This window comes from Excalfactoria chinensis, chromosome 5 (assembly GCF_039878825.1).
Source record: "Excalfactoria chinensis isolate bCotChi1 chromosome 5, bCotChi1.hap2, whole genome shotgun sequence".
NCBI lineage: Eukaryota > Metazoa > Chordata > Aves > Galliformes > Phasianidae > Excalfactoria > Excalfactoria chinensis.
Window position 1 is genome coordinate 35611597 of NC_092829.1, and position 60948 is coordinate 35672544.

Sequence of the window (60948 nt, forward strand, 5' to 3'; positions counted from 1 at the left end):
CAGTCTTTTTCTGTCACATGTAACCTTTCACTACAATGATTACTATTTCTTTCTACCTTATGTGCTCCTTAATGAGCATGCAAAGAGTCTATCAATTTTAAGACCAAAAGATAGATTGAAATCAGTCTTCCCAAGCCTTCCTCAGCCATCAAGCAAAACATCTTACCAAGACACTGCAACTTCTTCACAAAGTGATTTCTTCAATTCAACATGAGTTCTAGTTAGACCTCAGTTAAAAATTCTATTCTTTGAGACCTCTCAGAATTACTTCTTCTCCGACTTACTTCTGTCAAAAAGATCCAGGCTAGATTCTATTACATTAGGATGCAAGTTCCACACATGACTTTGGTGGGCAAATATGAAGGCCTGGTATTCTCTTGTAACATGGGAAAGAGCAGTGGTAGACAGCAGCAGGCTGCAACAACCTCAGATGTGAACAGATCATCTTATGGCTTCTGTCTTGGCTCACAGCAGCTAAGTTGCTTCAGTTTATTCTTCTGTTTTAGACTTGGCCTTATTATTTATAGGGACAAATTTATTCCAGTAAGTGTATGCCAAGTCAGACCAGGTAGCACAAAAAGATAAAGACATTTTAAGATACAGAGTTGGCACAAGCACCATTCTGCTTCCTGGCCAAATAAAATAAAATTTATATTACCAGATATCTTGGCAGTCTCATACAGATCAAGCATTAATGAACAGTTTCAGATTTTATGCTGCCACAGAAATGCTATATTTCCACCCTTTGTAATTCAATGACAAAAGAAGATGTAAGCATCCCTCCTGTGTCAAAGTTTGAGCTACACAAAGACTATCTATGGTTAAACTCACTCTTTATCAAGTAGGTATATCTCTTCCTCAACTGTGAATATTCAAACTTCACATTTACGATTTCTATAGAGCTAACTGTATTGACAATTGAAAATTCTGCAACAATTAAAAAAAACAAAAAACCAATAATTCCTCACAAGATGCATTGCATTTATCATCCATATAAATATTAAGTATACTTGTAAATCAATTCTTTTTTATTATGAAGATATGTCCTTGAATTTACTGGAGCTGTGTCCAGAAATGTGTGAACATACATGAATGAACTCTGGAGTTATTGAGTCTTACATTCTAAAATTTGTATCTGATATTTCCCAGTATTGAAATAAGCATAGTAGTGTGAAAAATGAGATCTTAGAGAAATGCCATCAACTTTTAATTTGTGAGAATGCAATATACCCTCAAAAAAAAAAAAAAAAAAAGGAATTTCCAAAATGAAAATGTGCAGTGAACAAAAAAGCAGTGGAAATGTAGGATGCTTCATTAATTAAGGAAGAACTGGCTCATTAGTTAAGTCTCACTTCTTCCTGGTTTCTATGATAAAATTTGCACATCATAATGATGAAATTCTGAAGACAGTATCTTTTTCAGTGATCATTGGAGGTCATCACCCAGAAACTGGAGGGAAACATTGCATTCTCTTTTGGAGTTTATAGGTTTTTGTCTATTTTCTGACTATCCTTGCATCTTCAATGATTCCTCTCAGCAAGGTTTCCAACTGTGAATAGCTGTTAAAACAGGCTATTCTGTGACTGTCTCTTTGAATGCTGGGTAGGGAAGACCAATACCTTTCCCCAGCTTGTTCTTTCCTTTACAAAGTCTGTCTTCTCTCTCCTGCTCTCAGCCCTCAGATTTTGAGATCTGAAGCGTCTTTGTAACAGGACCACAAGTGTTTCACCAATACATACTGAACTACCTGCTGAGCTAAGAACAATATAGTTGACATTTTCCTATGTTTCTCTAGAATCTGTTACTAAAGCCCACCATGCACCATAGAAAAGCCAGTAGAAACATAACAAAAGCTATAATTAAACAGAATCCTTTTAAGAGGACAGCTAAACAGAAAATGCCACAGAAAACCTGCAAGAGGCTAAATTACTTCCAACCAGAAGCTGCTCCTATGAAATCACATTGTCTAACTCCTGGGCAATATGCGGAACATTTTTATGTAGGTCACTCTGAAAGTGACACCACCTATTTAATTCCACAGAAATGACAACAAAGAGCACAAGAACGCTATTTGATAGAGCAAATTTTCAGCTACAAATGCATATTTTTCAACACAGTCACTACTATTAGCTACGCATTTTCACCAGTGATAGAAAGCTTTCTGTGTGGGGAAGTATAGTTCCACACTTTGCTTCATACACCCTTTCATGTCAGATGCCATTTTGTCAGACTGCCCCCCTGCTGCCATGCTTCACACAGCAACAAAATGTAATGGAGCATTGTTGGGAAAAAAAAGTAACCTCTACTGCCATACCACCAGCATCTGCCTCTAACACTGTGGGCCAACATAATAAAGTAGAGGACATAACTTTCAAAGCAGCCTTCATAAACTGTAGAATATTTGCCCAAGTTGCCAAAGAGATGCCTTTCTATGAGCAGGAAATGCACAACAGCTGTATAACAAAAAGCAATAATGATTCTAATGTTTTCAAGAATAACTTATTAAACTAATTAAAGAACAAAGCTGATAAGTGTAATTCTTTAAAGAGACAAAAACAAACCCTTCCTTTGTACTCCCACCTTCCATGTACCCCTTTTCAGAACTTGCCTACTTATCCAGTAGCAAAAGCTTCTCCTTTTGTACTATTCTATTAGAACACATTTATTCTAATCAAACTGTTCAGAGTCTATCTGGAATTGTGATGTTTCAAAATAAAAGACTAAAAAGTATTCCCAATATAACATACAAGTCAGGTAGGACAATGGAAGTTCAGATCTCAGGGCTTAGCTGAGAAATGTTTGGGAATACTTGAAGCTGACAGACAACAAAACAAAACTGATGCTATAAAATTAACAAGGTTGTGTGGAATCGTTTCCCCCCCGCACACACAGTTGAAGATGTGAGCAGTACACAAATGTGAAAAAGAACAATTGAGAAGAATGTATCTTCCAGACATAAAGCCTCTTCATGCACCAGAGGGGCTGTTGAAAGAGTTGATTATTCTGTTCTTGCACATTTCCATCCTATCTACAAATACTTTTGCAAGTTTCTGAACCTCTGATGTTTTCTTATAAGGTCAGTAAGGATTATTTCCCATAGAATCACAGAAAAATTGAGGTTGGAAGAGACCTACAGAGATTTAGTCCAATCCTCCTTGTCAAAAAAAGTCAGATGAACCAAATTACCCAAGATTGTATCTAGATCAGTTCTGAACATCTCCAAGGATGGAGACTCAACAACAATTTCAATGTCCAACCAATTAAAAAAAAAAAAAATAGTTTTTACTCTTCTTGTCTTTCAGTTTATACTCATTAACTCTTGTCTGGTCACTGGACACCACTAAAAAAAATAAAAATAAAAATCTAGGGCCATCCTTTTTATACCCTCCCATCAGGGGTTTATACAAGTTCATAGGATGCTCACTGACCATTCTCTTTTCCAGCCTGAACAATACTAGAAAAATTAAATATTTAAATACATAGGATGCTGAGGGAAGAGTGATAATAGTATAAACTTGGACGATAATTCTAGAAAATTTACCAGAAGAAAAATCTACAGCAGCTGCATGAAACTGTATTGAGTGCTAGCTGATTTGAGGGTCATATCATGTTCTTGACTAGGATTAATTACTATGATACAGTATAAAGATAATCCTACATCTTTAGAAACTATCTGTACCGGAAGATTTCCTAAACTGACAATAACTCTGAACATTCTGTCCAGACTTGCATCACATACATTGTCAAATCTGGAATTCTCCACAAGCCTGACTACTGCAATTGCTCTAAAACATTATATAACAAAGGAAAAAGAAACGAGCACACTCCTCATGATCGCTAAGCCTTTGAAAATTAGATTTATTGCAGAGGGATGGAAGTATATAATTAGCTGTTCTCTGAATTATCTGAAGTGTAACAATCAGGACCAGAACACCACCGCACATTAAGGATACACTTTACAATTAATCCAAGTAGGCACAAACCTGTACTGTGCTATTCTAAGTCACACTTACAGATTTGCCTTCAGGATAATGTTGTGCATATTCTTGGGTCACACAGAAAATAACCAGCTAAATGTAACAAAGGGGCACAAAGACAGCTCCCACTCAGTAGCAGTGACTACACCACCAGCATGTCCTTGCCTTTAACTAAAAACGACAGCAGCACAACAGTTTTTCATTCAAACTTTTTTTTTTTTTTATAACAGTGGGTATTGTTAATGAAGTTGCTTTCTTTTAAGCAAATTATGTGAGAACACATGAGTAAAAATGCTGGATAACCTCTCTGTGGATGGCATCTTCCCAGCATGTTCCACCCTGAGCAAAGGCCAGCTTAGTGCTGGACAACTCAGAGGTCCCAGCATCTGAAGCTAAGTAAAATTATCTATATTGTCCTCTCATTCAATACTAATTCAAGTATTAACTTGAATAAATGGCATTTTAAGAGATGGTTTTGTTTGTTTAGCAAAGTATGAAGCAAAACAATAGTATGTCAGTCAGAACAATGGGTTAGCAAGGAAACAGGCATGGTTGTCCCAGGGTTTAACATGGTAACTTTTACAATGCAATTAAATACTGAAATCAAAACCGTTACCTACTTTCAGGACAGTCAAACCCTCTTCAGATATGTTACAAGAAACAAGCAATTCTAGGTTCCACATGCACGTTCTCAACAAGCCTAATTCTAGGCAAGAAAAATTTTATGTCAGTCTCTTCACTTAAGTCTCACTCACTAAACAATCCACATACAATGCTTTATATTTATACATTGTAAGTCTCTAGATGTGCATCCTTAAAGCTTTAATTGCCCCATCCAGACAAACTGAAACATGCATGCCATGCTTGTAAAAATCTACACCAGTGGTGGTGGCCCAATGTTGCTTCCACCCCTGCTGAAATGCATCCCCTCAGTGTTCACATCAACTGTTTGGTCTCCAGAGATGTTCAACAAGCATTGATGAACACCAACAAGCAAAATATTTTCCCCAGAAGAACTAAAGTCCACAGCTTTGCCTCACATGCACTTCCATGTCACACTCCATTTTGTCAGTCTGCCCCTCTACTGTCATCTGTTACACAGCAACCACAAGTAACAGAATACCGTTACATACCACCAACATCCACCCCAACATTGTGGGTCAACATAATAAAACAGGAGATACTTTCTGATCAGCCCTTGTACTGTATTCAGATGGGGACTGTATTTTAGCAGCCAGCTGTAAAATCCTCCTATGAGGTCAAGCATGGCTGCTTGCTTCCTACCATTTTATTTTCCTCTTGCACTCCATGGCATCCTAGAATAAAACCAAAGTCTCAAAATGAGACTATAAGATATGTCGCAGCTTAATATGCTGTATACTTTACTTGATGTCCAAAGCAGACATAAGGCTAATACCTCGTTTACTAAAGTAGTTCAGTTACACAATATCTGATTTCTATCAGCAGTTCCTCCTTCCCCCTTTACTGTGTCCTTTTATGCTGTACACACAGGAAATATAGTAATCAGGAATGTCCAAGATTTTTTTTTCTAGCTTAAAACTGAACATTAACAACATTAATGTTCTGTGCTAGTCCCTATCAGCCAGTTCAAATTCCTGCTACAAGCCTGGAGGATACAAAATGTTTGGGTAAAAAAAAAAAAAAGCAGCCACACACACACCTCACAGCTACAGTATCAGAAACAGAGGGGTAGGAGGTGTCTTAAGGAACTCAGAGGTATTCCACAAAGTGCAAAACACACCCTTTTGATAATTGACAAGTGTTACAAGTTTCCAGTTTAAACTTAAAAAAAAAAAACCCTCATCAATAGCACACTGACTAAAAACAAGACATTAACTGCACTAGCCTTAGAAAATCAGATTCTTCAATATGATATTTTGGCTCAAACTGCACCAAGTACTATGCCATTGTGTTGAACTATAAAGCACTGCTGCCATCTGCTGGGGTTTATCCTAGGCATCTTTTTGAACTGCATAAGCTTGTGGAAAATATTCTCTAGAAACTTCTCCATCCAGCATCACAGCAGGGCTGCTATGCTGTACATCACTGCAAACACTCTTCTATTTGCATCACCCTCACTTGGACCAAAAAAGGCTAAACAAGCTGAAACAAACTACTCAAAAGTGAACTGTGTCTAAATGTGGCAATTTCACAACTGCCCTTCTTGTTTGCTTATTTCTAGGACTACAAAACTAACTGTTACCCTATTATAAAATTTTGAAAACTTGATAAAATTTATTTTAACCTCTGTTCCATTAAGAGAATTCTGATTGCCTTTTAACAACAACAAAAAAAAAAAAGTCCTGCCCTCAGTTCTGGGCAGTGCTAGAAAGACAGGTTAGTATTACTGCAGAAACAGATTCAGTGGCCCAGTCCCAGTCTGCTAGTGATGGAATATAGATCTATATGCACCAAAGAAGAGATGTCAGCTGGAAAAAGTTAAGAAAGTGATAACGTGAAAGCAGAGGGAAAGAACAGAAATGGATAAAACTAGAATGACAGATGCGCTGAGCAACAGGGAAGTGAATGAGGTTACTTAGTACTACTATTGATACATGTAAAATATTTATGAGTTAGATGTAAATCCTTATGATACTACAAGACAAAGTATTGTTCTTCAACCAAACATACAGGCCATTAGGATTAATCTGTTAGTAAAAACTCATGAATATAACTGTAGTTCTGTGAGCTAGAGACACTAGATCAAGTGTCTGAAGAACTCTGACATTGCAACAACCAGGATCTGTACATTCTGTTGTCAGAGATAAACCAGGAATTTATTACTTAAAAATTCTGAAATCAGTATCAGGATGAGAACACAATTCTGATGTCATTCCTCTACATCTTAAAATTAAGAAGTAAAATGGCTAGGGCAAGCACACTCTTACATATGCAACACAGTAAGAATTTCTTGCCTTTCTTTCATGCAGGAGTCCTTGTTGCTGAAGTCCTGCTTCTCCTCGCCTGAACAATAACACTGAAGATGCAGATGAATGACTGACTTCAGGGTTTTGACTTCTTTTTTGTATTTAACAGATTGTTTTTCTCTCAGATAAGAGAAAAAAATCAGCTTCAGGTTGATTTCTCTCTTATTTTAAGAACAGGGTTCTCACTGTACACTATATGCAGCATTAGATCACTTTAACAAAAAAAGGTATATAATTGCTTACTTAGGGCAGGCAGAAATAATATCTCTCTACATGAGCTGAAAGCAAAGTTAGAAAGCCATTATCACCTTCCAATTTCATTTATTTGGTAATTGCTTCACAATTTGGTTTTGCTTCTCAAAAAGCCTAAAGGCCTAATTTCATAAACAGCATTAACAGCAGCTGGTGGCTGACAAACCTTTGTAGCTTTACAATATATTCTCAAACATCTATCAAAAGCTTTTTTCCTCTGAATGTAACCATAAAGGAACAGCAGCAAATCCAAGCAAGATCTCATAGACTGAACTTTAGGAAAAACATGGCCTTGCAAAGTTTTCATCATCTGCTGAGCTGACCACGGCCATTCCACAGCTCTGTTTACACCATTAATGCATCTAAGCTGCAAATTCCAAAGACCTGTGTAAGCTCCTCATGGACCCTGCCGTGGTTTCACTGAATCCAAAGCATAGTTAATCTGCAACTCACTGTACGTAATTAATAACTGCACTGCTAGTCCAAGGATGTTCAGATTGTTCCCATATCCATGTTCCTTCCCCCTGAACCCTGATTTTTCCATGTTTTCCTTGCTGCATTCCATTCTGCTCTCTGCCCAATTCTAAACATTCAGTGCTCTTCAGGAAGTTTAAGAGTTCAATGTTATGGGGCAAGCATCTCACTCTTACTCTGTACAGTTTGCTTAAGGCTTTCATTATATTCCTTAAAAATTGTAAAGCAATTAAAACATCATCCATTTTCCAAGCCAACAGTCTAGAAACCCTCAAAATGTTGAGTTGTTTATTTGGATAAAAACACTTGTTCTATTTGGCAGCAAGTCTTAATAAACGAATCAACAGAAGCATGGTGCAAATCAGGTCAGAGTCCAAACATCTGGAGAACCTGAGCTCTATATTTTAGGATGACTACTTAATAATCATTTTCTTCATAAAAAGCAAGCCATATTTTTTACTATGCATATATAGCCTGTGCTAGCTATCAACAGAAAAATAAATCTCTGTGAACTCTGGAACTATGAAAACCAGACACAAATTACTGCCAACCTATTTCAAACTAGCTTGAAGATATTGGGCAGACTCCCCAACTTTTCAATTTCTTAAATAATATCACATGCTGTCTCATAAAGTAGCATTATTTACAACATTATTTTCAAATGTAAATGACAATGTCTACAGCTAAAAACTGGTTTTGGTCACATTCCCATCAGCCAGAACAAGCATCTCATCAGTAAAATCCATTTATGCAAGCTACAGCCATGAATTAATGAGCTAAAATAGTTTCCAGTACACAGATATTAACATTCTGGTATTGCACCTGATACAACTTAGTCTTTTTCAGCAGAATTCAGGTTAATTTTCTCAGCCAATAAACATATGAACAGCTCTTTATTAATGCGGACACTACTGCCTGAGTTTTCCAACAGAATGTGCTTCAGAATTTACACTCATGGCCCCACTCCACTCCAACACATGACTGAAATAGCTGTACATGTAGGATGCTCTTTTTTTTTTTCCTTACATGCCACTGTTATAATACACAATCTGCAGCAAGTTATTAATATGGAAATTCATTCTGTATTACTTTTTTTTGTGTGTTGTGATCACGGTATCTCAGCAACTGTTATGCCTGCTATTCTCTCTGCAGATTTGCTGACTCACCGAGTCCCCAATACAGCAGCTTCACTTGGTTGATTAGCATTACTGTATTTCAGTTCTGCATCTGTGCATGCCTGATGTCACACCTATATGCAGCCTTTACTTCTCCTTCCATAATGGGGGCCAATTCCAGAGGATTAAACAAAGATTATTTTGCCTTTGCTGTACATATGATGCAGGAAATAGAATTAAGAGGTGTTAAACGAATCAGAGTAACCTGTAAAGATAACCACCCATAAGGAACTTTTTTGCTTCTATTTCAATGCCAACAGTTGGTGGTCTATTCTTCTGTTCCATGAGCATGTACAATTCCTATGAATCCTCTACAAATCACAACTAGCATCAGTAACTGCACAAACTGCCATCTAAGAAAGATTAACTAGCAGCAAACATAGTAAGATATCCTATGTGTATTTTGGTTAAAAGAATAGTTTAAACTGTGGAAAAATATCTTAAAATTTTCAAAACACTGATTATCTGGGATCTGGTTTTTTGTTTGTTTTAGTATTGCATCAGTCACTAAGAGACAAGGTGCAATTATGGCAGATTGATTGCTATTCTATATGCAAAAGCATAAAGAGAGGGAAAGTTATACAACATAAATAGAAAGAGGAAAGTAGCATATGTACCTTGTTACTTCCACTCTCCTGTTAAGTTCTTCCTTACACCTTTCATTGTTTGCCTAACTTCTACTACTTGAAGCTCTGCATTGTATATTTCAAGCTAAGCTCAGCAGTTCCATCAGTATGCCAGTACTCCGGCAAAGAAAATACCTGAGATATAGCTGCATGAATGATAAGGATTACTGCTCTTCAGAGTTGAGGAGTGAAATAATCTCAGAGGCTGGGTTTGTGGACTAAGATGAAAGGAAAAATGATTATTTTGGATAACACCACTTCAAGTTTTGCCCAAGTTTGAGAAAGTTACTCTTCTTCCTAGAAGATGTTACAACACCCTTTCAGTATAAATAATTCTGTCACTGAAAAAGGAAGAGGTAGCTCTCATCAATAAAAAGCTAGCATATTCCCCAAACATACAGGAGTAGAATACACATCTCTCGTGCATACAGAATACACTGAAGAGAGAAACCACTCCTACAGTCATGAAATAACAAGCCAACTCAAAGAAGCGCAACCGTGCTTTTACATAGAGACAATATATCCTTCTGTTCTTGTAGATATGTGAGATTTGCAAATGTTTCTTTCATCAAAATGGCATAGTCCCCTCAAATGACAATAGTAGCAAACACGTCAATCGAGAATATCAGAAGAAGAACTGATTTTGATAAGAGACGAGAAAAAACATTTGGCTGATCTAATACAGTGCTGATAATACTCTGCTGCTTTGGCTGACAAAATTTCAGATAAGCAATAATCAATAACTGCAGATCATGTATACAGGAAGAAACCTCCCTTTCAGTTCCAGAACACTGCTTTATGTCCAGAGACACAGGCCTTTTCTCAACTCCCAACATCATTCTTTCCCCAAGCTATGTTTTACTATAACCTTCTGTTTTAAAGTATAGCCAACAGATTCTTTCCACAGTTCACCATGTAGTTCCCACCCCTATACCCACAATCACAAAATAGTTGACTCAGAAGGCACCACTGGAGATCATAATGGTCCAATCTCCTGCTGAAGCCACATCATCTATAGCCTATTGCCTAGAACTATATTCAGACAGTTTCTGAACCTCTAAAAGAGGCTCCATAACCGCTTGGAGAACTTCTACCAGGGCTTTGTCACCCTCACAGTAATTGAGTTAGGACTGCAAGTCCTTAATAACATCTCCTTCCTGAAGTAAATGCATAGGGCTCTTTATTGTAGAGAAACAGATTAAACTAGCAATGCTAACCAACAATAAGGAATTCAGCTACTTAGGAAGCGCATTTTCTCCTCTTGTATGGCAAAAGAAGGCAATGACGGTAGCTTCAAAGGGGATACAGGCAGAACAGTCAAAAAAAAAAAAACAGGTAATAAAGAAAATTGACTCACCCCCTCCAACAACCAGCAATAGCTCAAGACAAGTACAATCTTGATCCAGAGAAACACCACTCTCTCAGCTGCTAGCCCTTAAATAAGGGTGAGGGGTGGCTCCGGGCTACACCCCTTCCAGTCATTTGGGATCATTGCTTACACCTGAGCTCCCTGGACTAGCCATACCTGCTCACCTGGTGCTTAACTGTTGGTTCAGGCTGTAAGCTGGCAATTCCACTGCACCTACATAATCCATTGCTCTGCCATAACTCCAGTGAAAAACTTTCTGTGATATTCTATGTGTCCCAACTATAATCACCAAGAATAAATGTATTTTCCGACACCAGCAATCCTCATTTAACTGAAGCTTATCAAAAAGCCATAGAAATCTACTGTTTTATCTAATACAGCTACTGCCTGTGGTCAGTGTTACAGAATGTGCTTTGCACTCCTACTAGTGAAGGAAATTACATCTAGGAAACAAAAAGGCACAGTCGCACTAGAGTTAAATGCCTACATATTACAATTTGATTTTCTAATTAGTTTATTAGCCCATAGTATATATGTATGTATCAGTAACTGACTTTCAGTGACACAGATGATCCATAGCTTTGAAAAACTGTTTCTTTTCAAACATACACACAAATAAATGCGTAATTTTAAGCAATATATTCAACAAATTAAGAGACATGAATTTTCCCATTCTTTAGAAATGATTTTCAATATGTCTATATCTTACCTCTTGAGATACCTTTCATCAAAGAATCCTGACTAAAGCCTCCCATTTTGTGATTGCTTGACTGTATTAGCAAGAGCAACTGAAGCAGCAAGAAGTTTGAACCGGTCTGAGGGGAAACACGAGTGGCACAACCCCTGCAGGACAAGAGGAGCGTGATTGCTGCACAGCTCTAACCAGCGCTATTCAGCTTGCATTTCCAAAGCGGCTTTAAAAGTTCACAGCGGGATAACAAATCAGTTTGTAATGTAATGATTAAAATAAATAAATGCCGTTTTACATGGAAAGCTCCGGCTGGCTCCGTCCGCCTGAGAAAGCCGAGCTCACTCCTGCCCCCGCGCGGCGCTGTGAGGGAGGACAATGGAACAGGCGAGCGCGTGGCGCTGCCTCGCGGCTAACTGTCGGCGCGAGCCAGCAGGGTGTCCTCGGAGAGTCGTTACAGCCTTTGCAGTATGTGCAGTATTGCAGTACTTAAATTTACTATTTAAGCAGTAAATTTAATGCTAATTAATATTTAAAATAGGGCAGCGCACGATTTTTCTCATGCTTGCTCCAAGCAGTTGTAGATAAACATGCAATTTATCCTGATGCAACAGTTTTCAGCTGTAATTTGTAGGTTGCTGTTGTTGGAGCCCTTCTTGGTCAAACAGTGTTTCTAGTTGCTAAATGTACAAAGTTCCTTACTTCAGAAACAACAGTCAATGAAAAAAACACAACTAAAATAAAATGTGCATCGAATGCAATGGATTTAATTTATCAAAGATTAAAAGGTATAGAAATAAAAAGAATAAAATCTATGGGGTTTCTCTACATACAAGCAAAGAAAACATAATAATTAACAAGAGGGGGAAAAATGAAGGGGTTTTATTTCTGATACTAGTTTTACAGCTTTTCAGAAAGAGAGATAAAACAGACAAATGCAGGTAATGTCTTTTCCCTCCATATCTCCCCATTCTATGGAGGCACTGCTGTGAGATAAGTGGGAGGGGAATGAGGAGATGCAAACGGATAGGGAAGGAACTTCAGGACAGAAAGAAGTAGAGGATGCAGGTGAAGGAGTTACCACACTGCATCATCCCTGCCAGCAGGAAAAAGAACTGTACATTTAGTAGCTGCAAGCCTGCTGGCATAAGGGTGTGGGATCTTCCTCTGGCAAGTCTGTGATGTTGTCTGAACAGAGGATAGGCCCTGTGGTGATGCTGGAAACAATGCATTCCTCCATGATCCTCCTGGGTGCAATGTCATGGGAGGTAGCGTCATGGGAATGGTGTCCCTTGTTATCAATACAGGCTGTTCTTGTAACCCTTGTTCTGCTGCTTCTTTCAGGCTTTCTCACACGTGCGCATTTCCATCCCTGCAGCATTCCTACCAATCTTCCTGTTTCTGTTAAGAATCTCTACGCAAAGACCAGCCTGGCTGGATTGCTATGGATGTAGTTTGGAAGAAGAACTGGTGTCCTAAAAGAGATATTCTCCATCCCTGGTGGGTATTGCATATGTGGAGGCTTCCACATGCCCAAATTAGCTTTGGTCAGTGGCGAGAACTGCAATAATCATCAGCTTCTTCCTCTGAATCAGCACTGCAAAACTAGAAATTAGAAGGGCCATGCAGTACCTCTTAGTGCTATGTAGTGATTGATGGAGTTACCCTTCTGAACAAGATGGTTTCTATCTGCAGATCAGGGTTAGGTTGGAGACAAATATTCTGAACCTCTTCCAGCAGTCTGCAAGTTGCAAAAATTTTAATTCTTAAAATAAATGAGGAACTCTGGGGAGTGTATTGTTGTGTCCATAAACCTTAGGAACACATCTTTGCTTCCTGATGGTGAATACCTCCACAAACAAGCCAGACCTCTTTGAAAGCCATTGAAATTCTACCATCATTAGATCTGGATTGGTAAATAACATGCTACCTGCTCACAAGTTATAAACATCCATGCTCAGTGAAGGTGGAGGTCATTCCTGACAGGAGAAAAAAATTTTGCTTCATGAAGCTTGCATAAAAGCTAATAAACCAGTAAGTGGGCACTTTTACTTGGAAGCTCTCCAAAGTCCTTCATGTATGAGGATCTCTTTAAGCAGATGTTCTCTTTTCTGGCATTCTGTTCTCAGAAGCTTGTTGCCAGATCCCATTCAAGCCATGAAAAAAAATCTGTAAAACTATGTATAAATATGCCACTGTGAAAAACAACAAGAACAAAAAAAGCATAGAGCCTCAGACAGACTTCTACTTTTAGAAGACTACAGTCCCATAGATAACAATCCCATATCTCAGAAGATTCATACATATAGCCCTCATTATTTATATAAAAATTAATACAATTTGTCCTCACTAACTCAGCAGTAGGTTGTGCAGTATTTCCTCCATTTTGTTTCATAGGGGCTCAGGAAGCATAGCTGTTAAATATTTTTCTCTAGAACCATATTTTTTACAGTAGTTCAGAAGGACTACTCTTTATTTCATGTGCTGATTGCAACACTTGAATGCTAAGAATAACTGGAACAACTAGAAACTGAGCCTGTGTCGCAATTGCTGAAGAAGCACCTGTTCTAAAGCAAGCTCAGAATCACTGTCTTCAGAGCCTTTTACACAGCCAGTAGTTACTGTGGATGATGTTCAATGCAATGAACGCTTCTCTAGTTTTAAAGAAGTGACTGATTCCTCATCAAGTATTACAAGTACTCTTGCAAATTCAGGCTTTCTTGTGCTTCCCATAACAAAAGAAAAAAAAAAAAGTAATTTGCTGTATAAACTTCACTCTGTGGCTCAAATTGATTTCCCACTGTTCTCTTCTAGACATGTATTTCTGCAGAAATAAGTCCAAGGCTCCCAATGTTACAAAGGAAGAAAAGGGAAAAGTTGTTATTTTTTAGACCTAAACTTACCAGTATTAAATAGTGTTGACCATATTTTAAGACTGCCTATTACACAAGTGAAATATTGGTGTATTTTGCTCTCAGATCTGCTAGAAAAATACAGGCATTTCTCAATCAAGAGAATGCCATTTTGAAAGTGTGATTACAAGCAAATTCTAGGAAATGAGCTTTCCATGAGCTCAGCCAATCTTACAGTTCACTGTCTTCCTCGAGTAATCAGAAAGGGGATGTTTAGTTTCTTGCCTCACAGAAGAACTATTTGTTGAAGAACTGATGATGTGCATGAGCTCTGGCAGCAATGTCTAGTCCACCTCTTGTCCTGTGAGCTTAAATGTGTCTGTGGACTAAAAACTGACTTGTGAATAAAGAAGCTCCCTTTAGCCTACCAGAACTGTACAAGAGGATGTACCAGTCCCTTATGGCAACAACTTTGTCATGTCCATGTTTGTGATTAAAGGATATAACAGGATCATTTGAGAGAAATGTCATTTTTGGAAGCTTGAAGATCAGGCTGGGAAAAGAGGCAGTAACTAAAACCTTCTTTCATGCTGAAGATTGTGGAGAACAAAAAGTGCTGGAGATCTTCTCTTCAGCCAAATGTCTAAACTCATGATGAAATCAGTGATGCATTTAAGAGTGTGCAACAGTGTGGCTGAATGAAGGTGTCTGACAAGTAAGATAACATTGACATTGTACATGGTTTGAGGGACTATCAGAAAAAAGAAATGGAAACTTTTTTTTTTTTTTCTATGAAGCTTTTAATTAAATTGTTAAATAGAAAGAGGTAATAAATTAATTGTGCAGACAAAAGGGGTAATATACTAGGATATACAGAATTCATACATTTATATGGCTTGGGGAAAAAAACTTTCCCAAGAAGATGAAGAATTTGATTCTTAATAGAATTAAATTGCATACTGATCCAAGCCAAGATAGGAGCAGAGTTGGAAATCCATAATTTCAATATTCACAGAATAGATTCTTCTCCATTACATCAGTTGCGGTTGTTAAATCTTCTTTGGATCCTTGCTGTAAGTGAAATGAAAGAGTATTTAGCTTTCAAAGCACTCTGAACAAACTGTAGAATCTCTAAATTATATAAAAGTTAAATCACATTTTATCCAAAAACTGAGATCATTTTTTAGCTCACAATACCCTGCACATAGCAGGGGGGTTGAAACTAGATGATCATTATGGTCCTTTTCCACCCAGGTCATTCTATGATACATAAATGTGGTGTGGGGACTTTTTTCTTGGTTTTCTTTCCTTCCATAGCTACAATTGACAGAAATAGACATTTTCACAGGCAATTTTGCTGTTCAAGTTTGGGTATACACCTAAATTACTGTGTTCCTCTGTATGCATGTTCTTAGCCCATGACAAATGCAAGGTCATGAGTTTGCTGAGCTTTCCTTCAGCTAATGAAGCCAAGCTGCTTTACTGAATGTATAGTTTGCTGTTGGCTATGGAGATGCACAGTGACATTTCTTTATTCCATCTGACACATACTAATGTGACAGCCTGTGGCAACTGAATTGTATAGTTGTGTTTCTAGTTATTAATTAGATGGGACTGAATATAATGTGTTTCAGGTGGATAAATTCCATGGATCCTTTCCATGGAAATACTGCCTCTCTTCTTGCTTTAGGGCTGCGTGACTTGGTTCACCATGAATCTTTCTTGCCCTCAGAACAGCTTGATTAAAAACTGCATCTTTTTCAGAAGAGCAATGTAATTAAATTCTATGTTGTGATTTATTCTCATTCTACTGGTCTAGTAACGCTGTAAGTAATTTTAAAGTGATCATACCCTTAATGTTGCATGCTTTGCAACAGTGTGTATCTGAAAGACAAGGCAAATTGTGGAATCTGGAAATCACTTGGCTGACAGTTTACTGTGAGCATGGCTTCATCCTGCTGGATGAATTAATGGTATCAGTAGTACTGATCCATAAGGTCAAAAGCAAATCAGGAAATGATGGCTCCTGTAGATATCATTTCCTCACTGTTTTCCCAAAACACAAGCAAAGAAGAAGACAGAACCCCCATTGATTTGACAGAGGTTTTTGTTTGTTTGTTTTTCTCTGGCATTTTCCATGTTCTCAGACCTACCAGAAGTAAAGGTGGCTTGGAAACCAGAAGCTGTATCAGCACCATCTGTGACAAACTCTATGAGCATAAGATTGCTAGAAGAAACTACGTCAGTGGGTATCTGTGATCCACAGGTTTTGTCCATTAAAACTTTAGAATACTTGCTGGATCCATCATAAATTTTAACGTAATCACCCTGGCAGCCTCTGGTTTTCCTCAGCTCAAAGGCACGAAAGTGCAGGGAAATCTGGAAGGCAATCAAAAACAAGCCTTTCATACATGCATATGTGACTTCTTTGTTTGAATATCCTCTAAATGAGACAGATTTCAAGCTGCGGTCAGACCCAAACTGGAACTGATTGCCCCTACTTGCCTCTCATCCCCTGAAGATGCAGGATTCAGATCTAATGAGCCTGTGACTGAATGCTCCCATGCTCAGACTGCTTTGTCTTGATTTTGCAAACCTGAAGCCCAATGCATGGAGGTTTTCCAAAATCACAACTCTGCAGTTGTTTTTCCCATACCTGGCTTAAGGACATGAAAAGTAGAGACTAGTTTGAAATCTCTCTTATGAAAATAAATGTCATATGGCAACTGCTATGCAGGGGAAAAAAAAGCAAAATGCTTTATAAAGGAAGACGTAAGTTCAGCCATATACAGAGACCATTAACTTATGATTACCTTTCTGGATCGGGTTCGGATAAGCCAGACACAGTTGGTGTTATCTGAATAGTTTCTAGGGTAGTTGGCAGATTTCAGTGACCCAAACGCTGCATCAATAATAGTGCTGCAACGACCTGAGGGAGAAACATTTATCTCAGCTCCAGACTTGCAGAAACTTCCACTGATTTAAAATGACAGTATCTTCTAAATGTAAAGGTCATGATTTTCTGATAAGGCAGCATTTGTTTCAAGGTATCAGTACATCTTGATTAATATGAAAAATCATATCCTAATTTATTTGTAATGCATAAGCATCTGTGTCAAAATGAGAAGTGAAGTCGTATGTGGAAAAATGTAATAATTTTTATTGATGAGCTCCACAGTGTAGCAAGGGATCTTAGGATGAAGTATCCTTTCTACACCTCTTTAAAGAATGTCAAAAGTTTCATTTTGCTGTCTTTGATCACATGGTCTTCCACAGGAACAAGGAAGTAATGTTAGAAGAATTAAGAAAACTCCACATTACTTGAGTTCTAAGCTTAGGAGGAAGACTTGGGCTTTCCTCTGTGCAAGGAAGAATATTCACTTGTGTTCACATTTCTCTGATTGTATAGGAGAATTACTTCAAGCAGAAGTTAAAATTAAGGAGTGAAAAATACATACACATTTAGAATGACAGCTTAAACATTTGAGGGTAGAAGCTCCACAAGATATTGTTTCAGTTCAGTGATACTGTTTCAGTTCAGTGGAGCTACAGCTCTTTAAGTTTGACTCAGGTCTTAAATAGAAACTGCAATGAAAGACAGTTACATCTGACTTTAGTGGGGTTTATAGCTGTCCCTTGAGTCCTAACAAATCCAGTGACTGCATGAAGCTTACAACCAGATATGCAGTTAAGTCAGCGCTACAACATTGCAACAGTGAATGTGTTTGATTTATTTTTGAGGTAGAAAATAATATCTTACTAATCACAAGATTCCTCTAGCTTGACCTTTGCATTCTCTCCCACAATGACCATACGTGTACCATAAATTTAGAGATTAACCCCATAGTATTTTATGATGAACTGCTGCCACTGCAGATTACTCATACACCTCCTTCAAGGAGCTGAGTATCCTCAGGTGAAAGGACAGCTCTTAGGAACTTACTGCAATTGTAAAGCCTGTTGATTTTGGCCACATCCAAGTTGCTCAGCCCCAGCCTCTGTCCAATATGTACTGATCCATCAGGAACCGGTACAATTGTTGCTTTTCCAGTGGTATTAGTGAATGTGTGCCTGTAAAAACAAAACAAAAAAGATAAAAAGAATTTTTATTTTTTTTCTTCAAGCAAAGCAGCATTTTTCAGGATTTAATAAGACAATCTATATCCCTTAGAGGGAAAATAGCAATTGTATGAATCAGAGGAAAAAGACAGTTCTCCCTCACACACCTGTCTATGACTGATGGCTAGCAGGCAGTTTTCTTAGTTATCTAACCCTTCTTTTTTCAAATGGCAAAGGGAGCTTCTGAAGCTTCTACCTTGGTTGTTGCTATGGATTAACTGCTATCCAATTAGGTTTGATTAAGGTGTCCATCAGTAAGCTGATGCCTTTCTTTACCCCCAAGCTCATCTGTGAATGACTACATAAAGAAAACTAAAGGATAATTATTTAATCTTGAGGAATGGCAGGATTGAATTGGCTCACAGTGTCCTATTAATTGGGAGAGTGTTATAAGAGTTCTAATGCAGGATTTGAGTTCCAACGAAAACAATGCCATACTGCTACTTACGGGCCATAGTGCATTACTGAAGAATAGTCATAGGGAAGACCTAGATTGTTGGAGTTCTCAAATTTCTTGAAGTCTGGTCTGTCAGCTGTAATATAAGATACTGTATTTAGTGTACGCTTCTTATTCACTCATTTTAGGGAAAAGAAAGAGGTTGGAACAGGATGATATATCTAGCCTATATAGAGGAAGTCAAAAGTACTTACCTGGGCTGATGTACTCCCACATGATCCTTACATATCTGTCCCTGTCACTTCGAGAATGTTCATGCAAAAACCCCAGAGCGTGGTCCAGTTCGTGCTGAATAATTCCCTTCCACATGCAGCCTCCTTTCATCACAGATATTGTCTGTCCACCTCCTACTTTTCCATAGTTGGACCAGCATCTGAGATGAACACCAGCAGAAGACATACAGGATTTTTATTGTCAGACAGGGACAGTACAGAGAACTTTACTTCACATGAACCTTGCCTCGTGTGATGTGGGAGTGGAAGGATTGCATTCTGCCCCCTGGGATAGTGTCTACAAAAAGGCAAAACTGGCCATGATGTAGAAAATGTCAACTATTTATGGTCATCGCTAAGGCCTCGTGGAAGACATTCATTAGCAAAGAGGCTCCTGCATGCTAGCTTTCTGTACATAGTGATTTTAACTGCCTAGATAAAAAACATTTTTATCCAAATGACTGAATCCTGTATCAGAACCGGAGCTATGAATAGCACTTCAGAGCTGGCATATGTTGAACAGTTCTGTCATGGGATCAAATTCTGACCCTAACAATCAGCTCTGATTCAGAGAACTCTTTATTTGTTAAGTCCCAGTTGATCTTGCCTGTGCGAGTAAGGACTGTTATAACCTGTTAAATATTGGCTTTTTTTAATATATATCATCAGTCACTTCTGAGTCACTGATGTAACAGTTGTGTCCTTGAACTTGCAGGGTATCTGGCACTGTTGAAAAACATAAAAGTTCTTCTCTAAATCCATGCCTTTTTCTCTTTAAGGTCAAACAAGATGGGAACAGTGAGGAATCAAAAAGCTTTGTAGAAATAACTTGCTCATTTATCTTTTAACTCACCCATCAGCAGATCTAATGATGAGGTAGTCACGTTCTGTCTTGCGCTTCACAAAATTAATACAAGTCAATGTTTCAAATTCTGCCATGGCTTCAAGAATCCCTCTTACGTGGTTCTCCTCTGGATAAGAAAAGGTTAATTTGGCAGGTTGGGGGGGTGACTCAACAATAACAAGTGCCATTAAAATATCATGGGTACACAAAAACAGGGTAGATGAGAGACATAAGCATTAGAATAGCCTCTTTCTTGCTCGGTAATTTATTTAATTTGTTACCCTAGCACGAGATTGTCCTCATGCAGATTAGTGTCAAAAAGGATTCAAGTGGGAACATTTTATTCTTAACTTCTTGGTTTAAATTTTAGCAGTAATTGTTGTTACAACTTCTGATTGTTCATTTGAAGGCAGATGTAGGAAGATAGTTTGCAGATAAAAATTAGGCCATTTAAACCACATTGCAAAGATCATGAATCCTATAAAGGCAGGTGTTCTGGAGGTACTATTAGAGAACGTGATCAATGTTGTCTGTAAGAGATTGCCTCAAAACATTATGGATGCCAACTGCTCAAGGAAATTGGATCTGTTGATTTTTTGTAATTTACAATTAATCTGTACTTGCATAGCAGAAATAAATACTTAGAATAGATTGCATTTCCTGTTTGTGCGGCCACTGGAAGTAGGTTTCTATCTGAAGCTTATTGGATAAAATCAATTTTTAAAAAAAAATAGAAAAAAGAAAAGAAAGAGAGAAATGAAAAGAAAGAAAGTAATAAAATTTATACTCACCATAAGTAGGATCCAAGACATATGGAATACGAACAATCCCATCCCTGGACTGAGGCCAATAGCAATTGCGACAATTGATGGCACTGCGGCTCCTTTGAGGAACTATGTCACCTTCTTGCAAGAACCGAGAGCTGTCTGTGGTGAAAAAGAAGAGATGGAAATACCTGAGCCATAGATTGCTGGGAGCTGATGAGGGCTTATCTGGAAAAGTATCATTCCACTTGTGCTCCTTCATATCTTTCCCCAAGCATCTGCTCCTGCTCAGCATGGGAAGTAAGTGGACTATTTAGCTAGATAGACATTATCTGCTTCCCTACCTTTGCTATACTGTCCTTAGCTAAGAGTACAGGTGGGAAGCTCCAACTCTATTGGGAAGGATTTCAGGCAAAACAGTGAAGGATTGAAAGAAGCTCAAATAGTGAGAGAAATGCTGTACTTCGATACTCACCATGTTACTCTGAGTAAATATCATTGAACACCTGCCTGAGAAGCATTCTGTACAAAGGCAAAGGGATCAGTAAGGAAATACAGGAAGGCAAGAGTGTAGAGGATCAAATTGAAAGGAATTATATCTGTAGAAAACTGTAGGAAAGAAAGAAAGGAAAGAAACCTATAGAAAGGTTTGTGTCTGTTTCTACAGGCAGGAGTAAAGTTTCAAGAATGACAATTTCCCCTCCCAAAAAATATGAAAAAGCAAAGCTGATAGAAAGTGGTAAATAAGAATAAGGGTGCAGAATATCTGGAACAAGAGGCTTGGAACTGACCATTGCTTATGTAGGAGTCTATACTGCAAAGCGATATGAGGACTGAATGCAAGTAATGCTCACAGTCAGGCAGTTAAATAACAAAGCATCCAATTATCCAACTTCTCACTCTGTGTCTATAGAAAGACCAGGATTTTGAGGGCTAAAGCTGAAGATGCTGCTTGTGTAGCTCGGTTGCTTTCACACCTTATATCATTTTCCATATTGACAAGACATTTGAGGTACCATAGGCCTTCAGCAGATCACCCAGACAAGGTGTTGCCTCTGGGCAGTCTCCAGGGGTTTCTTATGTATGTATGTGTAAGACAGAAAAAATGTTTGCATTGACTGTGCTAAAACATTGTACCTCCCTATTACCCCCCCTCCAGATCGGCAGAAAGGCCATGTAAAAGCAGAACTTTGATGGCATTACCTTTGTTAACTTCCAAAATTCTGTTAAAAATAACTTCATCTTCAGAGTCTGTCTCTGTTGGCGATGGAGAGTCTGTGTAGAAAATACAGAGTATCACTCTCTAATTCTCAAAGGAAATCTGAATCCTGGTTTTTAACCTGATGAGTTTCCAGGAACTCCCCTTATGCTGCTCCTGGTTACCATGGTGCACTGAAATTCACTGAGCCTATGTATGTGTTGGCACAGTGTTCAGTCATGTATATCTTTTCTCGGTGACACAGTCTTTTGAACCTACCAACAGCTTCAGCTGTTTTGGCCTTAATCTAGTACCAAGAGCCATTTCCTTTCAATCTTTCTCTGTACCTTTGTTATTTAGTCATTGTATTTCAAATACTTGTTCTCTGGCACTTCTTAAGCCTGTTTTACCCCGCATAGGAGGCTAGCTGGCAATTCTTCTTGTCTACATCTTCCTCCTTTCACTCAGTAAGCACAACTGTCCTGCATGCACACTCCACACACAACCCACTAGCATATCAGGATAAATATGGATGGAGAATAGTCCTGCTTCTTACTGCTGGATATACTCTTCTTGAAAAACCCTTGAAATCAATGAAATCAGAACTGAATTCCTATTTCACAAATGAGACTGTGGACCCCACATAAGCTCAGCATCAGGGACTTCTTGGCTCTGCAGTGAATCAGCTGAGTCTGAGTGCCTTTCTTTGAGTCTTGACATCAAGAAATAGCACTGGCAGATGGTCTCTGTGATTGCTGTTACCTACAGAAGTGACTTAAGTCATTATCTATGCAGAGCCATTTTTAGCAAAATTAACAGATTTTTAGCTAAGCCAAAAAGTTGGCTGCAACCAAAAGACTCTGCTTTGCATGAAATACTCTGGTGAGTGCATTCACTTAAAATTCCTCCCCTGAGATTAACTTGCATTAAGCATGTGCTATTTGCTATAGTAACTGGGTAGTTAACAACTGGTGTACTCTACTCTAGCAACTACTTACATACAGATATAATAATACATACCATATATATTCTCTTCTGTAGTAACCTACAAGGACAATACATTAGTTTTATATCACAATTGATATTATTACATAAATATATATATATAAAAAAAACAACAACCAAGTAAGATGCAAAGGAACAAGGAACATAAGGGCTACTGTTTTAAGTGCCACTGCAGCTTTGATCTTTTAGTTATTGTATCATGGGTAAGATAAGTACTACCATGTTGTGGTAGATATTTTTCTTTGCTGGTTTTTTTTGGCACATATAGATATCATAAAGAAATCTGGAGAGTCATGAAATGCATTTTAAAGCATGTAGTATGTTTCAGAGCATCTAGCTTCGTTCATCTCCCAGCTAGAAAGAGTGCAAGAATTGGTGAATTCCCTGATGAAATCCCCACAATATCATCCCACATTTCTGATGATAGGCCATAGCATCTACTGTCTGTAGGGGATTGTAGGGTTGATGCCTAGCTTGAGGAAGTCACGTTGGTAGCAAAACAAATTGCCATGCTTCTCTGTGATTCCAGAGGAAGCAAAATCTTCCTGGGATTTTATCTGTATTCGGGCATTGTGAAGCAGTCAGTGAATAGGACAGGGGAGGAAACCCTGGTACTTTTTATCTGGGAAGACATTCCTGCTCAGATGGAGATATGGATGGAGTAGATGAGTCTTGAAGTCAATACTGGACGACAAAATGAACAAGGGAGCTGATTTAGCTGTCCTTACCTGAGTAGATTCTGTTGCTGCAAAAAGAAAGAAAGAAAAAGACAAGAAAAAGGGACAAATTAGATTCTGAATGCAACTTCAACTTCAATAATAAACTCCTCAGCCATCAGAATGCCTTTGGCAGATGCTCTTACTTGAATGGGTAAGGGAGTGCTCTAACTGCTAAATATATGCCCAGAAATTAAACTGAGATTTAGACAAACAGCTATGAAAAGTCCTAGAAGGACAGAATCAAAAATTATTTACCACCTAAGAAGTCAGCAAAGTATTTTATCAGCTTCAGAGTGGAAAATAACAGAGGAAACTTGGAACAAAAACCCAGATTTCACTGCAAAAGTTGCAGGATAACAGCTCAGCAGTCCTCTCTGGTTTCAGAGAGCCAAAGGACAAAATTATGAAGTTGAATTAAGGCTATCACCTAGTGTTAGACAAATAATCCTGACTTCAGGATGTATCTGACAGTAACTTGGAACCATCCTTATTTCTAAGACATTTTTCTAGTGTGCAATCTTTTGATTTCTGCTAAAAATTAGTTTCTAAGTACCAGCAAGGAGAGGAAAATTTGACATATAGATTTCTGAGCAAAAACTTCTTTGTTACAGCATTGTAAAAGTGCAGAAATGGAAAGATTCTCTGAAGGTCATCCGGTTTGTCTAGTTACCCTACGGCAGAAGCAGTTTTATCTATGTTACTCTTGACCACAGTTTGCTTGACCTGTTCTTAAGTATGATGGATATGCCACAAGTCTTTATAGTATCTAGTATTTTTATCCCATCCAACACCACACTCATGCAAACAGTTTGCATATTTCTAAGCCAATCCATTATGCTTGACTTTCTGATCATGTGTTTTCAAAAGAAGATATGGAAGATGTCAATGTCCATCACACCTTGTAGCACTTTTCCTTTTTCACAGCTTCCATTGATCTAGGTAGCCAGAAAATCTTCTATCTGCCTTTTCAGAGTGTTGCTTCAGGGACATTCTAAAGAAACTCCACTCTGATGACTTTTGTTTATTATATTAATGCCCCCATCAAAGAGGTCAGTGGTGTCTAAAAAATTCTTCAGGAAAGCACATTTTGAGTTGAACCAACCAGTTTCAGAATTCATGCACACAAGAAGCATTAGATTAGTTTACTAGTCAAAGTCAGTGAAAATTACACTTCAGATTCCTAGGCTCATAAAATCCAAGACACCTTTCTAAAGTTTAAGTGAGACAACACAGAAGGCCTCTACCAGGTGTCTGATCAAGTTAAAACCTGATATGATACAGATTTTGAAATGATACAATTCAAGTTTACCCTGAAGTGTAAATACTGAAAGATGTCTCAAAAGGCACAAAAAGTATAAACAACAGTCAATTAAAACTTGGCCCAGTAACCCTGCAACTTTGAGTTTGCACCAAGGCAGGCAAGGAGGTGAATGAATAGCTGAGCAGTCAATTTAAAAGTAAGATATCAAAATTCAACATTAAAATTTAAGTTTCAAGTGTTTGAAATCACATCTAAATTAACCTAACAAACAGCATCCAGAAAGTAAGTGTAAAGAACATCCATTGGAAGTCATCTGCATTCAGCCCAGAAGTAAATTAAGAACAAGAAAGTTAGTGCCTTTATGTGCTCTACAGCTGTCTCTCACCATCAAATTGGTCTTATGTGTTCAACTGTATTTACCACCACATTCGTTCTGCTGCACCCAGGCAGATCCTTCTGCTGGCACTACTGCTAGAACCATTGAGATGTGACAGCCTAAACTTTTCCTACCTTGTGGAAGCTTTGCTTTAAACATATCTTAATTTATCCTTATTTCAGCTATTATTTGTTTGTTTGTCCCATGAAGACAATGGGAAGCCATACACTTGGTAATAATAACTCACTTCAAAATATATACCTTAGTAAGTAGGCAAAAAGAAAACCATCTTCGCGCTAAATCCCTAATACATGCAGATTAGCGGCATGGTTGTTCCTGTCAATATAATGACTTGAGTTACACTTTAAGCTTGTAAAAATTGTACATGTGAAGTTATCACCAAAAAAACACCAACTGCATCAGACAACAACCAAAACCGCTGTTATGAAACGTATTTGATACAAAGTAAAGAATTAACACTTGTCTTTAAAATCAGTAGAAATCCTACTTACTTGCTGTGCTGTTTTCGTAGTTGTCCTGCAAAATCAATAGGTAAAAGATGTTAATTTTCCTTTGCTGATGAGGACAGCAACAATAGCACCAAAATCAGGTAAAAAAAAGATGATGACAAAAGGAATAGATTAACTTCACATCTTATTATATTTCTAGTATTTTACTTGTCAGAAATGTATCAAAATGTGTCTCCACAGCTTAACTCCAGGAAGAGCAAGTCAAGTGGAGGGAAGAGCAATTCAAGTGGAGGGAAGAGCAGGGCTGCCTAGACCTTCTCTCACCTGAATAGGGAAGCCCAGTACAGCAGGAAGCAGAAACGCAGTGAAGATTAGGAGCATTTTCAGATCCATTCTCCAGCCCTGACAGACCTTCAGTGCTTGCCCTAATCACTATCAGTTCAGGAGTGCTGCTGCTAGATATACCAGCAGAGCCTGCCCTGACAGGGCACAAAATATCATCCCTAGCCAATGGGGATCCAAGCAGGAAGTAAATTTTTTTTGTAGCCTCAATAGCCAATTTAGCCCCAGGGCATCTCCCAGTGCTGCACCGCTGCTGTCACTGTGATCTATAGCATCCCATGTCTCCACACTGCTCTTTGAACCTGGATCAACCTCATGCTGTGCTACCATGCATATTTTATGTTTCTTGGAGAATATTTCTTTAAGTACTCAATTTGACTGATACCACCTGAGAAGCCCTTGCATATGGAGGGCTTTTCAGAGTACTGTATTGGTTGGATTTCAGATGGTGGGTGACTTTTTCTATATCTCACGGAAAGCACAGAAGGCTGTGACATTAATCACTATTCAATGAAGTCATGATTATATCTTCCCTGAGCAGCATAAGCAGTATTTTCCATTCCTCCATCTACAGAATGATTAACAGATCACCACTTACTGAGTTTACTTCTCCAGAACTGCATGTAGGAATCATAAAGCAGACCTGGCAGTAAATGCTTGGAGGAAGTCTCTTGTCACAGCAGTATCTTGTCATGGCCTCATTATTGAAGCAAAGCTTGGTGAAATACTTGCTGAAGGTGCTGTACCTGGGGAATTATCTGCTCTTTGATACACCTCTGTTTTGGGTCAGGGTACATTTTCCATGCACAGAGAAGGAGTTACCTATGTTGGTCAACGAATCATGAAAGAGCCAATAAGTAGCACAGTGGGAAAGAGCTTTTCACCTGTTTTTCACAAGATGAAACCCAGTAGAAGGTAGGAGCCACAGGGAATTGTCACTTGAATCGTATTGTCAGGAATTACTATTAGGTGCTTGATGAAAGTTCACAGTCACACGCCATTGTCTATTTTAGGAGAATCTGAGTTGACAAAACCCAGGGATAAACTATTATTACCCCACAGGGAGGCAGCACAGCAGAATACTGCTTGTTGCCTCTCTGGCTGCAGTTCAGTATGCCCTGGATGCCAGAAGCAGTGCAGCGCACGTCCCTTGTTGCCGTGAAAGAACAAAGATTAAGCAGGCACAGTCAGCATGCTAATCGTGCCGACATGGGCAGTCTTTGTGTCCCTCTGTGTGCATAAATATTTGCACTAAGCAATGCTAAATACCTTTCTTTGTATTTGGGCAGGATAGTGATGAAAATCTTCCTTGCGCTGGAGCAAAGTGGTGCTGATCTGGTCTGTGGTTCTGGCGTAGTTCCCCAGGCATCTCCCTCAGTCCAGGGGCAAAGTGGATGTCCTTGATTCCAAATACCTTATTATGCCAAAGAGTATTAAAAAACAAAACCACCAGAGAATGGGACTTGTGTATAATCTGCTCGCTTGCATTCGAATTTAGGGGGAAAAAAAGTAAAGGTCAGACTACCCTCAGGGAAACCAGTCCATGAACAAAAGGAGAGATCAGAGATACTGAGGGAATAAAACAAGGGGTTAAACTTGGGAAGATCAGCAAACTTAGCATCTTTGTAGCTTGTTGCTGGGAAAATGCTACAACCTCCCAAGTGACTGATTAATTAACTGCCTGTACTCAGGAGGGACTGAGGGAATGGGACTGACAAGTGGGATACTGCACGTGCTGCGCTGGATGTGCTAACGCTGACATATTAAGCACTTTGTAAGATGGATTGCTGCATGCCACCTTTTCCATATGCTAACACCAGTGATGACTAGAGAGATTGCTGGTTGCGATCAAGAATGTGGATGTAAATGCTACGACTGGCAAAGCACACACAACAGAGCAAGGGCAAATGGTGACTGACACATTGTGCCTGCTGCCCATCCTTGGAGATCCTATCAACTTCCATTTGTCCATGCGTTTTGGATTCAATATTTGAACATTTTCATAACTATAGTATTGATGGGGAAGGAATTATCAACAGCCAAAAAAAATTTAATCTGTCAAGAGATTGCAAAAAATAATACATAGTTCTACTGTTTTCAGAAAGGCTAGTACCTCTGGAAGAAAAGATGCCAGACAGTCTTTGATCCTTTAGGAGCCAAAGTAGGACTTAACAAATAGGAGCCTGACCTTGCATATGGGAAATTTTGCCTGGATTTGAGTTCTCCTGTTCATGTGTCTCAATTTCTGGTGGACAGTAGGGTCAGAACAAGGGGGAATAGCCTTAAACTAAAAGAAGGGATAATTAGATCAGATGTCAGGAAGAAATGTTTTATTCAGAGGGCACTGAGGCACTGGTACATGCTGTCCAGAGAGCTGAGGACACCCCATCCCTGGAGGCGTTCAAAGATAGGGTGGATGGGGCCCTGGGCACCCTGAGCGGGTGGGTGGCAGCCATGCCCAAAGCAAAAGCTTGGGACTAGATGATCTTTAAGGTTTGCTTCGACGTAAGCCATTCTATGTTTCTATGATACTTTGTACCTGAGAAAAATGATCGGCAGGTGTCCAAAACCAACAGTAATATATCAAGGGTTACTTGAGTAGCACCATTACCTGTAAGACATCCATCAGCCAAAAAAAAAAAAAAAAAAAAAAAGAGTACTACTCCTGAGAGAACACTAACCTCAGGAGTTATTTACTCCTGAGGACAAATGCAGACCTGCAGAAACCTGTATGCATCAGCAAGAAAAGACCTTACCAATATAGAAATGAAAAAAATTATGTTGCATGTGAGAGTTCACTCTGAACTGTAGATAGCCAAAATCAAAACAGCATGTGTACAGTAGTTACAGGCTCTTCTGTAGACATCCTTCGGATTTTGCTCAGTCATATATCCTTTAGACATACAAGCTATACAATTGTTATTCTCTGTGATGTGCTTCATCATAAACAGTGCCTAGAAAATAATGTAAACCACCAAAAACTAGTTACAAAAAAGAAATAAGACATCTATAACTGTTAACTACCAAGCAGTATAACTACTAGCTACTAAATGCTATATAGTAAAATGCGGGAAAATACAAAACAATAAAGTTGTTGCATTGATATAGGTTAGATATATGTTGGTTTAAAAATATACAGTTTCACAGCTTATGGAAGTTACACTGTACCTATCTTACTCAATTCATGGTAAAAAACTGAAAAGTCTTAAAGATTTTAAATCATGTGGCTTTAACAAATCCAACAATGGAGCAATGCTATGGTTTACAACACATAAACCTATGATCACAATGTTATCTGCATGATTTCACTGTGGGCTACTGGCATCATGTAAATAAACACCACACAATTACACCTACAGTTCAGGGTTAGTGACAAGTCTTAACCAAAAATATATTATTTTAGGCAGAACAGCTCAGTATTATTTTTCAGGAATGTCTGTTGTGGGATATTTCAGTATTCTGACTCTTTCAGCTCAACTCTGGGCTCATTTGTCCTAAACCCAAATCCTTTGGTCAGGAAGACTGCTCCTGTGCAGCTCTTCTACTTCACGCCTTTCAATTTCTTTCTCACTACTTCTAGCTATCATAACACTCTATCACGCAGAATTAGCTTCCTTTTCTTTGGTATCTTTATTATCTTTCAGCTGTGATACTTTTCAGCCATAAATCAGTTCTCACACAATGTTTTTCTACGTTTGCTTGCAGGATTTTCTGACTTTTTTTTTTTTCAAATCTCCTTGTTCTGCACTCACATTTGATAGTCTCTAAATTCCTTCCAAATCGCTGAGACTCTTTTGGTAATGCAATGGTCAGGGGTGAGTAATTTTGGTTCAGCTGACATCTACCAGTACAGAACTTTGCTGGTATTGAAGTTTCTGACGGTTTCATAGGTAGCCAGCACAGAGACACCAAGTCTTTGTCCAGAAGAAGGCAAGTGTCATAAAAGTCAACTCCAGATAAGGCAAAGTACACTTAGAAGCTGTTTTCCCACACCCAAGAACATACCTGTTGAATCAAAATATGTAGCTGTCCTTCATGTCCCTCTCCATATTCCTTCCTCAGATCATAACAACCAGAAAGTAGAAGCTGCAGTCCTTCAACTCATTTCCTATTCCACTTTCTGTCATGCTTCCAGTTTTTGAGGGAGTTCCATGCTCTTGCTAACACCGCCTTGCTAACAGAAGCTCTTAACTGTGCATTGTCTGCACGCTCCATAATATTAATGACCAGCTCCATTCATAATCCTGGCCTTAGCAGTACTACTCCTCTGGCAAGACTTGAACCCAAGTGATGAACTTTTGCTTGCCAATTCTCTATTCTGAAAACAGGGGATAATGAAGAAAAACACTTTTTTGTTGTTGTTGTTAAATTGTGGGTTGCTCTTTCCAAAAGAAAAAACGTGCAAGAAACAAATTGAAAAACTCAAAACATCATAACTTCTAAAATAAATGCATGACTAAAATCAGTTTTCATTTCAAAATAACATTTCAAGGCCAAATCTAGCATCGCATAATTCAGCAATTAAACTAGCGCTTAACATAATATATGATCCAAAGATAATTTAAGGTGGGGGAGGGGAATGAAGGTGATGAAACTGGAACTTTAATTTGAACCACTCTAGTAATGAACTTCTGTTTGTCCTGGGAAAATTAAAATAAAATAAAAATCCCAACAAATTCCTTTCTTTTATCAAGAGAAGAGATCTGATTTGTCTGCTGCCCTTAGGTGAGGAATGGACAGATCAAAGGTTTTGCAGAACAATGTTTCCAGCCTGCAGAACAATGTCAGGCTGATTGCAAAGGAATCCTTGTGATGGGGTAAGGTGAGAGCTGTTGGAGCGTTGCCTGGGGTTATCTTTGGTCTCTGCCTTCTGCAGGGACGCTGCCATCACACAGTGCAGCCCAAGCTGCTCACTGGGAAAGTGTCCTGCCTGGGTGTCCTTGTGATGGGTTGTGCAATGCCAGCCAGCTTCCTTGCTTGGGTTCATCTCCACCAAAAAAGGGAATTTTTTTACAAGCTGATAGGTTTCAATCTCACTAACTGTGCCATGAATGTTACCGTTGTAAACATTTCTTTGATGTCTTAATATGGGAATTGAGACATCATCTCATGCCTGCTTCTCAGACAAGTGCATAGGAGCAGACAATGTGTGCCGTCAGTGAAAAGCACAAATCTCTGCCTTACAGTGCATAGATATGTCTGACAGTCCATCGGTAACCCTACTCATTATCTCTCACTCAGAAACAAATACATGAGCATCTGCATCAGCTAGCTGCACTTCCCTGATTTATTTTGTTTTGCTTTTTACCTCAGCAGGAAGACTGCTTGTACCATCTGTCTTAATACTTTTGCTCAGTTTTCACTTGCTGGCTTCCCGACTGTCCTCTCTCCAGGATTTTTGAATTTTTCAGTAATAATCTTGAGATGTCATTTTCAGTCTTACTGTGTTTTTTTTGAATGCAGATTCTTTTTGCAATGTGAGCCTCCCCAGGAATTACACCCATTTACCAGGTAAGCTTATAGCTTTGCTTCCTCTCCTGAAAGGGCAATTTGTTGTTTCTCTCATGCCTTCTGGGCAGGTGAGTTTGGACACTTCCTCTGCATCGGACTTTATCTGGATCCCCAGAAATGTACTCCAGGGAAAGTTAAAGTTCAACCTTCACAATCCTGGTCTTGTTTTAAAAAGAGAAAGTAATTAAATATTAACATTGGAACCATCAGTTGACAGTAAACTTTAAACCAGTGTTCATTTCTCCAAGAATTTATGAGGACCTTTGAGGCAGCTTCTGTTGCCTGCCATTAAATGAATTTTACTACCCTTGAACCACTGCAATCTGATAACTTGAGGTTTGAGGAAGAATCATCGCACTGCTACAGTGCTTGGTTTTGTGATAAAGTAACTAAAGAACTAATTAAAAAAATAAAATGCAAATAGGAAAAAAATGTGTATCACAAGATCAAGTCAATATTTTTACCCAATTAAATGAAGTATCCAGGAGAACGATTTATTTCACCATGGCTTAACAAGATTTTGAGGCTGATTATCTACACTGTTCTTTCAAATAAAGAAGCAGCCCCTGAATCTTATCATAGTGTGGTTTATATGTTCTATCATTTTGATGCCTTGGTCTGTGCAGAGCTAGCCAAACAGGGAAAAGAAGCTGTAGGGAGAAGCCTCTTCAATCTACCTTGCATGCAACTGTTTAAGATTACACAACTGTGCCTGTGCTACAGACAAGTGCTGACCTTTTCCTCTTACTGTCTGGTACCAAGTGTGTCTCAACTTTGAGCAGAAATTTTGACACTGAATTCACATATTTTGCCTCAATTCAGGTGAAAGGCAAAAGTTTAACTTTGTTGTAACAGTCTTGTATTTATAAGACATAACTCCAGTCCCAAATTAAAATCCAATAGTCTCACAAAATATTCATAGTGGAAATGGGACCTTGGAGATGTTAGTCTTATATGGACAGTAAGAAGAGGCTAGCATTGTCCAAGAAGATGTAAACTGTTGCTGATAATGACATGTATATGGCATGTTGGGAGAGATCTTTCAGTGATAAGAGACCTTGGTATGTAACTGATGTGGATGATGAAGGTAACTTGGATTGGAAAACCAGGAGTTTTAATATGACTATGTTAAACCTAAATTCATATGAGCTCCATGAGGAGAAGACATCAATGTCAGCGTGAGACTGTACATTGTAAGAAGACAAAACAGTCAGTCTGAACTCAGAATATACAAAAAATGTCTGCAGTGAAACTACAGTTTGTCTTACATACTTAATAAAGAGTGTAAGAAAATTTCTTATGGCTGCCCAGATTAGATGACAGAGAATAGTCCCTCTGCATATCATTGTACCAACTCAGGAAAACTAGCAACAGATGATGAAAAAGAAGACACTCCTGGAGGTGTTCAAGGCCATGTGGGATGGGGCTTTGAGTAACCTGGTCTAGTGGTAGGTATTCTTGCCCCCAGTAGGGGGGTTGAAACTGGAATCTGTAAACTATAAAATATAACAGAGGGAATGGATCAAGTGCAAATAAGGTATAGATGAAACAGACTTCTGTCTTAATAAATAACAGATTCTCATTCTGTAAGGGCAAGAGAATAAGACATAAAAATGAACAAATGGAAGAGGGAAGAGGTGAGAGGATTTATGAGGGTAGAGGAGTACAACCGATTTTCAGAGGTCACAAATGTGTCCAAGAGAAAGGATAGTGTGGGATGGCAAAGCAGAGTAAAACAATGGAGCAGAGAATATGAATTCCAGAGTGGAAATAACCAAGGAAGGGTATTTGCAGTAGGGGTTTTACTCTTTGCCATATCTCCATCAGATTTCCTCCTGCTTTACCCATCAAGAAGCCTCTGACCAACTTTGCAGTTTCAGTGCTGAAAAACTGAGTATTCAGAGAGAGCAGGCAGCAGTCAGGAACACAGGGCTGCAAGTCAGGGAATCCACTGCTGAAACAACAGTTCCATGAAGGATAGTTTGGACAGCTGCGAAAATGAAGGAAACAATTGCCCAGGGCTAACTGAAAGGAGTACTCACAGGAGACATCCTCTCAAATTTGAATGTTACTTTTTCAGCTGTGTTTTAGAAGAAGATTCTGCCATTTCTAATCTGGAGATTGAAAGCTGCGTGCAGAACAAGTATGGCCTTCTGGGGCAACCACAGGCAGGCTCTTGTGTTTTTCACCACAGTGGAAGTGGCTAAATCCTGAAGCTGGTTCCTATCTCAAGATCATTTAGATCAGAACCATCTACAAGGCTGTCAATAATGGTGCTGGTTGGAGTGTGAAGTCTGAAAGACCTATTGCTCTTTCACACAAGACAACATTGATTCTGACTAACAATTACCTGTCAAACTTGACTGGAACAAAGACAGATCTGCCCTGTGATCTCGATTTGAAACCTTCAAAACAGCATACATTTCTGCAAACACACAAACAATTCCCAGTTGCAACTATTTCAAAGGAAGACACAGAGATCAGGTAGGTCCCAGAGGTGGAACAAAAAAGATATCATTAAAAAAAAAAAAAATGGACTCATGCCACTCTTTACACTTAACTCATTGTCAATCATGTTGGTAGAAGACAGCTATCCTGACAGCTGTAGGCTGTTTTCTAAAAAGGCTATTTTTGTAGAAAGTGTTGGTAAGGTCTGTTTGTTTCTTGACTGGAATGTCTGGGTATGCGACTGCGTGTACCAACCATTTTTATCGAAGAGTTGACTGAAATTCATATAGCAGAAGTGTTATAGAAAACATTCCAAAAACAGAAGAAAGCTTATGGGTCACACACAACCTCTAGAGGTGAACATGAAAAGAAACATTTTTGAACTCCAGACCTAGAAACTGAGATTCTCTGATATCTACAATGTTTTCCTGGTTTTCTTTCTGTCTCTAAGTCAACAAGCAGGATCAAGAACCTTGCCATAGGGAAAACAGTTCCTGCGGTGTTCTTGATATTAATAATACAACAAAAATTACTGCAAACTGATTCACCATTTGGAAATAAGTACTACCACATCCAAGGTATTGATAGCTTCTACTGATGGGAATGCCCAGCAAAAGACCCCAGTATGCTAAATGACCAGAGACTGGCTCACAGTCTGCCCAGTGTGACTTCTCACCAGTGCCTTTCTGACGGACAGAGGAAACAAGATGAAATTTTGACCAAAATGGAGACATGGAGAGATAGAACAAGGGGTCAATTGTTGCTGTCAAACTGTCACTTTGCATGAGTCATTGATTCAAATACACATTCATGGAATAGAACCTGTTTTTTCAGGGTTTTATCTAAAAATATATAAGAAAAACCAGATTCAAATAACAGGTGGTTCCTCCTGTAATAACCACCCAGGATTAGACCACAGGCCTCAGATTTGTTCTCCTCTCCCTGACAAGGACCCAAAGCAGCTGCCCAGAAAAGCACATAAGAATAGGGAAGCACGTGCAATATTTCACCTGTGATTTGAATCTGAATCCTTCCTGAACCTTCTCTGTAATTCTTACAAGGAAATTTGGAATTTAATCTCTAAACCAAGCATGTCCAACACACAGTCCCTGGGCAGTACATGGCCTGGTCCAGCCTGTCCTGCAGCCATCCCCTGCCCTGCACCATCATGGCAGGGGCTCTGCCCTGCTGAGTGGCATGACCCAGCCCTGACCATGCATCCATTGCTCACAACAATCAAACAGCGTTGTGTGGCTGGAACCATCTGGGTTGAAACCAGGGGCATGGGGAGGGGGCAGTGCACAGCTGACTCAAGCAATGGCAAATAACTTTGTGCACTTTGATACACTGGCTAAACACAGCCCTGTGAACAGCAAAACACATGCAGCCTTGCCTTCTGGTTTGGCAAAGGGATTTCAGAATAGGTTTGAAGATTGCAAAAATGAAAATAAAAATCGGCAAACTCAGGTGTGGCTCCCATGGTGTTTTGCTGTAGATGTGAATGCTCAGCTCTTCAGTAAGCCAGGCCACAAGGTATCAGGTTGGGTATACTGGAAACAAGAATGAAGTACCTAATGATTGTGTATATTTTCAGCTGCATAAACAGTAAGATCAGCTTGTATTTGGAAACTTATTTTTCTTCATCAGTTTCTTCACTGAGAGGAAAAGGAGCATAGAAGACAACTTCTTTCAGTGTGTAACACTGATTCATTTACAAAATTTAATCAGAAAATTATCCAGAGATCACTTGAAAATAAAATAGTTTATCATCCTGTATGTAAAGATTTAAAGACAACTCCAAAATAGAATTGGATAGAACTAAGCTTATAGCCAACATCCATTTTGTGGCTTTGGGACCTTAACATGGCTAGAGACCTCATTTTAGCTGACAGCATGAAAACCCAATGCTTCTCTCTTCAAAATACCTGTTACAGCAATGGAACCGTAAAAAGCAAATCTGTACCGTAAAAAACAACTCTTAGAGGAAAGTGTAAAACAAATATTGTTGCCTCTAGGAGGCAGCATTTTATTGCAAATACACTTAATGTATAATTCAGTGTTTTGACACCTCAGGATTTTCAAATCTCCTGTGATTATTAAAAATTATATAGCAGAAAAGAAATAAACATTTACACTTGCAGAGAAGATATAGGTGTAAAAATGAGCTCCACTTCTCCAACCAGACAAACCCAGTTCTTAGATGAAATAGAGAAAGTTGGGCACAAAAGTGTTCTTAGCATTCCTGTTCTCCTAGGTTTTCAATAGTGAGTTAGAAGAATTTGACAGAGAAGCTGAATATTTGGCTTGTTTACCTACTCTCAGCAGGATACCCTCCCCATGTAGGAAAACATTTGCTCATTTGCTTAAATCTCAGCTGTTAACAGGACACAAACATAAGCTTGCATGTGCCAGTTTCCTGAACTGCATCCTTCAGCTGCTCTGGCAGTGATTTGGCTTTCTTTTATTCACACAGCCCTAATCTGAGCTGGAGATAGCACTTTCTTTCAGGACCACTATTACTAAGACACTAAGATCTCATGCTAAAGCCGTACAGACCCTGTTTTACTGCTGGGCTTTGTGCATGGAAGAACAAAGAAGGCCAGACTGGTTTGTGGCTTGTGTCTTTTGGACACATCAGAAACTAAGAAGCTTTCATGACAGTGAGTTGGCTACATTCTTGACTTCAGGGGTCTCTAGAAGGATGTAAACATTTATTTTCTAATTTATTCTCTAATCAGCTCAGCAATGCAAATTGCTCCCACAGTGCAGTTTGGTAATGGGGACTCACTGTGGTCCTCTGGTCCAACCCTCTGTACCACTCACATACTATTCATCTTCTTCAGTTTAACCATAGAACAGCCTGCGTTGGAAGGGACCACAAAGATCATCTAGTTCCAACCCCCTGCTGTGGGCAGGGTTGCCAACCACTAAATTGAGCACTAGATCAGGTTGCCCCGGGCCACATCCAAGCTGGCCATTAACTCCTGATTGAATGAAAATAGTTCCTTTAAAAGCAAGTTGCACACAATCAGCCTCGAATTCAAAACTGCCCAGCATGGAGAGCCCTCCACAATTCCTTGGAAACATTTTTCAAGGAATTTATGCCCATTGTTAGAAATCTGCAGCATGTTTCTAGCCTGAATTTGTCTGCCATCAGCTTCCAGCCATTAGATCTCGTTAACACTTTGTCTGAGAGAACCTCTATTATAAATGACCTTAGCCTTTTCACTGACCTTGAGTCACACTCTAATTCACTGCCCTCTGAACCTCTATCATCCATGTACCTCTTTCATGATCTCCTTCCAAATTGCCCAGTGAGTTTGTGCTGTGTCCCAAAGAGCGGAATGCAGTGTTGTTCCACAGCAGTCCCTCTAGTGCCAAACTCAGGTGTTTCACACCCTTCCAAATTCTGCTCAAAGTTTCTCCTTTTTATCTCCTATGGATCACACTACTTGGCGGTGTTTGCTTTTACAGTTTTGTTTTTGAATTTTCTCATTTCATTAGCTTTGAATACAGAGAGCACACACCAGGTTACCTGATATCATTTAGTTCCATAATTAAGACAGTACTGCAGGATTTGAGACTCCGCTTTCCAAGTATGCATCTTATGATGCCACAGGGGATACAAGTTCTGTACCACAGCCAGATTAACAGTTGATATTGATGATGGAAGCCACTTAGAGCACTGTACCCATTTACACCAGCTGAAGCACCATAGCTTGAAGCTCACTTTTCTTGAGGCTGAGCGCTGTTTGTCTCCTGTTCAGAAAATAATTCTTTGTTCTTGTCTTAATACTTTCATTTACTTGACTAATATGCATAGGTCTGCTTCAGTGACAGTGATGGATAGGCAAAGCCCACGTTCTTCTCACAAATCTTTTTCTTTTTTTTCTTATAATAACATTGAGACAACTGCTTTATCTTATTGGGACTGCAAAAGATTCTCTCAGTTGTCTGCAATATTTCACCATCTGGTGAAGTATTTACACTTGAAGGAAGACAAAATCCCTTTCTTAAAGCTCTTATAACCTGCTGCCACAACATACAAAAACTTGAGGAGGGGGATATAGTCATCTTAAGCATAAGTCTTTTACCTTCACTTTTGGTTTTGCTATGCTTCATTTTCTGAAGAAATGCTTGATAGCCATAGATGGCCCTTTGCCATCAAATGGCTGTTTCAGTACCTAAAGATGGATGGCACAAACAACTTGCTATTAGCTAGCAAGCTATTTTAGACCATCAGCAAACAGTCCGATTTCCATAGCACAGGATCTCATATTCTCATAACAAGTCAACACAAGAGAAAACATTAGCTTACACCTTCAGGCTAATTTGGCTGGTATGAGCATTTCTCTTTCCCATTTCTTTAACTCACACTTCTGCCTGGTGAAATGCTTCAGTAAGAATCAGTCAGAATATTTCTGCCAAATACCTGCCCTGACAGAGCGGGTTGACTTAGGGAAAAATGTCTGCAACCATCATCTTTCATTCAGATGTATGTGGGTTTTCCCTTGTGACAGGGAAGGATCCTGGGAGTTCACTTTGTGTCTTCTACTGATAGAATAAAGGCTGCAAACCACTGACCTCCTTATTTTAATTGTTTGCAATTGCATTAAGGAGTTTGTTTTTTTGTGGTAAGGCATGAACTGCCGCCAGGGAGTATAAAAGCCCTTCTAATTCTCCATGTGATTTGTACTAATAATTCTTCATTCAAAGAAATCCTCTTTCACAGAGCTGATGGGAAGAAAACCCTAAAATATTGGTGGAAAATCTCAAAGTAGAAACAGAAACTATAAGCATCACAGATTGGCCAATACCTTACATTATGTCATCACAAAACATTCATATCCTGAAGTATCAGAAGCTGAAAATCATGCTGAGGAGACATTTAACAACTGAAGTGGGCAAGGTACACTCAGCTTCATTTTTTTTTCTCTGATGTTAGCATTATTTTCAGCCTAAGGAAATCAGTTGTGTTTTCTTCTAATGTAATGTCAGCACAGAAATTCAGACTCTTGAGCAGACCTGTAGCACTGATGTTGTCCTTAGGCAACTTACCTCTCACTTGGTTCTGGAAATTATATGAGGTTGTAAAAATCAACAACAAAACTGTCAGTCCCACAGCATGATCCCAGAGCTGACAACAAAGAGAACAGTGGAAATGCTGTAGTGCTCAGGGTAGAAGGTGGGACCCACCACTCCTACTGCATTCCTTCAGTGCCCAAGGGAGGTGAAATGGAATGATAGCTCTATTAACAAAAGCCACATCTTTCTTTGCTTTACCTATAAAGATGTAGGCCACTGTTCAAGGCGCACACCTATTTTCCCTTGTTTTACATCTCCTTGGTGGCATTAATAAATCTAGTCAGTGCAAATCATAGCAGTAGAAATGTGTTGTATGCTGGAGTTCATCTTATAATCATGTATATGCTTCTGTCATTCTTACATGTATTCCTGTACCAGAAGATACATGGTTAGAGAGACTGTAAAATATGTTTTCAGGTCTGAACCTGCTCATAATGTTTAACTTGCAAATACAGGCTTTCATCCTTCCACACTGGCAAGTCTCTTACCAAAGGTAGATACAACAGACAAGATAAATAAATAAAATTCATGTGGTTCTGCACCATTTCAATGTGACTGTCCAGAAAGGAAGATTGTTACCCTGGCCTCCTTTTAGCTTATGACTGCCAAAAAGAAAAAGGAGAGATTGTATTATTTGGTATTGAGACAAATGCCAAGTGAAAACCTGACTCTGAATTATGCCTGTGGCCCACTTATTTTTTTTTTTTAGAACAGGATGTGCTGAAAATAAGCAACCCTTATAGACAGATGCAGTGACTGGGTGTGCCAAAGCTAACTGAATTATGCATCAGTACCAGTTATATGCATCAGTACACCCAGAAAATCCTGCAGTCTTTGGCCTGCTGCTTGTAAAAGATCACATACTGCTAATATTCCATGTTTACCAGGAGCTGTTTTGTTTTCCTAGCAATGGCTAGGAAGGGCAGCAAACAGTTGCTGCATTGCTGTTATTATTAAAGTATAGCATCTTTTTACATTTCACAGTGCAGATAATTTCTGGCAATGGAAACTTAATCTTCATGTATGAGCCACTAGAAAACATCTTGAAGATATATATTACTAAACTATTTCTTGCAGACAATTTTTATCTGTCCTTCTTTCTACAGCCTGTTGTAAGCAGTTTTTATGTAATTCTCAGAACAGCTTGTAGCAAACACGTGAAAATTGCATCTCATGCACAGGCCTTCTCCACTCCAGATCTCTGTCAGCGTGCTCTACCCTTAACAATGTCTTCTTCCTTTCTGTACGATTTCCAAATGTCAGGGACCTCTGGTTTAGCTGTGTCAGATTTCATTAGCACCTCTAGAAAGCACCCATTCTGTAGAGGAAACCAAAGGCATTATAAACACCACATCCTGTCCTTTTTGTTCTCTTGCAGTTTCTCCCCTCTCCTACCTCCTTCCAGCAGTGACGAATGACCCTGACAACATGATTCACAGAATCATAGAATCATTAAGGTTGGAAAGACCAGTAAGATCATCCAGTCCAACTATCAGCCCATGTCTGTTACTGCTCTAGACCATGTCTGTCCCTCAGTGCCACATCTACACATTCCTTGAACACGTCCAGGGAGAATGATTCCACTGCCTCCCTGGGCAACCTACACCAACGTCTCACCTCTCTTTCTGAGAAGAAAATTTTCCTAATATCTAACCTGAAATTCTTCAACATAAGCCCTTTCAACGCTCTAATTACAATGTTACACTTCAACTATGGGTAAATGATGTACTTGCACATATTTGGCAAGTAAAAAAAAATGTTATAAAAGTCTGCCCCGTCACATAAAGATCAGATCAGCTGAGTAAAGCACAAGGATGCTGTTCAAGGCATTAGAAGTTCCTCAGCCACAAAGACTAAGAACCAAAGAAAGTGTTTATCAGACTACCTGTGGTGTTCTTCCCACTACTGAGATATCTCAGTGACCCAAACTGGTCCTTTATGTTCTTGCATAGGCAGAAGACAACACTAGGTTTTCCTTCTGTGGGCAGAGCTGGAAAGGTCTGTTTCCATGGGCTCAGCAATATAGCAGGGAATTGTCTCTGAATAAGGAGTACATCATGATCCTCTTCTTGAAAGGAACCAAGGGAGTTGGGAAACAAGGGTCAAGGCTTGTATCTGGTCAAGCCTATTGAGTGAGTAGGAAGCAAGATGATAGAATACGCAGTGTTAAAGAGAAGACTTTACCACTGTGAGTTGGACATGCAAGGGAAGGTTTGTGAGAGGAAGATGAACATGTCACCTATGATTGAATAAAGGTGAGTGAGTGGTCATGATTAAAGAGTAAAAGAACCAAATAAGTTAAATATATATATATATCTAAACTTAAGCTATATATATATATATACATATATATTCTAAACAGCTCTGTGTATAGATTTTACTCTTTTTCCTGATCCACAGACAGAAGCTGTATTCAAAAACAGAGAGATAAAGAAAATAGAACTGGCTACTTTTTCCAGACCCATATAAGGAACATTTGGAATCTTGCTTACTAGTTTCACTCCTGCCCAGTTACGTACTGACTCAGAATTAGAACCATCTTCAGGCCACTGGGTACGTACTCCTTGTAAAGTACCCCAGGAAATGGTTATTTGTGCTTGGAATTGATTTTCCTCTCCCCCAACTTGAGCAGTCTGAGAAAGAAGGAAAAAAAATAAATGAGTCAAAGGAAGTCTGAGAGAAGTGTGTGGCCCTTCAGGTCTATTCAAGTGGGTTCTTTCACTCTGCTCATTGGCTCACTGCCTGACGCTGGTGTAGTAAGCAGTATGACTAATACTCAGCATATGCTGTTTGCTCTCTCATTCTCTCCAGAGGAAAAAGCATATGCATTAGTATGCCTTGTTTGATAGGATTTTCTGCTGTCTTTTGGACAGAAATGCTGCTCTGCACTAATGCTGGAGAAAGAAGCTCTGAAAGGGGCAGACCTGCACTCAGCTGGGGAAGGATATGAGGTGTGAGACAGTTTTTAACTCTTGCAGGTGTTCATTCCCCCACCCTTTGAAGAAAGATGAAGTTTTGCCTGACACAGGCTTTGTTCTGACTCTAGCACTCTCATGCATATCATAACCAGGGAAGCACTTTTGACAATCACAATATTTATGTTAAAATAGAAAAACCTCAACCTCTTGAGCAAATGAGCAGGCTAGCTGTCAGAAAGACAGCTGGAGAGCTGATCAAATATTTGGATGCTCTTTCTCTGAGTTAGCTAGCAAGGCCCAGCCCCTTCTGCTGACGTCTTTCCTCTTTATCACACATCAGACTTTTCCCAGTGGAGGTGGAGAACAGGCTTCAATGAAAACTGCCTGTTTGCAGCTATATGGATATTACAGCCACCACAAGCACTATTTCCTCTACCTGACCTGGAGCAGAAACATCACTAGCAGGATAGAAAGGGAACCTGGTTGCCTAGCAAAGGTGGAATGATTTATCTCTGTCTCTAGATTGGTCCCTTTTCTTTGCTGCACTAGAGAATTGTTTTCAGACTTCCAAGGAGAATGAAGCCAGGCTAGAAATCGGAGTGGATGTAAAACAGCTGTTCTCCCAGGGAGAAGGAGTCACAGGTTTTCATTGCTTTTTGTTCCTGTGCAGCTCAGGACAATGGTTTTGTCTGCCCCAATTATTGCCCTTGGGGCTACCTTAGGGACTGCAACTAGCATCCTTGCCCTCTGTGGTCTCACCTGCTTCTGCAAATGCAAGCAACCTGGGAAAGAACTCTCAGAAAAGGACCAAGATGAGGACACAGAAAATGCTAAGCCCAGTGTGCTTCAGCCAGCCCAGCAAGTAAGACACTATCTCTCACTCTATGATTTTTTTTTTCTTTAAATGCTGGGGGGGAAGGCAAGGGAGGGGGGGGGGGTGGAATGCAACTTCTCTATTAAGCTGCTCAGTATGTGGTTTATGCTGCCTATTTATCTGCTTACTGTGTTCAGGATGTAATATCACGTTAATGGGAGGAGGACTGAGGGGAGCAGAGATAGGAGCTGGGTGACCCACTGAATTATCAGAGCAGCAGATAGCTGCCACACAGCCAAAGAGAGAAAGCTGCTAATGGTAAAAACAGGGGAGGAGGTCTGAAAATGCTGCTCAGCTGCCAGTCTGGTCAAGGGAAATCATTTCCTGAGAACAGAAGACTGGACTTTACCAGGTGGCACACAGCATTATAAAGACAAGACTCCTGCTGGGATCTCCTGTACCAGCTATTTACCTAGCTCTGTTCACAGTGTCTTGTGGTTCCTGCAGAATAGTTCCCTCTCAACAGCTGATTTTCTTGTGAAAATCATCCCTCTTCATCTCTCTGCCCCTCTAACAGGGATTAATTATTGATGAAATTAAAACCAGGCACTGAGATGATAATAAAAATGATAGCAAGAATCTGTGTTGTGATGACCGGACAATCTCAGCATGCTGAGGATTGCTTTGTTACTCATTGTAAGAGCAGTGTGACATACTGGTAATGTCAGGCATCCTTGCACAATCCTTCTTTCTTGTTAGAATCCAGAACATCCCTTTATTCAGTCCTGAGACCAGTGCAAGAGAGAGCAACAGGAATTACAGGACCCTTCTAGTACATTTATTAATGTGAATCTCTCCTTCAAAGGGAAGCGTTTGATTTTATTTACTTTATGCTCATTGTCATCAGCATGAGCTATAGCAACATGTATGTCTCTGGAAGTATTACCTGTTGGCTGTTGCTCTTGAAGCTTATACGTGCCTAAGCCTATATCACTCCCATCTGGCTGTTCAACCAAATGCAATGCCACAGCAACCAAGTCCAAAGGCTGGTGATCCTCTGTATAAAAGCCTTCATTTGCCTTTAATTAACTGAACTGCTTATTATTTTTGTTCTAAAGAGAGTAGTAGGAGTCCTACCTGATCTCCTCTGTAATGTGTATAATTGTATATTTAGTCTTTCTCTGGGTACTACTCCAGCTCTCAGTAAAGAAGAGCTTTACTCATGCTCCTGTTGCAGATTATTCTGAGGAAAGATAACCATATCTATGAGTTGTAGTGTAACATATGATGCAGAATAGCATCACAATAGCTTCTGATTGCTGGAGGATGGGAGGAGGCTCCACTGACCATGACTGAATGAATATCTGCACCAAGCTTAGGACTTAGCCAGAGATTGCTGTTAATTCTGACCATTCTTGCACAAGTGTGGTCAGCACTTTCTAATATTGGCTTGCATTCTCCTAAGATGAATTTCAGCTGCTCTCTGCCCTCTTTGGAGAAGATTTGACAGAATTGTCAGTCTCCTTTCTTGCCTAACCCATACAACTTCTGTATAAAAGGATGGGCAATACTGTTGAGATCTTCCAAATTCACTGTTAAAGTGAGTGGAAAGTGTGGATCTTTGACAGTCATCATCACTTTGCATAGTATTACCCCCACAGTCTCTTTGTACAAAAGATTTGTTGTTGGTTTTTTTCCTCTCAAAAACCTCTCAAATTTAGACAGTCTTTTGTGAAACACTTTGGGAAAGCATTAATAAACTCTGGAGCCTGTCCTTCAAGATGTGACCCTTTTTGCATGACTGAAATAACTCTAAGTTATCAAGTCAAACCATGCCCCCAAACACAGCTAAGACCCCAGTACTTCATGGGTTATAGTCCTCACAACATTTCTACACATGTTAGGTTTTGCCACAACATAATCCAGTGTTTGACCAAATTACTCAACCTATTCTCAGTGTATCACTCTTACCCAAATGACTTAATGTCATAGAATCACTGAGGTTGGAAAAGACCTAAAAGATCATCCAGTCCAACCATTCACCTATTACTAATAGCTCCCAATAAACCATGTCCCTCAACACAACATCCAGTCTTTCCATTCTGTTACAGAAAGAGCAAAACATTCATAGTTTGTATATTCTGTATCTTTAACAATTCTTTCCAATTTAAATAGTTTTGTTGCCAGGCACATGCATTCTCCTGTGCTTTCACTGAATCAGAATTAGCCTTCTTTCCTTGAAGGAATAAATCTCAAATAATCTCAAATTGAATTCTGAGCTTGTGCCTTAGTTACATCCTCTGCATCTATGCTTATAAATTGTCCTGTTGGGACTTTTTTCCAACTGCATTAGCTTTATTATACAGCCTTGTGCTGTATGTCCTAGTCAGTGTTTGGCATACTTAATTACTGGAGCTTATCAGGGCCACTGATTCTGATAAACAGAGATGACAATAGAAAGATGAAACAAGTCTGCATTTTGTTTACTTGGCACATCTCCCATGACACTGATGCTTGTATATGCTATAGATAGAGGCTCCCCATGGACATGCCCTGCATACTTGAGAAGGAAGAGTTCAAACACAAAGATATATCTACAGAACTATTACTAACTGCTGTAGATGTGCAAAGTATCAGCAAAAGGTGCAGGTTAAAAAGCCTAAACACATCCAGCAGTGGCAGCAATCTGGTGCATTGTCTGAATGTCAATACCACCAGACCAAGAAGGGTCAGCTGAAGCCTCCTGACTAATTTTGGTTTCTTTGCTTTCACACATTTTATGCAGTATTATATGATTTGTTCTGTATTTAAGATATTGCTGCTGCAAAGGAAACTTCCATAGAGCACAGCTCTGCAAGTTGCTTAGTAGACAACACTTATGAACAGAGCTGGCAGCAAAAACAATAAACAGGGGCAGATGTATTTGGAAGAGGTTGGTGGGCTAGTTCCACCATGCTCACATGTCTCTCATCTTTAATTCTACTGAGCAGACATGCTAGAAGAATATTTAGACTCAGTGGAGCTCTTAGTTGCTGTATGCTGATGGATTTCTTGGCTAAGTGTCTTCCTTATAGCAAGTGGAGGAAGAGATTACATTAACAATGCTTCAAGTTCGCATGGTATTTTTCCCCATCCCAAAGGATTCCAAAGTGTTTTACATGTGAGATGCCCACAGCTTGCTGTTGTGGTGTGATGGTCAATTGCTAGAACAGCAGTCTCATAAAGTGGGGTCAAGAGAGAAAGAGTAGGCACTGGTTGCTGTAGCACATGCTTTGAGAGTTTAGAGTTGTTGCAGAACAAAAATATCCTGTTTCTTCAAGCTATTGTCTAGTAGTTCCTAACATATTTTGGTTGATTGGTCTTAGATCTGAAGAATCGAAAACTCTGAAAAGTTACTTCAAGCTTCCTGTGTATTTTAGGACCAATGAGGCTCACTTCTCTAAAAGAGGGAATCTCACTACATCATTATTATAAACCAGCACTATATGACTTACATAATACCTAAACTTGCTGAACACTAGGTGGGTATCTGCATACAGTGACGCATTTCTTTTTCAACTCACTCCCATTTCAGTATCCTTAAAATTAGTATAAGAGAAAATGCTGTTACATAGAGGACTTCCTAAATATCAGTGCATCAGCTGCCTTTAAAGTGAGGGATCTAATTAGCTCTTTGCCACTGCAAAAAATCCATGTAACTGCAGTGCTATGATCCCCAAAAGCAGAGTACTGATTCAAGATCTAGAGACCAAGACTGTTCTCTTTCTTCAGCTCTACTTCTTGAGGAATAGCTCAAGACATAAAAATTGGGACCACAAACTCCCAACACAGACAAATGCTCCAGGGCATCATCTACATTCTTTATTAATAGAAAACAGTGACACTAATGAAAAACTTTAATTAATGTTACGAATACTTTTGGGCTCACCTCCATTCTACACTGAACATAGAATAACTTGGCAGGTAGTGGGGTTGGAAAGACTCCCAGTGCACAGTAAACAAACAAAATGGCAGTCTTACTTCCACTTTTTCGTGCTTTGGAAATATTAGCAAAATCTGATGAGAGGGTCAGACTCATCTATTAGTCAGCTTTTTGTTCTTTCCTGTTGATGAATCCAAATATAAATGAATCAGGAATGATTCCAGTTGTGAGTACATGGGAGTCTTTCATGAGATATGAAGAAAAGATGACTGTTGCATTCCACTAAAATATTTTTCATTGCTAGGAGAGAATAGAATTCTTTGTGTCAACCTTTGCCTAGTCTGCCAGGGCATTACATCATTTTTCAAGGTCTCCTGTTGCCATGTTCAGCAATCATCAGATAAATAAAGTTGTAAGAACAAACCTCAAACAAAATGTCCCCATATAACAAAGAAGTAATGTATTTCTAAAATCAGGTAGAACTCTGGTCCTCAGAGCCAACAGATAATCCCAGAGACTGATAGGGCCACTGACTCTACTATTCTTGACATGCTGTTGCAGGGCTGGTCTGCTCAAGCATTTCTCTTTCTACATGATTGCTACACATGGCTGTGTGTGATCCATGCCTTTGCCTTCCTAATGCTTTCTACAAGTTTACTTGAAATGCTGTGTAAAACAGAGGTGATGGTAAACTCTTAATCAAAAAGACACAAACACCAACTAGACAGCAAACAGACTTGGTGAGCAAATATCTTGACATATAGGGAGGTATTGGTTTCTCTAACCCAAGGAACAATGGCAGCAAGAATGACCAGGGATACCATCTTATCTCCCTTTGTATCAGCTCACTTGCCATAGGGAGATTAAAAAGAATTAGTGACAAATAATAAATACTGTCTTAAATTTTCAGTTCAACATTAAGAAAACTGCAGAGCCAGTCCAGCCTCGAGCTCTCCTGAAGTTTCCTAACATTTATGGCCCCAAGCCTGTTGTAACTTCACCTGAAATTGTTAACTACACGCAATATTCCTTGAAGACAACAGAAGAACCAGCCACTGTGAAACACGCTGTTTTGGATGAGAACAGGATGAAGATACAAGTCAATGAAGAATTGTTTGTTCTCCCTCAAAACGGTAGGAACATTTGGTCTTCAGACTATCAGAAGAAAGATTTCTTTCCAGAGTGTAGATCTTTAAAACTTTTGAACATTATGTGATTGTAGTTAGAGTAATAAATGAGGAAATGAAGACAATGGGTGCTTTTCACTCTCCCATCATGAGTATTGTGAGCTCTTTTTTAAATGCATGTGTTTAATATTAAGTAATCATGGAGCACATCAGGAAATTTAAATAACAAATCCATAATTACAACAGGCTGTATTCTTTTTACCTAATCACTTGGTTGTTGATAGAGGAACTGGCTCTCAGGAAGCATGTTTTACATTGAAAAGCATGTATTCAGTGTGAAGCTTTTCCAAGAGCTGCTGTCACAATATGGGTGAAATACTTGGTCAAAACTAAGCAGTACTGCTCCTCTAGAAACCCTGCTAGCTGTCCAGCAACAGCCCTTATCAGGCACATTGGTAGAATGAGTTCAAGTTTACACTTCATTTTCCCTGCCTCTTCATTCCACCAGTTCCATGAGATGTTCTTGGTTTGCTGTAATGTGAAGCAAAACTATAGGCTGACACCACTTTTTTTTTTGGCCAAACAGCATTCTTGTTCCTCAGCCAACCCAAAACATAAGATTCCTGGAGGCTAAGAGAAAATATAATGCTAATTATGTACATCTGGCAGTATATCTGGGTTGCTTCCATAATGATTTTCACCTCCACAATCGTCATTTTAAGCAACATAATTGACTCTTATGGTTACTATGTTACCATGCTAATGAAATCTTCCTGACAATTTGCCAGAGACACAATGCTATCAGTCATAACTTTTTTTTTTTAGTTTAGTTTAGTTGTTGTTTTTTTTTTGTTTGTTTTTTTGAAGAGCTCTTTATTTATATTACCTGTGACTGTATTTTTGTCCTTACGGAAGAATGTTATATAAAAATCACTTAAAGCCCCTCCACTTAACACCTGCAAGTACAGAAAAACAAGGAGTACCACGGTATAGTGCTACAGTGTGATGAAAAGTACAGCAATAACAGTGCAGCAAATCAGGACAATCCCAAATAAAACAATTGTAGATGGAGAAATGGAAAAAAAAAAAGAAAACCTACTTACCTTTAGAAGACCTCAGGTAGGCAAGTCTCCAGCAAGATGTCCTTGTTTCCACTGCCAGCCCTTAAATGAGGTCTGGGAAGGGGTGGATCCTGGCTCCACCCCTTCCGGTCACTCAGGAGTATTGCTTGCAGCTGGGTGCCCCTAGGTTGGCCCTGTTTTTCCACCAGCTGCTCAGTCACTGGTTCAGGTCCTGACTTAGCATTTCTGCTACACATGGAAAGCGGTTGCATTAGTGGAGACCGTCTGAGGCAAATCCTTGGGTGTCAGGAAGATAGTCATAGGATGGAGAGCCTGAAAGATGATGGCAGCATGTAGGCTAAAAGCTCTACGTAAGCGTGTTTGTGTAAGAGCCCCTCTGCACTGCTAATGACAAAAGTCTGCTTCCTGCTGTACCTGATTTCATAGCTCTAGTAATGCTGAAATAAAGCAAAATTTGTTGCATTCTCCTTTTGATGCCACAATGAACTGATTGGGACTGTGGCTGAGATTTTTTAGGAGGAAATGTGCATGTCCCTCTATTATTTTCTATGTGAGTCAGAACTGACCTTGCAGATAAAAGATTTTGATGATAGAAAGATGTGGTTTCCCTTTTAGTCTTGCCTCTTACTTTATTTCAGTATGAAATGTGTACTCAGCTTCAAAACTGTACGTGGAGAAACTGCCTCACACCTTTCCAAGCTCACTATCCTCAACATGGTCAAGTGCTATTGGGATAGATGTCATATTGGCTTTCTGCGTGACAATACTGTGGTGTTAAAACAAATTTAAAAGAAGGTTATACAGGCCTGCATTAATGCAGTTGTGTGGTAGCTCTAAAGCAGACTCAAATTCTCATTTAAATAAAACAAAGCAAAACAAATGTGTAATACACCAACATGCTTTAAAGATTTATATAAAACAATACAGTAACAAGCAAATAGTTTAGGCACCTTGGCTTTGGCATAAGGTGAAAGAGTAAAGGTGAACCACCTCAGAACATGTGGTGGAGGGAGCAGGAAGCTTGTCCGGGTGCTGTGGAAGGAACTGAAAGTGTGAGAAGGCAGTAAGAAGGAGATATGATGAGGGAAGAAAGAGGAACAGAAATGATATTCCTATATATAAAGTGCAGGAATAGTAAGAGATTTAGAATAATTGAGTCAAGACAAGGTGGATTTGTTCTTTCTGGAGGGCAAAGACTTCCTTGCTAATGGGGTTACTTCAGTTCCAGGTGTGGTAAAAGATGTGTGTGTCACGGAGCACTTGAAGCCCGAGCGGGCAGCCAGCTGTAACCAGGTCCCTGAACTGCGCTATTCCCTCACATACGATCAACAAAAAGCTGAGCTGTGTGTGGCCCTTCTGGAAGGTAAGGGGCAGAAATTTGCTATTGATGATTCCCTACTTGGACTTCTTCAGGACTATCCTTTGCGAAAGGTATTTACAGTCAATCTTTCCTTTCCAGCTATGCATGGCAAAATGAGTATTGACCAAGATGCTGGCTGCCATTGCTACATACTGGGCACACTGGTGAGCAAATCTGGCATGACTGAAGCCCAGACAGAGCTGAAAAAGAAGGTGCTTCACACCCTCTGGGAGGAGGCCCTGCGGTTCCCATTAACTGAGGAGGAGATGCAAGAGGGGACACTGACTCTCACCTTGAGAAACTGCGACAAGTTCTCCAGACACAGCATTGTGGGGGAACTCAAACTGAGCCTTGCTAACATGGAGGACTTCGGGATGGCCCAATGGGAAAGGCTAAAGACCCCAGAGAAGGTATGGACTCAGTCTGTGTCACTAGTCCAGAGGCTCCAGTTATTGTGTGCACAAAAGAAGCCTTTTTCCAATACAGCTGCATGTCCGTGGGTGGGTGGCTCATTGCATCTGGACCCAGGTCTGGAGAAGCAATGTGTAACCACAAAGGTGATGTAGTAGAACTCTGTGTTGACCTAACCACTTCAGAAAGCAATCAAAAGCCCATCAGCCCATCCCTTTCATCTACAGCTCCTGGAATTTAAGATGTGTTAAACCTCCCTTTCCTCCTCCCTCAATTACATGATAATCTAACACTGATATCTGCAATTCAAAGCCTATGTCTGGAAGTTACGTGCGTTTCTGTGTGTAAACAATGTAGGGACTGTGGTAGCAAAAGTTCAGCTGCTATGTTGTGCCTTCTCTGCAGAGCTGGGTGTGGGTAGGGCATCTGATAGCAACCTACTCCATACTAAAGAAAAGTCTCTGGCTGAGAGAAGGGCAGAAGATCTGGCAACTTTCGCTGCTGAAAAAAATGGAGGACTAAAATAAATTATCCTCATGTGAGTCATAGTTACTTAAATCCTTGAACCATGATAAAGAGAGCCCTCCATTCTCCCATCATCTACCGTAGTATCCACTCTGTAAACAATACTCCATTAGCAACCAGTTCACAGAGATGGTTGGTTTTCACTCATGTACACCTGGCAGAGTCCTGGCATACTAGGTATACACAGAAACAGTCTGACAGTGCAAGGTTAACGCTAACGCTAACTGCTGAACTGTACTGTCCCAGTTTGAGCTGAGGATGTGCAGTGAAAGCTGAATTTGCGTCATCTGGGACCTGAGAGAGCCAACCCTTGCACAGATAGCTTCTATACAGATCCTGAATCATTCATTCAGAACCAGAGCAGGAGGCAGTGAGGAAGAGCTGATCAAAAAAAGAGCAGCTATTTTTGACAGCATCCATCCAGGAACAAAGTTAGTGGGCTTTGTTTAAAGTCTGACATTTCCTTGAAAAGCCGTGAGCTGCAGAAAATTCATTCCTACCCTCTTGGTAATTCTCCCACACAAGGGAAAGAGCTCAGAGGGGAGCTTGCAGCTAACCAGGTAATGTAATTAGTATTCAGGAATTCACAGAGTGCTGTGAGCAATGCAAATCACAGATATTGCAGACTGATGTCCTTATCTTGTCTTCCTTCCCTCCCACTGCTTTGCTAATGGCAGTGATAATAGTGGTTGCTTACATAGCACCTTTCCTTTTGTGATTTCATGGTGCCCTGCACAGTAACTCACCACTGACCCCGTGATGCCTGTTATCCTCAGTCCACAGAAAGAGAGAGAAGGAAAAGAACGTTTGGCTCGGTCTCTTCACACAAATCTCCAGCAGAAACCAACCATTATGGTTTTGGTTTCATGTGGTTACAGGGTGGTCAAGAACTTGATCAGAATATTAGAGGCTAAAAAGCCATAAGCAGAACATGTGGTGTGTGTGCACAGTGAGTACATGTGCACGTGAGCGTATGTGCATTTACAGCCTGCTACAGCACCCAGCTTCTCAGCCTCTACAGCATTTGCCTATGCAAGGAGCCATAGTCACCAGCTTCTAGCCAAGAGCTACAGTGAGACTTCATGAGATACAGGGTGGATATGTAAACAAAAGCAGTTCATAATTTGCCAAAATTATGGTCTTGTATTAAGGTGATATTTGTATTTGTCAGGGACACACAGCCATTTAAATCTGCCTCTTTTTTTTTTTTTTTTTTGTTTCTTTCTTAAGATGCACTTGCATTTAGGGCAGGATTTATTTAAGTGAAACATATACAAGCCCTTTGTTGCTACCTGAGTGCATGAAGGAAGATTTACTCGGACTGATCTGGGATTGAATTTCAGGCTTCCTTGCTAATAGCCTCCCACCTGAGTTGTGCACAACAAATAAGTCATTCAAACCAGACAGTGATGACAGCCATGCTTTCTGGAGAGTCAATCACCTCACAGGGAGCATATGGAAAGCCTGTCCTTGCCTGTAGAAAGTAACCCGGTGAAAACATAATTTGAAATATTTATGGCTCACTTAGAACTGTAAGTGGAGAGCACAGAAATGGCCTAGAGGAGGGCAGACTGTCCTAAAGCTTGTAGATCACACTAAGGAGTCCGAAGGGAGTCTATTGAATTGGCATTGGCTTCTGTGTCTCTTCTGGATCATTAACCTCACACTAAAACAGATTTCTGTCACAATCTTGCACTTACGGAGAGTAACTTACATCCCTCTTGCCCCTCAACATTTCCTTCCTAGCATGGCAGAGGTACTGCTTTTCAAGGCAGGCTCAGCTGGCAGGAGGTTGTTTCCCTCTTTTCCTGCCTTCAGGGATATTTGTACAGTACAATTGAGAGGGGAATAAAGGCCAGGAGGATAAGAGAACAATTGCTAATGGGAAGAAAGGAATCAAATAATCCAAAGCTAAAATACATATGGCCCCATGAAGTGAATGCTTGATTTTACAAAGCATCTGCCCCAAAGTTAATCCCACTGGGGCAACAGGGATAGCTGTTCACAGGCTGCAGGGAGGCTGGAACAGAGGAAGTGTAGAGCAGTGTGCTGAGCTGACGAGGGTTTTAGGTTGGCTGTTGTTTTTTTTTTTACCACCAGATAAGGTTGACAAAGAAAGTTCAACACCAGCTCCACCAGTCCACCAGCTACTCCAGGTAGCTGGGTGGCACAAGCCAAGGCATCACCTACTCTTTCCCGGCCTGACAATTAAGCAGTGGGGATCTGGGACCATGTCTGGTCAGAGACCCCTCAGGGGAGTGATGAGTGAATTAAAAAGAGCAGTAATGGAAGTAGGGGACATAAATCAAGGACAGCTAGATAGTCTCTAACAAAACGGTGGAATACTTACACAGAGTTCAGCCCCAAATTCTTGTCTGATTAAATATTCCACTGGAAACAGCAGTTAGGAAGCAGTACATAGAATCATAGAAAGGCTTGAGTTGGAAGGGACCTCAAAACCCACTCAATTCCAACCCCTTGCAGTGCTGTCACCCACCAGCTCAGGCTGCCCAGTGCCCCATCCACATCCAGGGAAGGGGCATCCACTGCTTCACTGGAGAGCCTCTGCCAGTGCTTCACCACACTCTGAATAAAGAATTTAATCCTAGCATTTAACCTAAATTTCCCTCAGTTGCTTTCCAGTAGCAAAAGAAAGGAGTAGTCAAAGTGTTCTGGTCCCTGTGAGTAAATGAGGTCTCTTGAATATGTTGCCTGGTTTGTTCTGATCCAGTTTAACTGGAAAAGTCTCCTGTTCTGAGACAGAGAGACAGTTTGGTCAGTCTATGACCTTAAATTCATCCCCTTGTGTTATTTAGTTTTCCTAATGTTATACTTAGATTGCATACAAAATTAACTCTTTATACATCTCAATTTCCAGGAGCCATCTACAGGCCATGGAGAAGTTCTGCTCTCTATCAGCTATCTGCCAGCTGCAAACCGCCTGCTCGTGGTGATTATTAAGGCTAAAAATCTCCATTCCAAGCAGCTGAAAGATCTACTTGGAAATGGTGAGTGGAATAGCAAGAAAAACTGAGATTAATATTTCTGCTATGAAGTAAATCTAGAAAGAAAGTGGGAAATATGGTGTTCACCAGAAAAAAAACTCCAGTTGATTTAGAAAGCTAAAGAGATTTGAACAATTTTTAAAAAGGGAAAGCTAAAAAACCCCAAGATCAGTATTTCTCATATTCTCTTACTCAGTCTATTGTCAATAGTTGAAGTTCTCTTGCATTCATTTCATTAAATGCTCATTAATACAGTATCTCTGATTTCTTTGTAGATGTTTCTGTCAAGGTGACCCTGAGGCACCAGTCCTTGAAGCTGAAGAAGAAGCAGACCAAACGTGCAAAGCACAAGATCAATCCCGTCTGGAATGAGATGATCATGTTTGAGGTGCCTCAAGAGCTGCTGCGTGCCTCTAGTGTAGAGCTGGAAATGCTGAGCCAGGATGGTGCTGGGCAAAGCCAAGTGCTCGGCAAGTGCAGCCTGGGTTTGCATGTCACAGGCACAGAGAGGAACCACTGGGAAGAAATGCTGAGGAACCCCAGAAGACAGATTGCCATGTGGCATCAGCTCCACATGTAGGCATGCTATGACTACTGCCAACCAGATTTCCACCAAGCCTCTGAGCGTGGGGAAATAAGCTGCATTTCACCTTCCACTCTCCCATCCACCAAGTGGCCCAGCATAGCATTCTTCTCAGGCCACCCACTCTGATTGCCAAAGGAAACTGTCTGGAAAATGTATTTAGAGGACAATCGCTCACCCTACCATGTGGTTCTCTCAAATAAAGGGCCTGGCTGTCTGGGTGATTTGAATCACTTTTGTTAGCCTGCCCACAGTCATTTCTTTGAGTTCCCAGTTTCTGCAGAGAAGCTGAGGGGGTCAGAGGGATCACAGAAATCTCAGCTGCTCTTTGGCATCTGGCACTTTCACCCAAGCTCAGTGGTGAGGGCTGGCTCCATAACATGCAGCAGTCATTTTGCCAGTCGCTGTTTTTCATAATGCTTTATAAGACTGTGAGAAATGAAGATCAAAAAATTAATGCTGACTTCTGACCCAAAGCAGTAGTAGAGAGAGAAGCCAGGTGGAGGCATAGATGAATGTGCATTAGACGGATATCTAGAAGTACAGAAGGAACAGAGGAAGAAGAGAGACAGTCATACTGTCACCCAGTGTAGTCTTTGAAGCAAACACTGCCAAACAAGAAGTCAAATATTTTTCTTCACTTTTGTTTATTAGAGTGTTTGATACCGTAGCTTTAGGGTTCGTGAAAACTGTTGAGAGCATGGAAGTTTCAGAATCCTCTAAGAAATCACCTATCTCTTCTATCTTCCTATATCACCCATGAAGACTCTAAACATGGACAGCAAGTTATTACTGATATTACCTCCAAAAAAGTGGACCAAATTCTTCTGCTTACTGACATTCTGTTTGGGAATTTCTGATCTGAAAAAGTTTCAAATACAGTAATTGAATTCCAGGAAGTATCTATACAAAAGAAGTGGGATCCTTTCATACCTTAGCATTTGATTGATGGTCTTGGTTTGAAGTTAACTATCACGCCCAATTCTCATACCTGCATTACCTGAAGAAAACCCTTCAGAACGGCCATGTATTTCATCACTTCCAGACAGAAGGAATTCACCAACCAGACATACTCTCTAGAGCTTGCTTTTTTTGTGTGCACTTACAAGATCTGATGTGGCTTACATGTTACTGTTTACTGTTCTTTTCGTGTCTGGATGGACTGAAAAGCTGGCCCTGCCAGCAATTATGTTACGATCTCATAAGCACACAGATTGTTCTACCACTTTATTTCAAGTAGTAGACCCAGCTTTGAGGGACTTGTATGGGGACAAGACATCCAAAAGTCTGAAAACAGGATCATATGTTTTGTAGCACTGAAATACTCTGAGAACTTCATTTTTTGTAGGGTTAGTGTGATCCTCTGTTTAATTCAAAATATTAAACTGGGCTTTATCTAGAATACATCCCATTTTGCTGATTTAGCCAAACAAGTCTAGTAAACTGTCAGGTGAAGGCTAACACCCTGCAGTGAAAGGGGAAACAACCTGAACCAGTCTCTGAAAACTGGCTGAAGTGTCAGGCACAGGTTTGTGAACCGAGGAGTGAAGTTCAGCTGGAAGCCACTCACTGGTAGTGACTGTGGTGGTATTCGGGCCAACTCTGTTTAACATCTTCATTAATGACCTGGATGACAGGACAGAGCACACCTTAAGCAAGTTTGCAGAGGATACAAAACTGAGTGTAGTGGTTGATACACAAATTTCTTGTGCTGCTTTTCAGAGGGATGAGAACAGGCTGGAGAAATGGACTGACAAGAATGCTCAATAAAATGAAAGGTAAAGTTCTGCAACTGAGGAGGAACAACTCCATGCAACACCATAGGGCTGGGGCCAACCATCTGGGAAGCAGCTTTGCAAAGAACCTAGGGCCCTGGTAGAAACCAAGTCAAACATAAACCAGCAGTGTACTTCTGCATCAAAAAAGTACAACAGTGCCTTGGGCTGCATTATGAAAACCATTGCCAGCAGGCCAGTGGGGGTGATTCTACCCAGCACTGGTGAGGACAGACCTGGAGTGCTGTGTCCTGCTCTTGGCTTCCAAGGCAAGAAAGATTTGGATTTACAGGAACAAGTGCAGCAAAGGGCCATGAAGATGATTACAGGAGATAAGCATCTTTTGTATGAGGAGAAGCTGAGACCTGACACCATCTAGCCTGGAGAAGAGAAGGCTCAAAGGGAATTCTATCAATGTGTGTAAGTACCTGATCTGGAAGAACAGAAAAGAAGATTGAGTTAGATTCTTCTCAGTAGTGTCCAGTGACAACATAGGAGGAAATGGGCACAAATCACAAATACATATAATTGTAAGTGAATGTGAGAGAAAAATTCAGAAAGAAAGAAAGGAAGAGAGAGAGAGAGAGAGAGAGAGAGAGAGAGAGAGGGATGATTAAACAGTGGATCTAGTTTCCAAGAGAAGTTGTTGGACCTTGGAGACACCTGAAACCTGACTGGACATTGTATTGGACAATCTGCTGTAGTTTATACTGCTTTGAACAGAGATGGGACTGGACAAGATGTTCTCCAGAGGTCCTTTCCACTCGCAGAGACTGTGTGACTCTGAACAGATCAACAAGGTCAATGAACAGTGAAGAACATTATCTTTACATTGCTACTCTCAGTACAGGGTGGTGTAGCAGCGAGTTACACGATCACTTTGAAGAAAGAGATAAAAACAGCTTTGACCAAACAAACAAACAAGCAGACAGAAAATTAAATAAATGAATGAATAAATAAATAAGCCACCGAATCTTATACCAAATGGTTTAATGTCTGCTATTGCTCCACTGGCTAGGGGAGGTTTAATTAGATAAAAACAAAAATGACTTTGTTTTATGGAATTTTGTTTTATTAAGAAAGAGCTGTAGGATGCTGTGATTAAAGTAAACATAGCAGAAACTTAGTTGATAGCAAATCCTCAGTAGTTTCTCTGTTCTGTGTTCTGTTGTATGTAGATATGCCTATAGGTTTGGAATAATCATTTCCATTTAAGTGCAATATTTGTTGTCATGTTGGCCTGTTCTTCCTATAGTTCCTGGCATCAATGCAATTCTTCCTTCCTTTTAGTATAATGATAAGAAGAGCATCTTCATGGTATGATGCTATTTGGCTGGCAATGAAAAGCCTGAAGGGCCAAATATTTGTCTTGCTGCCAAGAGATTTCTCCAGTTCTGCCTCCTGCTTATTTTAATGAACCTTTTATAACATCTTGGTGACTGATTGTGAACAGCATTATCTGCCTCTGCCCCTGGTGATTTTGGCGCACCCTGTAATTAGATAGCAATCCTACAGCACCTAAGAAATAGCCCCTTGAAATCCGATTTTCCTGTGAAAAATATGTCCTCTATTATAGAAGAGAAAGATATGAGTAGACACTTAACCACAAAATAGTCTTAAGGCAAAAAGTGGTGTCATCAGAGTTAAAGGCTGGTGTTGTTCCTTCCTTTGCTGTATGCAATTGAAACAGAGAACAAATGTATGCATCTCTCCTGACTGGATCTTTTTTACTGTCTGGCATTTTAGCCTGGGAAGAATGCTTTTTGCATTCAGCTCAGTCTTAAGAGGCTGCCAGGTGTTGATTTAACGAGGCAGGAGATGTTCTAGGGACTGAAAGGCAGTGCAGTTAAGGGTGCTGGCTCCCATGAACAGAAGGAATGTTGCGTACGTGTGGTACTGGAGGGGCAGGGACGCCCAACCCTGGCCCTTTTGAACTTTGTTAATAGGAGCTGTTTGTCATCAAATTCCTGCTCCTGTGCAGTGCCCTGCCTTTATGCCATGAAACTGCCTGCATCAGGCAGTGCTTGCATGCCCCGAGCCCCAGCACCCCATGGGCTGTAGGAACTAAATTTGCCTGAGCAGATGAACTGTAGAGCTATTGTGGGAAATGGCAACATAATATATATATATAAACAAAAAGTATCTGGAAATTCCCAGTGTTATCACTTGGTTGAACTTGGTTGATCATAGTGGTCTTTCATGACCTTAATGATTCTATGATTCCATAACAGGTGACAATAGGTTATGACAATTAATGTTTTTAAGTAATGTGTTTGACCAAGAGGCCAGGTCAGTAGATTCCCCAATGGTAATTCAGTGGTTGCACTGATCCTTCTGTCTTCTATTAACCCATTAATATGAAGAAGTGTTAAGGCTGGAAGCAAACAAGTTGTGAAGATAAAAAAAAAAAAAAAAAAAAAACCACCAAAAACCACCACCAACAAAAACAAGAACAAAAGATACCCTAGGGAATTTGTGCTAATGTAGGAAAGATTAAAAAAAAAAAAGCACACAGATAACTGATAGTCCCTAAAACACAGAATCACAAAATCACTAAGGTTGGAAAAGACCACTAAGTTCATCTAGTCCAGCTGTCAACCCATTGTCATTACTACCCTTGGCACTTTCTCCAGTTCTAAGGGGCAGTGGTTGCAGTTGTTGTCCTGTAAATGGACAAAGTATTTCCCTCAGTTCTTGTCCCAAGTATCCTTGAATGCTGGTGGGAACCATGTTCACTTTGCAAAGAGGAAACACATCAGAAGTTAATGGAAAAGTCACTTCAACAAGTCTGGGATAAGGCTGGGAATACTTTCAGGTTCAACTCTTCTCCCAGGAGTTATTCTGCTTTCAACATTGTGAACAAAAGCACTTTTAATTTTGCAAGGATTTGTCATCAGTACTGTGTCCTGAGATACATTTTTTTATCAGAACGGAGGAGTCTGCAGTTTGAGCTTTACAAAAGCAGCCTGAAGTTTGTCCACATTTTCCAGATGTCTGTGAATCTGAGATTCTGGACACGATCTCCACCAAATGGCACACAGGAAACTGTAAGTCATTACTTACTTGATTCCTGTAATGCCCACTTGAAAAGGCAAATTGTGCAGAGATTTCCCACCTCTGCAGCATGAAGACAGAAAGGCTGAAAGTTGCATACTATGCATTATAGTCCAGCTGTCCATCTCTGGCAAGCACAGAATGCACAAACAGCAATGTGGTGGGAAATAGTCTAAAAATGATATCAATAGCAGGGCTTGAGATAAGCACAATGACATTTAGTTAAATCTGGGAGCCGAGGTGCCTTGGACTACGCTCTTTAGGAAGTCAGTTTGAAGTCTGGTGGGATTGAAGGGCAGAACTTTGGCAGTACCTTTTATGAATTCTCAAGTGTAACTAAGTCTCAAGATAAATTTAGTTCATTTGCTGAACGATAAGCATGATGAGCAAAAACTAATACTAAGACACTATATTGTTTCTTCTGTTGGTAATATCAAACTGCACAACAGTAGCAAAGTGAAATAGTGCTTCATGGCCTTCCAGCATGAGAGGGCTTTTCTGCTTACTCAGTCCTTCAGTGTCCAAATGTGTGTATTGCACAGAGCAGATATTGTTTGTCAAGATGATACTGTACGCACAGTCCAAAGCACAAACAGAGCATGAGATTCAGTCTTTGTGTCTACTGTTAGAGCACAAAATGTAAATCACCACAAGTAAATAATTCCAAACTGTGTGTGCATTGTGTCTGTTTGTTTACTGCAGGGTAAGGCCCCTGTGCTGAAGCTCACAAACTGAGGGGCAAAACATTGCGATGAGGCAACAGCAAGTCCTGTGTGCGGCCCACCAAGGGCTGGGTGTGTGGTGAGAAGGGAGCAGCCAGGAGGGGTGTCCTGTTCCGGCCAAACACAGGAAAGCTGTTGGCTTTCAGCAGGGTGGCAACTAAGCAAAGCTATAAAGGTTTTCCTGCAGCTGCAAAGAGGTTAGGGAATGGGATCTGGCAACCAGCTTCCTTCCAGACACTGGCATCATCTCTGAAAACAAGCTAATAAGTGAATTTGGATTCAGTCTTGTTGCTGTTCTTTGTACTTTCAAGGGAATGCTGATGATACTCTGCAAACTGTGTACCTATGAGAAAATTCCTGCTTAGCTGACCTAATACCATCACTGTTTCCTAACAAGGCACAGAGATCAAAAGCTGTACATAAAAGTAAGAGAAAAAGAAACTGGGGGCAGGAATGGGAGATATTTACCTCACTGACA

The 60948-nt window shown here is 39.9% G+C and overlaps 2 protein-coding genes across 4 annotated transcripts; one reads left to right on the forward strand and one right to left on the reverse strand.

Annotated features, from left to right (window-relative positions):
* Window positions 1-15384: 15384 nt before the first annotated feature.
* On the reverse strand, window positions 15385-30251 carry ASTL (astacin like metalloendopeptidase). 2 transcript variants are annotated; one of them, XM_072337292.1, is made up of 15 exons: window positions 30134-30251; window positions 27398-27542; window positions 26727-26950; window positions 25829-25853; window positions 23689-23705; window positions 22976-23000; window positions 21961-22032; window positions 20785-20919; window positions 20003-20120; window positions 19132-19310; window positions 18929-19013; window positions 18305-18432; window positions 17175-17290; window positions 16515-16740; window positions 15385-15432 (listed from the first exon to the last, which is right to left on the reverse strand). In XM_072337292.1, the coding sequence occupies exons 3-15, from the start codon at window positions 26820-26822 to the stop codon at window positions 15398-15400; spliced, it is 1257 nt and encodes a 418-aa protein (XP_072193393.1). In that variant the 5' UTR covers window positions 26823-26950; window positions 27398-27542; window positions 30134-30251; the 3' UTR covers window positions 15385-15397. The 2 variants fall into 2 exon arrangements, with proteins under 2 accessions (XP_072193393.1, XP_072193394.1); XM_072337293.1 differs by lacking the exons at window positions 26727-26950; window positions 27398-27542; window positions 30134-30251 and adding an exon at window positions 26111-26197.
* Window positions 30252-42407: 12156 nt separating this feature from the next.
* Window positions 42408-60421, forward strand: SYT13 (synaptotagmin 13). 2 transcript variants are annotated; one of them, XM_072337290.1, is made up of 6 exons: window positions 42408-42952; window positions 47737-47959; window positions 50258-50398; window positions 50495-50805; window positions 54210-54339; window positions 54612-60421. In XM_072337290.1, the coding sequence occupies exons 1-6, from the start codon at window positions 42770-42772 to the stop codon at window positions 54914-54916; spliced, it is 1293 nt and encodes a 430-aa protein (XP_072193391.1). In that variant the 5' UTR covers window positions 42408-42769; the 3' UTR covers window positions 54917-60421. The 2 variants fall into 2 exon arrangements, with proteins under 2 accessions (XP_072193391.1, XP_072193392.1); XM_072337291.1 differs by having other exon boundaries at window positions 50264-50398.
* Window positions 60422-60948: the final 527 nt, after the last annotated feature.

Excerpts from the sequence above, each read along its gene's own strand:
- ASTL (XM_072337292.1), bottom strand. The coding sequence starts at position 26,822 with ATGACAAGATACTGCTGTGACAAGAGACTTCCTCCAAGCATTTACTGC. Across the intron at positions 20,121-20,784 it reads TGTCTTGGATCCTACTTATG|AGGAGAACCACGTAAGAGGG; the intron begins GTGAGTATAAAT and ends TTTCTTATCCAG. Across the intron at positions 15,433-16,514 it reads CCAAGCCACCTTTACTTCTG|CAAGGATCCAAAGAAGATTT; the intron begins GTAGGTCTGAGA and ends TTTCACTTACAG.
- SYT13 (XM_072337290.1), top strand. The coding sequence starts at position 42,770 with ATGGTTTTGTCTGCCCCAATTATTGCCCTTGGGGCTACCTTAGGGACT. Across the intron at positions 50,399-50,494 it reads GTGTGTGGCCCTTCTGGAAG|CTATGCATGGCAAAATGAGT; the intron begins GTAAGGGGCAGA and ends TTTCCTTTCCAG. Across the intron at positions 50,806-54,209 it reads GGCTAAAGACCCCAGAGAAG|GAGCCATCTACAGGCCATGG; the intron begins GTATGGACTCAG and ends CTCAATTTCCAG.